General features: G+C 51.4%; 4 protein-coding genes, 2 long non-coding RNA genes and 1 pseudogene across 8 annotated transcripts in view; 4 read left to right on the forward strand and 3 right to left on the reverse strand.

Annotated features, from left to right (window-relative positions):
* LOC148220441 (uncharacterized) overlaps positions 1 to 5,854 on the forward strand; it is an 8,658-nt gene extending 2,804 nt beyond the window's left edge. Inside the window, exon 4 of the mRNA XM_088155405.1 lies at positions 5,106 to 5,854. Within this exon, the coding sequence (XP_088011531.1) occupies positions 5,133 to 5,621 (489 nt within the window). The 5' untranslated portion in view covers positions 5,106 to 5,132 and the 3' untranslated portion in view covers positions 5,622 to 5,854. The remainder of the gene's footprint in view (positions 1 to 5,105) is intronic.
* A 275-nt stretch (positions 5,855 to 6,129) lies between these two features.
* On the reverse strand, positions 6,130 to 9,764 carry LOC148220442 (uncharacterized). Its single transcript, XR_015798803.1, has 2 exons — positions 7,897 to 9,764; positions 6,130 to 6,302 (listed from the first exon to the last, which is right to left on the reverse strand). It is a non-coding gene; the product is annotated as an uncharacterized LOC148220442 (long non-coding RNA).
* Positions 9,765 to 11,370: 1,606 nt separating this feature from the next.
* On the reverse strand, positions 11,371 to 22,006 carry LOC148220443 (uncharacterized). Its single transcript, XM_088155410.1, has 3 exons — positions 21,985 to 22,006; positions 21,835 to 21,935; positions 11,371 to 17,549 (listed from the first exon to the last, which is right to left on the reverse strand). The coding sequence occupies exons 1-3, from the start codon at positions 22,004 to 22,006 to the stop codon at positions 17,157 to 17,159; spliced, it is 516 nt and encodes a 171-aa protein (XP_088011536.1). The 3' UTR covers positions 11,371 to 17,156.
* A 68-nt stretch (positions 22,007 to 22,074) lies between these two features.
* On the forward strand, positions 22,075 to 56,937 carry LOC148220444 (uncharacterized). 3 transcript variants are annotated; one of them, XM_088155403.1, is made up of 6 exons: positions 22,075 to 22,445; positions 22,764 to 23,014; positions 54,290 to 54,388; positions 54,486 to 54,557; positions 55,352 to 55,438; positions 56,476 to 56,937. In XM_088155403.1, exons 2-6 carry the CDS (start codon positions 22,795 to 22,797, stop codon positions 56,496 to 56,498), a joined length of 501 nt encoding a protein of 166 aa, XP_088011529.1. In that variant the 5' UTR covers positions 22,075 to 22,445; positions 22,764 to 22,794; the 3' UTR covers positions 56,499 to 56,937. The 3 variants fall into 3 exon arrangements, 2 of the variants coding, with proteins under 2 accessions (XP_088011529.1, XP_088011530.1); XM_088155404.1 differs by lacking the exon at positions 55,352 to 55,438; XR_015798797.1 differs by lacking the exons at positions 22,764 to 23,014; positions 55,352 to 55,438 and having other exon boundaries at positions 22,076 to 22,445.
* On the forward strand, positions 29,130 to 31,828 carry LOC148220445 (uncharacterized). The gene is made up of 3 exons (XM_088155370.1): positions 29,130 to 29,398; positions 29,710 to 30,571; positions 30,820 to 31,828. Exons 1-2 carry the CDS (start codon positions 29,210 to 29,212, stop codon positions 30,559 to 30,561), a joined length of 1,041 nt encoding a protein of 346 aa, XP_088011496.1. The 5' UTR covers positions 29,130 to 29,209; the 3' UTR covers positions 30,562 to 30,571; positions 30,820 to 31,828.
* Positions 35,380 to 39,351, forward strand: LOC148220446 (uncharacterized; annotated as a pseudogene).
* LOC148220447 (uncharacterized) lies at positions 49,782 to 51,118 on the reverse strand. The gene is made up of 2 exons (XR_015798804.1): positions 50,769 to 51,118; positions 49,782 to 50,243 (listed from the first exon to the last, which is right to left on the reverse strand). It is a non-coding gene; the product is annotated as an uncharacterized LOC148220447 (long non-coding RNA).
* Positions 56,938 to 60,948: the final 4,011 nt, after the last annotated feature.

Genomic DNA, 60,948 nt, shown 5'->3' on the forward strand with positions numbered 1-60,948 from the left:
GGTGGGAAAGGGGTGGGAGAGGGGGTATAAAGGGAGATGGGACAGAGGGAAGAGGGTTCCCAGGGAGGATGTCCACGTTAAGCCCAGGACCCCCAATCCCCTCCGTGTCCTGCCAGCCCCTCCCGGCGCTTTGGGGTCCGGGCCGTGCCCCAGTGCCGGCTCAGGGGGTGCTCCAGGCTGACGTGCTCCACCTGGAGCTGGAGCTGACCCCGTGCCGGGGGAGGTTTCCAGCAGCACCAGGAGCTGGTAGAAATCCAGTCCCCATTGGGGACCAGGTCGGTGGCCACCACGTGGCCCGAGAGCTCCTGCTGGCCCTGGAACCAGCTCAGCTGGATGTCGGCAGGGTAGAAATCCATCAGGGAGCAGAGCAGGCAGCCGGGGCCGGGCTTGGAGCTCGAGGGAACCAGCGAGATGGACACACTGGGATGGGCAGGGGGCCCCTCCAGTGCGGATTTTACCCCCCCATCCAAGCCGCAGATAATCGCTCCAGGGATTGATTGCTAAGGGACAGGGAACCAGCTTTGTTCCATCCCAACTCCACCTTTCCCTCCCCTCTCCCCCCTTTCTCATCATTCCCCAAATCTACTGACCCCTCACGACTCAATGTGGGTTTCCCAGCCCCCTCCCCAATCTTTGGGCGTCCCAGCTCCCTCTTTTCCCCCATTCTTTGGTCCATTCCCAATCATCACTCCAACATCAAACCCCCTAACCCGTGCTTGCTTTTGGGGGTTCCAGGCCTCTCCTGCTCAATCTCGGGTTCCCAATCCCCGCTTTCACTCCTTTTGGACAGCTCCTGGCAGCTTTTTTTCTGGGAGGAATCCCTTCTTTTCAGTATTTTTGGGGTGTAGTTTCAAAGCGGACAGCTCCAGGTCCCTCCTGCTACCTCTGGGGATCCAACCCCCTTTTCCCCAATTCAAGCACCTCTTGAAAGCCCATCAGGTGACTCACATATTCTTCCTCTCTCCCCTCCCCCCTCCCGCTGCTCTTCTTTTTTGGTCTCTTTCTAAAACAATATTCTATTAAATATTACAGGGCTTCTGGTTTTGCCAAATGCAGCCTAAAGGTTAACAGTGAACATTACAAATTCCATACCAAAATTTTGCCATCACTAACAGCACTCATAAACATACACAAAAAGTCCCCAAAGGAATAAAGATTTTTTCTACTTATTCCCCTAGCACTAAAACGTGGTTCTCACACTCTTGGCCCAATCTTAACTGAAAATATAAAAGTAGGATTATTAAGAAAAAATATTCTAATGGTGCAATCTTGTCACCAAAACTGCAGGAGGACCCAAAAGTCTTCAACACCATTTCTACTGTTAGAGAATCAAGGCATTACTTGATTCTGGCCAGGATGTGCAACAGAAATAATTTCAGCCATACATAGTCCGGGTGTGCAGAGAATATCATTCCATGAGATGTGAGTTTTACTCGATTTTCCCTTAACTTTTTACAGTCCAAAACCTATAGAAATCCATTGGTTTTATGTTCATTGCTTCCAAGTTGTGTAGTTCTGAATATTTAATTTCCTATCGGACCCGGGTTTCTTCCCCTCTATATTAATTAGATTCGCACTCCTGGATTTCCTTCAGCCTTTTGCAGACCAGGCATCTCCAACTATGCCAGGGGCAGTGTCTGGGGTGGGTGTTCCTTGATGTTTGCTGATGGGCCTTAATGGTCCTTATCTTTGTGAGTATCTTTTGGGCTATTCCCAGTCTCTTGAGATGTTAAACTCATCTCTATTGAGTGGAGGAACATTCTCATTAAAATTCGTTTCCCCAATGCAAAGGCACACGAAGCCTGAGTAGAGAAATAGATTTTTAAAATTAGACTTGGTATATTTTCTGACCATGGAATCGCAGGCAGCCCAGTGTGTGAGTGTAACTGAGAGGCAGAGTGGAATTGTGCCGTTGTCTTCCCCAGCAGCTGTGGCAGTGCAGGCACAGAAAGCAGCGAAGCTCCAGCAGTGGCAGCAAGGATTGGCCCCAGTGTGTGGAGATACCAAAGGAGGGTGCCCAGGCAGAGGATTTCAGCAGAGGATCTGTGGGCAGGCCCAGGGGCTTGGCCCGATGTGGAGCCCTGGCTGCTGCTGCGTTGCCTTCAGTGCAGGGTCAGTGGTGCCCTCCCATGCTGCTCCTGCAGCCGGGAAGTCCAAATTCCTTTGGCATGACCCTGTTTAACATCCACATCCCATTCCAATTTCTTTTCTGACTCTGGTAGAGCCATGGCTGTGGCGTCAATCACTTTGGTTTTTCATTTTTTCAAGTTTTGTTCTTTTTCTTATGTCCATACAATAATATTAAGGCTGTCTGGGGTTAAAAAGTCATACAATATTTTGGCTGGAACAGGGAATCCTCAATGCATGTCGTGCAATTCCCTATTAGTCCTCAGCGTTGTCCCAGCTCCATTTTAGTGCTGGTTAATGTTAGTTCTGAGATTGCCTGGTCCCTCTCTGGGTCAATACACCACAAACCTTCAGTAAAAGTATGTCCCAAATATTTAACCTTTTTCTCCAGCATTTGCACTTTTATTTCAAATACTCAGAGATGCTTTTTAGCCTGAATATTCAGCCATTTCACAGAGGCTTCTTCTACCACTTGTTGTCCCCCTGATTGCAGCAAGTCATCCACATCCTGCATTAACCCAATCCCTGGGGCTGGGATATATTCTTGTGATATTTTCTGCAAGGCTTGCCCCAATAAGGCTGGTGCATCCCTGCAGAAGGACCGTCCATGTCTTTCTCATTTTTCCTTCTACCTCTTGTTCCCACTCAAAGGCAAAATCCAGTTTACCATCCTGTGTAAGTGGGCATCCCCAGAAAGCATCTTTGACATCAAGTACTGAATAGTGGCAGTGTGAGGAGGGCTCCTGATTCAAAATGGTGTAAGGATGTGAGAGCCTCTGGGTGCTTGGGCCCCCTTGGGTCCTGGGGTTCATCCCTCAGGGGCTGTAGAAACTCTGCCATGACCTTTGCCTTCCCCTTGGCCTTTTCCTCATCCCTTCTTGCATTCCCCGGCTGTGCCTTTGTGACCAACTGCTCCAGGGGCTTCTTCTGCCCCTCCTGCAGCCCCCTCAGTGCCTGGGGGTGCTCATCCTCTGACAGCTGCTGAGCTTTCTGCTAAATCATTCTTTTCTGCAGTGACCCAAACAAAATGCTTAAAAGCTAATCTGGATGCTTGCACGTCCAATCCCCATTTCCCAGCTGATCCTTTGTCCTGCTCCTTGTGCTGTCCCTGCCGTGGCCAGCCCGTATCCCAGAGCCGGTGCCTGTCCTGCCACAGTGTCCAAACGCGGCCCCCCGGCGGGCAGGGCCGGCAGCTCCACGGGGCCGGGCAGCGGCCGGGGCGTCCCGCAGCCTCCTGGGGGCCGGGGGCCACTGCCGGGCCTGCAATTGCCGGGGGGTGCTGGGCTCAGGCAGCGCCCGGCGCTGAGCCCCGGCTGCCCCACAGCCCCGGCCCGGCCCCGCAGCTCCCCACAGGCCCCCAGCCCGTGCTCCCGGTGCCGCACCTCTGCGCCCGCTCCTGCCGCTGCCCAGCACAGAGAAACCCCCTGGAATCCTGACCTCCTTGTGTGCCTGTCCTGGCAACCGGGGATACAAAGGATCTGGATCAGCTGGCAACTTGTGAGGAGAAGGGCCGGCTGAAAAACATCCCCATCCTCAGTATTTTTCTTTTCTTCCTCTTTACCATCCTTCATCTTTTTTCCCACATAGATTCCTCCTGCTTCTTCTTGCCTGTACCATATTCCTGCACTCTCCCCTGCACCCAATCCCTTCCCAGCACACCGACACCATCCATCCTCTGTTGTCTAAATCCCTTCTGGACTTGCCTTATTGCCTCCCTGGGTGTCCATGTCCTTGATTACCTCTGGGGGAATGTCCAAACTCCCTCAATATACTCCCAAGGGACCCTTCAGAGATATTTTGGGATCATCACCCCTTTTGCTGGGAGCCCTTCCTGGCTTTCCCTTTCTATCCTCCATGGATGCCCTGCCATGTTTAGTCCCCGAAGATCCCACTGTAGTCACTGCTGAGATTTTCAGTGCTCTCTGGCTGCCGACTCTTCCCAGCCCCCTCTGATCTGTCACTCGTCTGTCTCTTGGTCACTCTCGGGTACCCAATCCATGCCCGGTGCCGCCGCCACCCAAGGGAGCCGATCACCCAAACTGGGTGAGGCACCTTCAGCTCCACTCACTGCCCCCGCCCTGGATGGGGGAAGAAATTCGGGCCGAGCCCCAAGGTGTGTGGAAGAATTCACATCACCAGAGGATTCTGTGCACAAAGAAGACAGAGGAGTCCTGTAAAAGTAATTTCATTCATAAAGAAAGGGAGAGGCCATGGGCCATTTCCCATGGGGTCTCTGCAATTGTTAGTAGACACAGTCTCCTTTTCATCCTAATTTTTCCAGCTGCATCTCCGTCTCCCTTTTCCCATTGGCTGAAGTACTTGAGAGGTACCGACATGCCAATGCACCTGCTGAATTCCCCCCCCCCGTTAATATGCATCCCACTTTTGAATAGCTAACGATATTCATGGCTCTGTTAAGTCTTTGTTCTTCCTCTGGGAGTTCATGGATTGGGCAGGACCTTGGCTGAGCAGCAGTCTGTGTGGTCAATTAATGACATTTTCTGACCCTGATGGCTTCTGCTGTCCCTTCCTTATGTCCACGTCGCTAGCCCTGTGTCCAAGCGGATTCGCAGCATGTGTTTGTAGAGACACTTTGCTGTTGTTCCTTGCATGGGGGTCCCCCGTTTTGGGGCCATCCCCCCTGGAGCAGGGTGTCCCGGCTTGGTGCAGCCCCGCCCCTCGGGCAGCGCTGAGCCAATGAGAGCGCGCGGCGGTGATGACGCAGCAGTGTCCGGGCAGAGCCGCAGCTCCCAGCGTTGCCCACCTGGAGCCACCTGCGCCCGGCCCGGGCCCCAGCGCCCCCCGGCAGGGGAATTTGGGGAGGTGGGAGGGGGGGAGCGCCAAGGTCGGGCCCCCCCGCGCTGTGGTGGCGGCAGCGGCTGCAGTGGGGAGCGAGTGCGGCCGAGAGCCCAGCGCTGCCCTAGCCCGAGCTGCCCCCAGCCTAAGGCCCTCTTCTCTTTTGTTTTCCTCCAAACCAGGATTTTTCATCCCAAAGACCTGGGCAGATGGAGGAGGAGGAAAAGCCCCAGAGATCCCTCTCGAGGAGGGGCTGCAAACCCATCCCAGGGAGCTGCGAGGAGGAAAGACCCTCCCTGAGCCGAGAAGGCGGCCAGAGATCCAGGCAGAGCTCAGAGCTGGTGGAGAAGCCTCCTGGAGGAGAGAAGCCCCACAAGTGCTTGGAATGTGGGAAGGGTTTCAGCCACAGATCAAAGCTGATTCAGCATCAGGTGATTCACACTGGGGAGAAGCTCTACGAGTGTGAGGAATGTGGCAAGGGATTCAGAGACAGGTCAGGCCTGTTGCATCACCAAGTGATCCACACAGGGGAACTGCCCTACACCTGCTTGGAATGTGGGAAAGGCTTTGGGTGGAGCTCTGCCCTGACAGACTACCAGCGGATCCACACCAGGGAGAGGCCCTACGAATGTCCTGAGTGTGGGAAGAGCTTCTCACAGAGCTTTCACTTGACCCAACACCAACGGAATCACCACTAAGGGAAGCCCTGTGAGTGCTCCGAGTGTGGGAAGAGCTTCGTGCTCAGCTCCAGCTCCATCCCCCATGGGAGGATCGGTGTTGGATGATCCCCAGTGACCCCCGTTGAGCAGAGCCCTGGTGACCCGTGGTCCCGGTGATCTCCGTTGGGTGGGGAAAGGGGTTGGAGAGATTTCTCTCCCTTCTCCTTGTCCTGCTGTGATTTGGTTGGTAATAAATTCCCTCGCCGTGCCCAGGCTGGGTCTGTTGTTCCCGTTCCGGTGCTCGGGGCGGGATCTCTCCTGTTCCTTCTCTCAACTCCCGGGCCTCTCCTCATCCAATCAGCGAATGCGATGAAGAAGATTCAGCCAATGAGAGAGAGCAGCTGTGATGACTCACCGGTTGCCGGGCAGACCCGCAGCACCCAGTGTTCCTCACCTGGACCCCACCCTCCCCGCCCAATCACGATCCCCCCGCGGGGTCCCCCTCAAGTCCCTCCCCAAGTCCCGCCCCCAAGTATATGCAACTTGGTATAACTCGGAAGCTTTACTGGGAGCGCTGGGAGCAGCTTGGCTTGGACAGAGTAACAGCGGGGTTGGAGGGGACGCACTACACTCCCAAAATCAGCGTGGGGACGGAGCGTGGGATCCTGGCTGGGTCCGAGGCCACGGGGAGGGGCTGTAGACACTGCCGGCTCAGGAGTTCTGTGGGCAGAGAAAAGGTGGTGACCCCCGGCTGGCGGTCCCTAGGAGGAGCACACACACTGGGGAAGGGGGAACACGACCCCCGGGACCCCCCCTCTCCTTCTTGCACAGTTAGTAGCTGAGCCCCAGTGCCACGAAGACGAAGCCCAACACAGAGCCCCCATCCCCATCAGCACTTTACTGTGGGCAGCGTCCGGCGGCATCTCTGGGGGACCACAGGGGTCAGGACCAACTAAAACCTCTCATGGACATTCCAAGCCACTCGAAGAATCCTCCCAATCTCCCCCAGCCCACCTAGAGCTCCCTAAAACATTCTCCTAATGTCTTCCCAGCTTCCTTGGGATCCACCAAAGCCCTTCCTGTCCCTCTCAAAATGGCATAACCCCCTCCCATTTGCTCCCTGCTGCCCCAGGACCCCCAAACCTTCTCCCAGTCCCTTCACAGCCCCACCAGGACTCACCAAGACCCCTCCCAGTCTCTTCCCAGCACAACCAATCTCATTCCAACCCCTGCTTTCCAATTCCTGATCTTTTTCCAGCTCCTCCAGGCTCACTCAAATCCCTCCCAGTTACACCCAGCATCCCCAGACTCCCTCCCAGTGCCCACCAGGATCCCTGGAACCCCATCCCACCCCCCTAACATCCTTCAAACTCCTCAGCCATTCTAGACCCCCAATCCCTTCTCCCAGTTTAAACCAGGCTAATCTCAAACTCTCTCTCAGTTACCCCAGCACAGCCCAATCCCTCTCCCAGCTCCCCCAGCGCCTCCCCCACTCCCCTCACACTGTGGGGTCCGGGCCGTGCCCCAGTGCCAGCTCAGGGGGTGCTCCAGGCTGACGTGCTCCACCTGGAGCTGGAGCTGACCCCGTGCCGGGGGAGGTTTCCAGCAGCACCAGGAGCTGGTAGAAATCCAGTCCCCATTGGGGACCAGGTCGGTGGCCACCACGTGGCCCGAGAGCTCCTGCTGGCCCTGGAACCAGCTCAGCTGGATGTCGGCAGGGTAGAAATCCATCACGGAGCAGAGCAGGCAGCCGGGGCCGGGCTTGGAGCTCGAGGGAACCAGCGAGATGGACACAGGGGGGCATTGGGAGAGAGTGGGGATACACTGGGATCAACTAGGGGGAAGTGGGAGATGGGAGAGGGCTGGTGTGGCACTGAGAAGGACTGGGAATGAAATCGGAGAGAGTAGGGGAACACTGGGAGAGAGTGGAGTGGATTGGGGTAATGGGAGAGAGCGTAGCAGTCTGGAATTGGACTAAAAAGTCTTGGAACAGACTGGAAGTGCACTGGGAGAGAGGGTGGAGGTCTGGGATTGGAATTAGACATACTGGGAGTGGACTGGGAATGGAATGGCTGTGGAATGAGAGGAATTGGGAGGGACTCTGGTGGCACTGGGAATGACCATGAGGACACTGGGAGAGACTGGGATGGACTGGGAGAGCAACCGGAGTCACTTGGGGTGAGGGGGCAGGAGGCCCCGGGGATGGGCACAAGAAGGGCTGACGTGTCTCGGGTCATTCCCAGGGAGGTTTTGAGGGGTTCCAGGGTCATTCCCAGGGCAGGGCCCGAGGGGACACGCTCTGCCCCACGCTCACCTCTGCCCTCCACGAGGAACGGGCTGGACAACTCGTAGTTGTGCCGGCAGTGCCTGTCCACCGCAGCCCGTCTGTACTCCATCCATTGCGGGTCGCTGTTCCAGTGCCTGGCAGCCTTGTCCCCAAAGGAGGTGTCCCCACGTGCAGCCCCACATCGCTGCCGAAGTGCAGGAACTGCTCCCGGTTGGAGATGTTCCTCTCCACGAACCTCAGCCGGTCGGTGCCGTGAATGAAGTGACACTCGGACTAAACCATCTCCTGGAAGAGCGCTGTGTGTGCAGGACACAGGTCCGGAGGTGCCCCCCCAGCAGCCCACAGTAGCCAAGAGCTCCGGGGCAACCGCGACTCGGCACCCCCAGTGCCCCACGGCCGCCATGGGACCCTTCTTCCTGCTGTCCCAGTTCCTCTTTTCCACGCTTCTCCCTATTTTCCTCCCCCTTTCCCAACACTCCCCAGTCACCAGCAGCCCCCTCAACATCTGTTTGGGGGTCCCACCTCCCCATTTCCCTTTCTCTGTCCACCGTTCCCACCATTTCCCTTCCCGCCCCTCCCTCTCACCCGAGAGCTCCGCGACCCCAGCCCGGGGGGCTCCCAGTGGCACCAGTAGGGCCCCAGCTGCCAACACACGCCCCATGGCCAGCGACGGGCAGGCTCTGACACCTCCCCCTCCCCAAATTCTCCTGGCGGGGGGCGCTGAGGGCGGGGCGCGGGTGGAGTCCAGGTGAGGAGCTCTGGGCGCTCTGGGACTGCCTGAGGAGTCATCAGCGCTGCGCGCTCTGATTGGCTCAATTATTTTGGTGCCTTCTCTGATTGGCTGAGGAGAGACCCGGGAGTTGAGAGGAGCACCGGGAGAGATCCTACCCCAGGCTAGCGGTGGAAGAACATCCAATTTGCAAGGCATGCAGATCATTTCCCAGTGGTCCCCACATTCCTGTAGGAACTAAATGCACCGAGGATCTCACGAGGGTCACCAACTCTCTGGCGGCCAAATCCAGCCCTGCGCTCCCTGCGGGTGCGGGCACTCTTGGAAGGGCTCAGCTGTGGGTCAGATGGCCGGAGAGTGGCTTGGTGGTCACCTCGTGTGTGATGCAGTGATGAGACGGGGAGATGCGTGGACACCACATGATCAGAGAGATGACTGGGTAAAGGGACACGTCAACAGCGACATTGCAGTGACAGGCAGCCAATGCGGGCTTGTTTCAGTAATGTTTGGGTTAAGTTTCTCTTGGGGGTTGGTTTTTTTTCTTTTTTTTCCCTCGCCTTGCTGTCTGGATTTTTTTCCCATTGACATGCTAAGATGGCTAGTGATAGGGGGAGTCTCCCTGACCCTTTCTGGAGTTTCTCTCGTAGGGCAGGGAGGATGGGGGAAAAGAAGGAGAACACCGCGAGATCGGGGCAGGTAAAGGAGAGGTGTGGGCAGCTGCTCGCTCTCTCGCTCGTTTGGCTCGGAGAAGGACGGCCACTGGAAAACCTCGCCCTGCCATCCCAATGCCGCGAGCTCGGCTGTGGGACTCTGCACCCTCCCGGTCGGACGCTCTCCTGCTTCAGCCTGCCACCTCCACACAACCTATTGGAGCACTGGGACTGACACTGCCTCCAAGGATCCATGAGCAGAGTCTCTCCTCCGCCCTTCCCACCCAGGACACAGCTGCCATCACCCCCAGCACTCCTGCAGCCACACGGGATCACCACATCTGCCCCTGCCCACAGGGAGCCAGCTGGCACTGACTGCCAAATGGGATGGTAACTGCAGCAGAGGGGAAAGGTGTCCACAACCAGAAGTGTTACTGGGTTCCTGTTGTCTGTTTGTTGTTAATTTCTTAGTTGTTGTTGTTTTGTTTACCTTGTTTTATATATATATATATACATATATACATATATACATATATATATATATATATATATATATATATATATATATATATATATGTATATATATGTACTAGTAAAGAACTGTTATTCCTATCCCCATATCTTTGCCTGAAATCCCCATAATTCCAAAAGTATACTAATTCAGAGGGAGGGATTTATTAGCTCCATTTCGAGGGAAGGCCCTGCTCTTCTACAGCACACACCCGTCCTTTTTCAAACCAGGACAGATTTTTGGCGCCCAACATGGCCCCTTTCCCTCTGGGAGTGGCTTTTAATGAGTGTAAGAGAGGTTTGTCCACAGAGAGAGATTGCAGGAGCACCACCATAGAATGCCTTGGAAGACCCTTGAGGAAGGGATCCAACAGCTGAGAGAAGTGGCAGTGCTGGAGGTGCTCTTTGGGAGGGATGGACAGCATGACAATGACCCTGACAAGGTGCACAGGGCAGATGTTGTGGAATCTGGCAGACCTGGGCCCATCTCAATACACCACCTTTATTGCAATGATTAGTGCTGACAGCAGCCGAGAAACAGTGGGTTTTGTCACCAACAAACTTAGAAATTATGAGAGTATGATGAATGGCCCAATGTAGGCTCATGTCTCTGCTGTGATTAAGGAACTCAAAGAGGAGTTTAAAGAGGAGATGAGGGAAGAGATGAGGAAGATCAGTGTAGCACCAGTGCGAGTCACAGGCCTCAAAGTCAGAGCCCAATGTCCCCCAGCTAGAGAGAGGGTACACCCCATGAGCTGACCTGTGGTTCTTTCTGCGTGACCATGGGGATGGAATGGGAAACCCACTTCTGTCCTGGTAGCTCGGATGCATCAGCTCAGGGGGGGAAACACAAACTAAGGGAGCTCTGATAAAGTGAAGGTAGCCTCAGCCTCCCATGACTGAGGTGCAGGGTATTACAGAAGGGAGGATGATCTGTCAGATCCCCTTGAAGGAACCTCTGGTATTTATCCCCAGGAAAGAAATAATAACCAGGGCTAGAGAGGCCCTGCCTCTAGCCAGGTAGAGGCATGGGAAAGCCGGGTCTTTTGGATGGTATGGATCCAATGGCTTGGTACATCAGAGCCACAAAAGTATGAGGTGTTTATTGATAATGGTGCACAGTATACCCTAATGCCATTGAGACATGTGGGGACAGATCCTGTGTCCATTGCCAGGGTGACGGGAGGATTGCAGGAATTGACTGCTGGAGGCTGAGGGAAGCCTGACTGGGAAAGAGTGGCAGAAACATCCAATTATGATCGGCCACTTCCCTGGTGGGCATTGCCCATGGTGTCTCTGCTGCAGCTCTTGCAGCTGTATCCAGACCATGGCTCTGAGCCCCTTCTCTTTTTTCTCTGGAAAATCACATTCCTATATCTCCATCTGCTTCTTCTTTTTGTAAGGATCTTCTATTTACAACAGGCCCCAGCAGGTTCTTCTATTTACAAGGTCTGGACCTCCACAGCTCTCGACTACTGGCAGCTCTTCCCAGTCATCTTCCCCCACTGGGGTTCCAACTCCACCACTATCCCCACAGCCGGGCTATTGCCTATCACATTGGAGTCACCACTCACTGCAGTTGAGACAGAAGTGATGACAAAAACCTCCATGTTCGTGCAACAAATGCCACTTTTATTGAGGGCTGTTCTCCCTATATAGCCTTTGAAGTCTGCATGGTTAGCTCTGCTTGGCTAAATTAGTTGTCACCTGGCTAACTGGCCAATGGCTGCCCGTGTCCCAGATGGCCTAGACCTGCTCCCCAACAACCCAGACTGCTCAAGTTATATCATTACAGTAGTTTTAGAATTATTTACATTATAAAATTACAATTGGGATTAGTTAAAACTGTAAGGCCTCCAGGCCAGCTGTTAGCTACTACAGGTTTAGTGCTGGCCAAATCTTCCACTAGAATTATTTACTCATTTCCTGCTGTGAGATAAGATTGGGAGGAAGGCAAACCTAGCTCAAACCTTAAAGGCTATAAAGAAAGAACTTTATTAACAGAACTAAAATAATTACAAGAATCAGAATAAAACCTTCAGAACACTTCTCCTCCCCCCCATACCTTCTTTTCTTTACACTGACAATGTGCAGGAACAATTCAGCCAGTTTACCATCTCTAGAATAGTCTTTCCAGTTCACTTAGGAGAGGAGTCTCTCTTGTCATGTTATGGAGACTTCTCCACAAGAGACAATTCTCTCGTGGCTTCAAAGTCACAGTTAATCAGCTACCCAGGAGAATGGACATCTGATCACTGTGTAAAAGTCCCTTCCCTCGACCTACAGCTTTCCCCACAATTGTTTTTGAGGGCTCAATCTTTGGCTAATAGGGTACACTTTTAAGGATGGGCTGTTCAGAAGCAAAGGTTCTCTTCATCTGTCTCTGAGATCATCTTCATCTCTGGGAACAGAGGGTCTCTTCTTCCCTGGGGTAAAGGGTCTTCATCACTCTCATCTCTCTCTGTTCAAGCTACTTCAATGTCTGCTTGTTCAACATGGATGCTTTTGCTCATGTCTGCAATTTGAACACTTCATCCTCCACGTGCTTTTCAACAAGTTACAGGGAAATGGAGTCTGACATACCAACTTTATCTTTCCCATAGACTTACAAGAGGATTTCAGCCCAAGAGTGAGGCATCTCCTCAATCCCTCCCATCTGGGACCTGAATTCTACTTCTCTAGCCTTGGGGTCCACATGTTGTTCCTCTACATGTCTTCACTCTGTCCTGTTCTCTCACTCGAGAGAGAATTGAAGGTCTGCAAGTCTCATCTGTACAGTGAAAGAGATAATATCTTGTTCCAAGGCCTGCAGATAATCATATGATCCCTGCTGGTGGTGGCCAGAGCTGCTTACAGTAGAGAATTCGGGGGGGGGTGCCAGGATTTCCAAGAGCCCCAGCCAGAACGGTGTGGCCGCTCTGGCTGCACAGCTTTTTCAGTGGTTTAACAGGTTGTCAGTTCTCAACACTAATCACTGATTAGATTTTGTCAGACATGGAGGAAGCTCTCAGCAGCTCCTGTCAAAAAAAAAAAAAATCATTTCTGGGGGTGGCTTCTTCCCTCCTCACAAAATGTCAAATGTGCAAAACCAGCACAGAGGGTCCCCCCTTTCTGTTGTGAGGTCTCGTGTTGTCACTCTTGGCTCCATGAGGCCCTGTAAAGTCAAAATGGATCCTTTGTTCCAGGAGACCCCCACAATGTCATAATGATCTCTGGACACCATAAGGCCCCGAGGCATCACAATGGCCCCTTGTTCCAAAAATCCCTGCAGAACCATAGGGGCCTCTGGATTCCATGAGACCCCACAGTGTCACAGAATCCCTTTCTTTCCCTGAAGCCCCAAAATATCACAAAGGATTCTTGGTCCCATGAGGCCCCACAGAACTATAAGGGCCTCTGGATTCCACAAGACCCCAAAGTGTCACAGAGTCACTTTCTTTCCCCAATCTCGAAAGTGTCACAATGGATTCTTGGATTCAAGAGACTCCACAGTGTCACAGTGTCCCCTCAGTTTCATGAAGTCGTGGAGAACGACAAGGCCTTGCAGGATCACAATGGATCCTTAGTTCCATGAGGCCCCAGAGAATCACAGGGGCCTCTGGATTCCACAGGAAACTGGAGTGTCACCGTGGCCCCACGGTTCCATGGGACCCCTGAGTGTCACAATGGCCCCACAGTCCCATGTGTCCCCTCAATGTCACAATGTCCACACGGTTCCAGGAGGCCCTGCAGTGTCACAATTGCTCCATTGTTCCATGTGTCCCCTCAGTGGCACAATAGTGCCAGCGTGCCATGTGACCTCTCAGTGTCACAATGGTCCCACAGTTCCAAGAGGCCCTCAGGTGTCACAATGTCTCACCGTTCCATGTGTACCCTGAATATCACAATGGCCCCATGATTACATGTGTCTCCTCAGCATCACAATGTCCGCAGTTCCACGTGTCCCATTAGTGTTACAATGGCCCAGGGTCCCATGTGTCCCTTCAGTTTCACCATGGTCCCACGGTTCCATGTGTCCCTTCCTGTCACAATGGCCTCAGGGTTCCATTTGTCTCCTCAGTATGACACTGGCCTCAGGAGTCCATGTTTCTCCTCAGTGACACAATGGCCCCAGGCTTTCATGTGCCCACCAGTGTCACAATGGCCCCACAGTTCCAAGTGTCCCCTCAGTGTCACCATGGACACATGGTTCCAAAAGCCCCTGCCGTGTTACAATTGCTCGATGGTTCCATGTGTCCCCTCATGTCACAATGGCCTCAGGGTTCCACGTTTCCCCTCAGTGACACAATGGCCCCAGGCTTTCATGTGTTCCCTCAGTGTCACAATATCCGCACAGTTTCATGTGTCCCCTGAGTGTCACTTTGGGCCCAGGGTTCCATGTGTGCCCTTAATGTCACAATAGCCCCACAATTCCATGTGTCTCCTGAGTGTCACAATGGCCCCACAGTTTCATGTATCCTCTTAGTGTCAGAATGGCCCATTGTTCCATTTGTCCCCTCAGTGTCACAATGACCCCACAGTTTCATGTGTCCCCTCAGTGTCACCATGGTCCCATAGCTCCAAGAGACCCTGCCATTTCACAATGGCCCAACAGTTCCATGTTTCCCCTCACGTCACAATGTCCTCAGGTTTCCATGTGTCACAATGGCATCATGGTTTCATGTTTCCCCTCAGTAACACAATGGCCCCAGGCTTTCATGTGTCCCCTCAGTGACACAACGTCCCCGGGTTCCATGTGTCCCTTCAGTGTTACAATGGCCCCACGCTTCCACAGGAGGCCCTGCAGTGGCACAGTGGCCCCAGGGTTCCATGTCCCCTCATGTCACAATGGCATCAGGGTTCCATATGTCCCCTCAATGTCACAATGGCCCCAAAGTGTCATGTGTAACTCAGTGTCACAAGGGACCCAGAGTTCCATGTGTCCCCTTAGTGTAACAATGGCCCTATAATTCCAGGAGGCCCTGCAGTGTCACAATGGCCCCAGGGTTCCATCTGTCCCCTCAATGTCACAGTTGCCCCACAGTACTATGTCTCTGCTCAGTGTCACAATGTCCCCTCATTGTCACAGACGAGCAGCACTGGAGTGGGAGCAGCACCACTGGAGGGGTTGCAGCTGCACTGGAACAGGAGCAGTGGCTGTGGAACAACAGGGAAGAAGCTGTGGAACACAAGTCCTGTGAGGAGCAGCTGAGGGAGCTGGGAATGTTTATCCTGGGGAAGAGGAGGCTCAGGGGAGACCTCATCACTCTCTACAACTCCCTGACAGGAGGGTGCAGCCGGGTGGGGGTCGAGCTCTTCTCTTAGGGAACAGGGACAGGACAAGAGGATGCAGCCTTAACTGCACAAAAAGGAAGGTCCTCCTGTGTCCACACCCATGTCTCAGTTCAGTGTCTTTGTTTTTACCCCAGTGTTGGATGTTTTAAAGGGATGAAAAGAAATGAAAAGCAAATCAAGGCCAAAATAAAAGAATTTCTGTGTCTGTGTGAGCTGAGGATCCACATGCTTGGGAGGGAGGGAAGAACATTTTTGGAGGAGTTTCCACCCCACTGTCTCCAAAATCTTGGTCTTTGCCCCAGTTCATCAGCATTTGGCTGCAAAAGACACCCCTGGGCAATAGGAAATCAAAATCCTGGAATCCCTGAGGTTTCATGTAGTGGTTTTGGTTTATTAATTTGAAACTTTTTTGTTGTAAGAGAGGATTAGGAAGTAGACAAAAACAGGTTTAACTCTAAAAGGTATAAAGAGGAATTTTATTACTAGAAACTATAAGAAATAGAATAAAACTTTTGACTACTTTTTTTTCTTCCACACACTTTCATCTTTTTTAATACTGAAAATGTACAAAACCTCAGTTAGTTTAACATCTTTAAAATAGTTTTTTACTAATTTACTGGAAAGAGGAGAGTTTTTTTCAGTCTATAGAGACTTCTTCACAACAAAGCATTTTCTTGTGGTTTTGAGTTACAGTAATTAGCTTCCCAGGAGAATGGAAATCTGATTAATATCTAAAAACCCCTTTATTCAGACTAACAGTTTTTGTCATAACTTTTATTGAGGACTATATTAACTTATGAGGCACAATTTAAGGATTATAACAGTTTTGAAAAAAGCTTATATTATTTTTGAGAACAGAGAGGTTTTTCCTTTCTCTATTTTTTTTGTGGGAAGAACACCAGGGGTTTTTTTATTATTTAAACATAAGAGATGACAACAATTTTAACATCTCTTTAATATTAATGCTTTTGTTTATATTTACAGTTAGAACACTCATATTCAGTTCCCAATAATTTTTATGAGTTATAGGAAACAAGTTTTTCTCCATAGATTAAAAAAGGAGAAATTTTAGTTCACTACTTTTCTCCTTTATTTCGGATTTGACTTTTCTTTTTGTTTGATTTCGGTGTTTTTATACTATTTCTGTGTGTATTACTACTTTGGTTTCTGGGGTTTTTTTGTTGGTGTTTGGGTTTTTTTTTTGTTTGTTTTTTGTTTTGGTTTTGGGTTGGTTTTTTTTTGGAGAGAGAATAAAGTAGGCATTGAAAGAGTTAATACCTTCCCGGGCAGCAGAGGGTTTTGTGTTTTTTTCCAGGTGGGGTAGTCAGAGTTATTTAGGATCAAGAGTCTTTCAAGGCCATGCTGGGGGCTGGGTGAGGACTGCAGGGTTCAGTCTGAGGAGCTGTGATGAGTTTCTGGTTTCATGGCTGTTCTCTGGCGCCCGCTGCACTCAATTCCAGGCATGGGCCAGGGGTTCTTCCTCCACCCTGCCCAGCAGGGCACCACCAGAAGATAGGATTGAACACAGAAGATTTTCTGGGGTTGAAAGTAAACAAATTCATTCTCCCCAAGGAATTCCCAATGTCAGTTTGGATCCTGATGGACATTCCTGCCCCTACATTCATCCAGATGCCCACAGGGAGACAGGATGATGCAGAGACCCCCCCAGCCAGGTGTCTTCCCAACATGGATCACCAGGACCAAAGACCACCAGGGCTCTGCCCAATAGGGGTCACTGCAGATCATCCAACACCGATCCTCCCATGGGGGATGGAGCTGAAGCAGAGCATGAAGCTCTTCCCACACTAAGGGCACTCACTAAGGGCTTCCCTTACTGGGGCCTCCGTTGGTGTTGGGTCAAGTGAGAGCTCTGGGAGAAGCTCTTCCCACACTCAGGACACTCGCAGGGCCTCTCCCCGGTGTGGATGCGCCGGTGGACAGTGAGGGTGGAGTTTTGCTTGAAGCCCTTCCCGCAGTCGGGGCAGCGGAAGGGCCTCTCCTCTATGTGAATCCGCTCATGTTTGAAGAGATCAGAGCTGGTGTGAAACCTCTTCCCACACTGGGGACACTCGTAAGGCCTCTCCCTGGTGTGGATGTGCTTGGTGGCTTCTCAGGTTGGAGCTCTATCCAAAGCTCTTCCCACATTCCAAGCAGGTGTAGGGCCATTCCCCTGTGTGGATCACCTGGTGCCGGAGCAGGTCAGAGCTGTCTCTGAAACCCTTCCCACATTCCCCACACTCATAGGGCTTCTCCCCAGTGTGGATCATCTGGTTCTGGATCAGGTAGGAGCTCCACCTGAAACCCTTCCCACATTCCAAGCACTTGTGGGGCTTCTCCCCTCCAGGAGGCTTCTCCACCAGCTCTAAGCTCCGCCTGGATCTCCGGCCGCCTTCCCGGCTCAGGGAGGGTCTTTCCTCCTCGCAGATCCCTGGGCTGGGTTTGCAGCCCCTCCTCGAGAGGGATCTCCGGGGCTTTTCCTCGTCCTCCACCTGCCAATGCCTTTGGAATGAAAAATCCTGGTTTGGGGAAAAAACAAGAGGAGAGCACCTTGGGCTAGGGGTTCCTCGTGGCCCAAGTGCAACTCTGGAAGACATTGGGCATCTTGTATCTAAGAATCTCCAAAACACGATGATTCAGCCCAAAAATCCTCCAAACATCATGACACAGATCAAAAACACCCCAAACAGGCAGATTTAGCCAAAACTCCCGCCAAAATATAAAGATTCAGGCCTTGCAAAAAATCAAAGCACCAACATTTAGCCAAATTTCACCCCTGTGAAAATCATGGATCCCCCTCCTCTGTCACCTGCTGAATGTAGGGCGGGCAACGTTCCTGGGGCCTGGGGAAAAGCTGCAGATACAGGGAGGGGTGGAACTTTTTGCTCCTTCCTGTTCCTGCTCCTCTTCCTGTGTCCCTACTCTTCCTCCTACTGCACAATCCCACCTGCTCCTCCCACGTGCATCGTTTAATCCTCTTGTTCTTCAACCCTGCTTCTCCTTCCCTTCTCCTGCTGCCCCCAGGCCCAGCACCCACTGCCGGCTCCCTCTTCCCCCCAAACCCACAGCATCCCAGCGCAGGGGCAGCGATGGGCTCTCGGCCGCTCCCGCCCGCACTCGCTCCCCACTGCAGCCGCTGCCGCCACCACAGTGCAGGGGGCCCCGGCCTTGGCGCTCGCCCCATGACTGCATTCAAGTGACAGAGCTCCAGAGCCAGCCTAGGAGAGATTTAGGAGAAATTCCCTGGCCTGAGGGACAAAATGTGTTTATGGATGGCTCTTCAAGGGCAGGAAAAGGGAAAAGAGTTCCAAGACACGCTCTGATGAAGGAAAGGGAATTAGACCAAGCTCAGGTTACCCACCTGCAGGGTCACTCAACCGACAGAGCTGGGTGTGCTTGGAAGAGCCTGGCACTGAAATGCCCTGAGCAGGAAGGCTCAAATATCTGCTGGTGACAGCATGGCAGCTAACAGGGTGACAAAAGCAATTCTGACTTCTTCAGCAATCTCTGGATCACTTATTAAGGTATTTTTAAAACAAATAATTCCACGATAAAGGATTGTAAAAGCAACAGACTCAGACGGGGAACTCATTTTACAGGAAAAATCCTTCAGGGGGTTATGGCTGCTTTAGGAATACAACGGGACCTCCACAAGCCCAGGCACCCACAGAGCTCTGGGCAGGTAGAAAGAAGGAATGGGGAAATAAAGAAACTCCTTTGGAAGCTGCTGATAGAAACCAAGATGCCATGGATACAGCTTTTGCCATTGGTTTTGGCAAGAATAAGAGGCAGATCCAGGGCAGATATTCAATTATCTCCCTTGGAATTATCTTTGGAATTCCTTACCCAGATAATTCTCCGCCTAGTTCGGGGTGAAAATAAAGGATGTATATTTCATGCAGTCTGTGGCCAGAATCCTCTCTTGTGAAGTTGCTCCCACAGGAAGCCGGGCTGGCACAGAGCCTGCCTTGGCACTTTGCTGTTCACAACATCCAACCAGGACATCGGGTTGATGCCTTTAGTTTTAAGGTTTCCTGCTCTCCTTGGATGTGCTTTTCTGATGTGCTAGGGTGAGGAAGACAAAACAGTCCTATTCTAGTTAAGAACTCAAGGACAGTTTCTCCAAACTTCAGGCCCTAAGCACAAACTACTTGGAAAGGTGGAGGGTGGGTTCACGCAAATTAACCAAACCCTACACAAGTGTAAGATTTTGTGACCAACCCCCTCCTTTCCTTCCATCTTGGAGCCATCCGGGCAGGGGCCATGACTGTGGCACTTGAATTGCTGGGGTGTGGCTTTTGTAGGCCTTTCGTGGGCCTCACAATAAATACTCATTTTGTTCCCCTTAACTCTGTGTGTAGCTGCTGTTCCAGCTCCTTAAGGCATCAGGGGCTGGCCTAAGGAGTGCAAAAAAGCACCACTGGTGGCCAAGTGCCGTGGCCCATTCCAAGAGTCCCTGAGCACAGAAACAGCTGCCAGCACAGCTCAACACGGGGGGACCCCTCACCCTGGGCTCAGGGGCTCTCAAGTCCCGGAGATTTGGATTCCCAGCTGCAGGAGCAGCATGGGAGGGCACCACTGACCCTGCACTGAAGGCAACGCAGCAGCAGCCAGGGCTCCACATCGGGCCAAGCCCCTGGGCCTGCCCACAGATCCTCTGCTGAAATCCTCTGCCTGGGCACCCTCCTTTGGCATCTCCACACACTGGGGCCAATCCTTGCTGCCACTGCTGGAGCTTCGCTGCTTTCTGTGCCTGCACTGCCACAGCTGCTGGGGAAGACAACGGCACAATTCCACTCTGCCTCTCGGTTACACTCACACACTGGGCTGCCTGCGATTCCATTGCTGGAATATATACCAAATCTAATTTTTAAAGAAAAAAAATCTAATTTCTCTACTCTGGCTTGGTTCGCCTTTGCGCTGGGGAAAGGAATTTTAAAGGGTTTTTTAAAGAGATTTCCACCACTCAACAGAGATGAGTTTATCATCTCAAGAGACTGGGAATAGCCCAAAAGATACCCACAAAGTGAACAAACATCAAGGGAACAACAACGGCCAGCAGCAAACATCAAGGAACACCCACCCCAGACACTGCCCTCGGCATAGATGGAGACACCTGGTCTGGAAAAGGCTGAGAATGAAATCCAGGAGTGTGGACCTAGTTCTCATCAGACGGGAAGAAATCCGAGTCCAATAGGAAACCGAATACTGAGAACGACACAACTTGGAAGCAACAAACACTAAACCAATGGATTTCAATGGGTTCAGACTGCATAAAATTTAGGAAAAATCTAGCAAAACTCACGTGTCATGGAATGATTTTCTCTGCACACTCAAGCCATTATGTGTGGATGAAATGATTTCTGTTGCACATCCTGCCCAGAATCAAATAACGCCTTGCCTCTCTAACACTGAAGATATCAAGTAAAAAGTAGATTGGGGGGGGGGGGAAGGGGGGGCACATGTGAGTCATGCAATGCCTGCTCTAGAAGACAGCCTTTGGTTCCAGGCAGTCAGAAGAGCTTTAGAAACGCTGATTAACACTGCTGGGGATCAGTACCCATTTATCATTTGAACTACAGCATTAGATTACAAGATGTCCTCGAAATAATAATAAAGCAGACAAATCCAGCTCCGAAGCTTCATGACAACCAAACACGCCAAAGATGAAGGCGACATTTGTGGAAAATTAGATTATTCAAACTGCTATTTGCAAACAGATAATAACCAAAAAGTGGTGAAACAGATAACAAAGGAAAGAAGAAAGTAGCTCATATTCTGGTAGAAATGTAGAAAGGATGAGAATTAGACAAGTTTTTGCGGCTCCATGGGTTAAACGAATGCTGTTCCTCCTCTGATGTGCTGCAGCAACTCTCATCTTTTTACCATGCACGACACCTTGCTGAGTGCAGCTCATTCAGAAGGTGAGCAAGGGGATGCAGGTGGCAGCCAGGCCTCCTGATCCACAAATGTCTATAAAAGGACAGGGAATGAGGACACTGAGAATAATCCCAAACCAAAGAGGACCAAGGAAAAGAGACTAAGCCAATGGTAATTAAAGTTAGTAAAGATAATTACTGAGAAAATGAGAAGAGGGTTTCAACAGAGTAAGATGATGGTGCCTGGAGATAGGGCCAGAGGTTTCTATAAAAGCAAGTAATGGGAGAAACCATCGGTTTCAGAAACTGTTACTAATTTCCAGAGACAGCTGCTCAGCCAAGATCCTGCTCAGTGCCTGACGTTCGAGAAGGAGAAACACTTAACAGAGCCAGGAATATCGGATGTTATACAAAAGGAGAGGTACATATTAACGAGGACATGCAGTAGGCGGATCGGGAAGTCTGAGCCTTCAAAGTATCTCAGTTGGTGGCGAAAGGGAGAGGGGGAATGCAGCCGGGAAAATGAGGATAGAAAGGAGACTGCGTACTACAACAACTGGAGAGACCGTATGGCGAATGCCGCATGGCGTCTCACTTTGTTCATGAATGAAGTCACTTTTACAGGACTCCTCTGTCTCCTTTGCTCACACAAACCACCGGCCACGAGAATTTTCCCGAACAAGTCCAGGAACAGGGCAGCCACCTCTATGCTACCCACAGGCATCGGGACGAGCCAGCGCTGCTCCGGCACCGGCTCCTGCCGAGGCCCCAGCGGGAAGGAGACCGCGGGAAGCCGCTCCCGCAGCACCCTCAGCCCAGCGCCAACACGGGCCGGCACCGGCACAACCAACCCGCCAGAGCCCCCTGCCGCCCCCTCGGCCCGCAGCGAGCCCCGAGCCCCCGCAGAACCGAGCGCGGCTCCCACCTGCGCTGGGGCCGCCTCCGAGCTCCGCCGCCGCCTCACCGGATTCGGGAAGCTGCCGCCGCTGCCGGGCCCGCACAAACTGCCCGACAATGGCGCCTTTACTGCACCCCGCCTAATGGGCGGGGCTTGTCCCCGCTCTCCCCAATCAGCGCGCGAGAACCAGGAGTGACATTGGCACAATCAGCCAATGGCAGCGAGGGGCGGGCTCTGCACACGGCCCAGCCTAGGCCCGCGCTCTCAGGGCCCCCGGGCTGTGTGAGGGGAAAGCCGGAGATGAGGAACAGCCCTGGAACGGGCCCGAGCTCGAGCCGAGATTGGCCTGAGAACACAAACAAAGTTCTCCGCAGCTCCCGGCACGCGTTTCCCGGGCCTGCACGTTAGGGCTCCGACGCAGCCCTAAGAGCCAGCGCCGAGGCTGGGCCGTGTGTAGAGCCCGCCCCTCGCTGCGATTCGCTGATTCTGCCGTCACTTCTCATTCTCGCGCGCTGGTTGGGAAGAACGGGGACAAGCCCGCCGCCGGGGCGCCCCTGGCGCGGCAAAGACATCATTGTGGGAGCGTCTGTGTGCGCCGGCAACGGCCACCGGAGCCGGCGGAGGCGGCCCCAACGCAGGTAGGAGCCGCGCTCGGTTCTGCGGGGGCTCGGGGCTCGCTGAGGGCCTAGAGAGCAGCAGCGGATTCTGATGGGTTCATTGTCTCTGTGCCTGGCCCGTGGGCTGGGGCGCCGCGGGAGCGGCTGCCCGCGATCTCCTTCCCGCTGGGACCTCGGCAGGAGCCGGTGCTGGATCAGCGCTGGCTCGTCCCGGGTCCTGGAGGTACAGAGGTGGCTGCCCCGTCCTCGGGACGCTGCGCTGGGGCCGCCTCCGAGCTCTGCTTCGGCAGCTACCGGGCTCGCACAGACGCTCTGGTAATGGCGCCTTTGCCGCGCCAGGGGCGCCTCGCCTGCCTCACTTGGGCCGGGCATGTCCTTGCTCTGCCCAATCAGCGCGAGAGAACGAGGAGTGACCGCAGAATCAGCCAATCGCAGCGAGGGACGGGTTCTGCACGCGCCTGGGACTCGCCTCCTTTTCCCCGAGCTCCGCCATTTTTCGGAAACCTCGCTGAGGAGCGGTCTCGGCGCTGGACCCTGCTCGGGCAGGAGGCCAAGGAACCATTGCTGCCCTGAACCGCCGGGAGCTCGGGGTGAGCGGGAGCTGAGGCTGCTGGGAGTTGTGCCCGGCCCGTGTTGGCGCTGGGCTGAGGGCGCTGCGGGAGCGGCTGCCCGCGGTCTCTTTCCCACCGCTGGGGCCTCGGCAGGAGCCGGTGCCGGAGCAGCGCTGGCTCGTCCCGGTTCCTGTGGGTGGGACAGCGGTGGCTGCCCTGTGCCTGGGGCTGTTCGGGAAAATTCCCGTGGCCAGAGGTTTGTGTGACCAAAGGAGACAGAGGAGTCCTGTAAAACTGACTTTATTCATGAACACAGGGAGAGGCCATGCGGCATTTGCCATACGGTCTCTAAAACGCAGCCTCCTTTTTATCCTCATTTTCCCGTCTGCATCTCCCTCTCCCATTCCCCTCTGGCTGACGTTTTTTGAAGGTTCAGACTTCCCGATCCGCCTACTGCATGTCCTCGTTAATATGCACCCCTCTTTTTGTATAACATCCGATATTCCTGGCTCTGTTAAGTGTTTCTCCTTCTCGACGGTCAGGATTATAGGATCTAGGCCGAGGCGCTCTCTCCATAAATTAGTGACGTTTTTTGGAACTGATGGTTTGTCTTGTTACTTCCTTTTACACAAGATCTGGCCCTATCATCTTACTCTGTTGAAACCTTCTTCTCATTTTCTCAGTAATTATCTTTACTAACTTTAATTACCATTGGCTTAGTCTCTTTTCCTTGGTCCTCTTTGGTTTGGGATTATTCTCAGTGTCCTCATTCCCTGTCCTTTTATAGACATTTGTGGATCAGGAGGCCTGGCTGCCACCTGCATCCCCTTGCTCACCTTCTGAATGAGCTGCACTCAGCAAGGTGTCGTGCATGGTAAAAAGATGAGAGTTGCTGCAGCGCATCAGAGGAGGAGCAGCATTCGTTTAACCCAGGGTCTGCCAGGGAACCACGAAAACGTGTCCCATTCCCATCCTTTACCTGATTGGACTAGTACATGAGCTCCTTTCTTATTTCCTTCGTTATCAGTATTACCAGTTTTCGGTTTTCATGTATTTGCCAACAGCAGTTTGAGTCTTTTAATTTTCCACAAACTCCTCCTCTTTCTGTTAACAGATAATCTGATCCCATGCCATGGTGAAATGTCTCGTTCTTCATTTCCGTGGATTGTTCGGATGGAAGTTCAGGAGCTGGAGCTGTCTGGGCTATTATTTTTCTGAGGACTTGTAATATATTCTTTAGTTAATAATAATAATATGAATATGAATCATAATAGTAATAATGATAATAATATGTAGTTTTTAACCTACTTATGCCACTGAAATTATGGATGCATGTTCTGTCTCCTGATAGGAATGCATTAGGGTTCCCAAGGGCTGGTCCTTGGTGTTGTAGGGTTTGTTCTGGTGTTCTGTTCATCTTTTTCCCATTTTGGGGCGTGCCCTCTAGCCAGGGAAGAGTCAATTGACAACTTTTTTCTAATTAAATCATCAAATACTTGAATTCCCAACTGATTTCTCAGGGCAAGGAAAAACACATCAGTGCTCTAATACACCCTATATAACCTAGACAGTGACAGGACATGTTCGAGCGGGGAGAGGGATGATTACCCCCACTTTTTTTAGTAAAGTTTTCCCAACATTCTCCGTTTGCTGTTTCCCTTTGTAACTTAACCAATTTCTGTTGCAGTCAGATATCCCCACTATGGGCTCTGCCTTTAGTTGTGCAAATGCCATCTGTGCAACCAGGAGGAGCTTGGGCTGAGGGACAGAGGGAATCACCGAATTCCTCCTCCAGGCAAGAAGACCCTGGTACATTGTCCACACTTTGCACCAGCAGTGTTAATTTCCATTTCTAAAGGTCCTCTCCTGGCTGTCTGGAATGAAGCTTCTGTTCAAGACCAGCCATTGGAAGACTCACATTTCATCCCCCCACAATCTCCTTTTATTTTCCCTTTGTTTTTCTTTTTAAAAATATTTTATTACCTGTTTATGCATTAAAGCATCTCTATTAATAGTCTTCTAGTATTGCAAAGTGCAACCTAAAGGTGAACACCTAAAAACCGATACCAAAATTTTGCCATCACTAAGAGACATGTACAAAGATACACAAAAAACTTGCAGTGCAATCAATTTTTTTCTACTTCTTCTCCTAGGAGTAAAAAGTGCTTGTCACATCCCTGACCCAAACCTAACTGACGATATAGAAGTAGGGTTATTACAAAAATCTAGTGGTGTAATCTTGTCCCTGAAACTGTGGCAAAAACAAAAGCAATCCAACAATATCTTTAATGTTAGAGTCAAGGCATTACTTGATTTTGGCCAGGGTGTGGAACAGAAATCATTTCATCCACACATAGCCCGGGTGTGCAGAGAAAATCATTCCATGGCATGTGAATTTTACTAGATTTTTTCTAAATTTTATGCAGTCTGAACCCATTGAAATCCATTGGTTTAGTGTTTGTTGCTTCCAAGTTGTGTCGTTCTCAGTATTCGGTTTCCTATTGGACTCGGATTTCTTCCCGTCTGATGAGAACTAGGTCCACACTCCTGGATTTCATTCTCAGCCTTTTCCAGACCAGGTGTCTCCATCTATGCCGAGGGCAGTGTCTGGGGTGGGTGTTCCTTGATGTTTGCTGCTGGCCGTTGTTGTTCCCTTGATGTTTGTTCACTTTGTGGGTATCTTTTGGGCTATTCCCAGTCTCTTGAGATGATAAACTCATCTCTGTTGAGTGGTGGAAATCTCTTTAAAAAAACCCTTTAAAATTCCTTTCCCCAGCGCAAAGGCGAACCAAGCCAGAGTAGAGAAATTAGATTTTTTTTCTTTAAAAATTAGATTTGGTATATATTCCAGCAATGGAATCGCAGGCAGCCCAGTGTGTGAGTGTAACCGAGAGGCAGAGTGGAATTGTGCCGTTGTCTTCCCCAGCAGCTGTGGCAGTGCAGGCACAGAAAGCAGCGAAGCTCCAGCAGTGGCAGCAAGGATTGGCCCCAGTGTGTGGAGATGCCAAAGGAGGGTGCCCAGGCAGAGGATTTCAGCAGAGGATCTGTGGGCAGGCCCAGGGGCTTGGCCCGATGTGGAGCCCTGGCTGCTGCTGCGTTGCCTTCAGTGCAGGGTCAGTGGTGCCCTCCCATGCTGCTCCTGCAGCTGGGAATCCAAATCTCCGGGACTTGAGAGCCCCTGAGCCCAGGGTGAGGGGTCCCCCCGTGTTGAGCTGTGCTGGCAGCTGTTTCTGTGCTCAGGGACTCTTGGAATGGGCCACGGCACTTGGCCACCAGTGGTGCTTTTTTGCACTCCTTAGGCAGGACCTGATGTCCTGGGTGGATGTTGTGAACAGCAAAGTGCCAAGGCAGGCTCTGTGCCAGCCCAGCTTCCTGCAGGAGAGATTTCATAAGAGACACGATTCTGGCCACAGACTGCTTGAAATATACATCCCTTATCTCCCCCCCACACACACTATATGGAGAATTACCAGGGCAATGAATTCCAAAGATCAATTCCAAGGGAGATAATTGAATATCTGCCCTGGGTCTGGCTCTTATTCTTGCCCAAGCCAATGGCAAAAGCCGTAGCCATTGCATCTTGGTTTCTATCACCAGTTTCCAAAGGAGTTTCTTTATTTCCTCATTCATTCTTTCTACCTGCCCTTAGCTCTGGCGATGCAAGGGCTTGTGGAAGTCCCGTTGTATTCCTAAAGCTGCCATAACCCCTGGAAGGACTTTTCCTGTAAAATGAGATCCCCATCTGAGAGTCTGTTGTTTCCACAATCCTTTATCTTGGAGTTGTTTTAGAAATACCTTAATAAACGATCCAGTGATTGCTGACGAATGTCACAGGGTTAGCTGGCTTACACTGGGCAGTGAATTTGGCCACTGATAAGAGAAGTGGCCTGGCCTAATAGACAGGCCCCCAGAGAGCAGAGATAGGCTGGAACTCATTGGGTTACATCCTTGTCTATCTTCAGTTCTGTCCTAAGCTGAGGGGCTATTGGTCAGAGGGCTGAGCAGCCTAAACTTGGAAGCAATCACAGGCGCCTACCTGGGAACATTAAGAAAGGTATTTAAGAAAAATTCAGAAAAATAAAGAGGCCTTTTTCACATGGATCAGAGAGTGCTGTGTTTTCTGTCTCAAGTACAGCAGCAGTCGACGCAACAGAAGAAGTCAGAATTGCTTTTGTCACCCTGTTAGCTGCCATGCTGTCACCAGCAGATATTTGAGCCTTCCTGCTCAGGGCATTTCAGTGCCAGGCTCTTCCAAGCACACCCAGCTCTGCCGGTTGAGCTGACCATGCAGGTGGGTAACCTGAGCTTGGTCTAATTCCCTTTCCTTCATCAGAGCGTGTCTTGGAGCTCTTTTCCCTTTTCCTGCCCTTGAAGAGCCATCCATAAACACATTTTGTCCCTCAGGCCAGGAAATCCTCATCAATCTCTCCCAGCCTCGCTCTGGAGCTCTGTCACTTGAATGCAGTCATGGGTTTCTTCCCAGCCCCCTGTCCAGGCTGTTCAAACAGGAGCCTGGGTTAAACCCTTCCCCTGTCTACAGTTCTAAATCCTCCTGTGCCACTGAACAAGTTTCGTTCTGTAATCACCGACCACTGCTCATCCATGTAGAGGCTCTTTAGGTTATCAACGCTTTGACTTGTTGCCAGACTTGAACAACAGGAGATCTTCCTGCCATCAGTTTTTGGGCCTCAGGTCCCATTAAAGCTGTGGCTGCACAATTCTGCAGACAACGAGACCACTCTGGCCACTGGGCTAAACATTTTAGCACAAGAATTCCTTTGACATGGCCCTGTATAACATCCACATCCAATTCAAATTTTTTTTCTGAGTCTGGTAGAGCCATGGCTGCAGCATCAATCATTTGTTTATTTCATTTTCTTAAGTTTTGTTCCATTTCTTGTATCCATACCACAGCATTGAGACTATCTCGTGTTAAAAAGTCACACAGTGTTCTGGCTAGAACAGAGAATCATCAATCCAGATCCTGCAATTTCCTAGTAATCCTCAGACTTCTTGCAACTCCTTTTTAATCCTGGATTATTTCTGAGATTCCCTGGTCTCTCTCTGGGTCAATACACCAGAAACCTTCAGTCAAAATATGTCCCAAATATTTAACCTTTTTCTCCACCATTTCCACTTTTTTTTTCCAAATATTTAAAGATGCTTTTTAGCCTGAACATTCAGCCATTTCACAGAGACTTCTTCTACCACTTCTTGTCCTCTTGATTCGAACAAGTCATCCACATACTGCATTAACCCAGTCCCTGGGGGTGGGGTAAATTCTGGTGATATTTTCTGCAAGGCTTACCTGAATAAGGCTGGTGCTTCCGTGCATCCCTGCAGAAGGACCATCCATATCTTTCCCATTTTCCCTTCTACCTCTTGTTCCCACTCAAAGGCAAAATCCAGTTTACCATCCTGTGTAAGTGGGCATCCCCAGAAAGCATCTTTGCCTTCAAATCCTGAATGGTGGCAGTGTGTGGAGGGCACCTGGTTTAAGATGGTGTAAGGATGTGAGAGCCCCTGGGTGCTTGGGCCTTAATATGCACACCACTTTTGTATAGCTAGTGATATTCATGGCTCTGTTAAGTTTTTGTTCTTCTTCTGGGAGTTCATGAATTGAGCAGGACCTTGGCTGAGCAGCAGTCTGTGTGGTCAATTAATGACATTTTCTGAACCTGATGGCTTCTGCTGTCCCTTCCTTATGTCCACGTCCCTGGCCCTGTGTCCAAGCGGATTCGCAGCATGTGTTTGTAGAGACACTTTGCTGTTGTTCCTTGCATGGGGGTCCCCCGTTTTGGGGCCATCCCCCCTGGAGCAGGGTGTCCCGGCTTGATGCAGCCCCGCCCCTCGGGCAGCGCTGAGCCAATGAGAGCGCGCGGCGGTGATGACGCAGCAGTGTCCAGGCAGAGCCGCAGCTCCCAGCGTTGCCCACCTGGAGCCACCTGCGCCCGGCCCGAGCGCCAGCGCCCCCCGGCAGGGGAATTTGGGGAAGTGGGAGGGGGGGAGCGCCAAGGCCGGGTCCCCCCGCGCTGTGGTGGCGGCAGCGGCTGCAGTGGGGAGCGAGTGCGGGCGGGAGCGGCCGAGAGCCCAGCGCTGCCCCAGCTCCATCGCTGCCCCTGCGCTGGGATGCTGTGGGTTTGGGGGAAAGAGGGAGCCGGCAGTGGGTGCTGGGCCTGGGGGCAGCAGGAGAAGGGAAGGAGAAGCAGGGTTGAAGAACAAAATGGTCAAACGATGCACGTGGAACTAAAAGGTGGGGTTGTGGAGGAGGCGGAGAATAGTAGGAGGAAGAGGAGTGTGAGGAAGACTAGGAACACAGGAGGAGGAGGAGAAGAGACTGGAAGCAGCACGAGGTTTCAACCCTCTCTGTGTCTGCATTCTACCCCCCAGGCCCAGGAGTGTTGCACTCCCCACATGCAGCAGGTAACTGGAGAGGGTGATCCACGGTTTTCACAGGGGTGACTCTTAGTGTTTCTGAACTTTATTGGGCTAAATGTTAGTGCTTTGGTTTTTAATGGGGCCTGAATACTTATGTTTTCCAGGAGTTTTTTGCCTGAATCTTGCTCTTTGGGGTATTTTTGATTTGTGATGTTATGTTTGGAGGATTTTTTGCTTGAATCTTGGTGTTTGGGCGGTTCTTACAGACACAACATGCCCAATGTCTTCCTGAGTTGCACTTGGTCAAGGAGGAACCCCCTGTTCATGCAGCTCTCCTTGTTTTTTCCCCAAACCAGGCTTTTTCATTCCTTAGCTGTGCGGGGATGGAGGAGGCAGAAAAGCCCCGGAGATCTCTCACGAGGAGGGGCTGGAAACCCAGCCCAGGTAGCTGTGAGGAGGAAAGACCCTCCCTGAGCTGGGAACGCGGCCAGAGATCTACGCAGAGCTCTGAGCTGATGGAGAAACCTCCTGGAGGGGAGAAGCCCCACAAGTGCTTGGAATGTGGGAAAGATTTCAGCTGGAGCTCCGAGTTCATCCGGCACCAGAGGATCCACACTGGGGAGAAGCCCTACGAGTGTGAGGAATGTGGGAAGAGCTTCAGCTACAGCTCCAGCCTGATCCGGCATCAGAGGATCCACACTGATCAAAAGCCCTACGAGTGTAGCAAATGTGGGATGGTATTCAGAGACAGCTTCCAGATGATCCGGCACTATGTTGTCCACACTGGGGAGAGGCCCTACGAGTGTGAGGAATGTGGGAAGAGCTTCAGCAACAGCTCCAGTCTTATGCAGCACCAGGTTTTTCACACTGGAGAACGGCCCTACACCTGCTTGGAATGTGGAAAGAGCTTTGGGTGGAGCTCTGCCCTGAGAAGACACCAGCACATCCACACCGAGGAGAGGACCTACGAGTGTCCTGAGTGTGGGATGAGGTTTCAGAGAAGCTCTGATCTCCTCAAACATGAGCGGATTCACACAGAGGAGAGGCCCTTCCGCTGCCCCGACTGTGGGAAGGGATTCAAACGCAACGACAACCTCACTGTCCACCGGCGCATCCACACCGGGGAGAGGCCCTACGAGTGTCCTGAGTGTGGGAAGAGCTTCTCACAGAGGTGTAACTTGACCAAACACCAACGGAGGCACCACTAAGGGAAGCCCTGTGAGTGCCCCGAGTGTGGGAAGAGCTTCGTGCTCTCTTCCAGCTCCATTCCCCATGGGAAGACCGGTGTTGGATGATCCCCAGTGACCCCATTGGGCAGAGCCCTGGTGATCCGTGGTCCTGATGATCCCCGTTGGGTGGGTGGAAGGGGTTGGAGAGATTTCTCTCCCTTCTCCTTTTGCTGCTGTGATTTGGTTGGTAATAAATTGCCTCGCTGTGCCCAGGCTGGGTCTGTTGTTCCCATGCAGGTGTTCGGGGTGGGATCTCTCCCATTGCTTCTCTCAACTCCCGGGCCTCTCCTCAGCCAATCAGAGTAGGCACCAAAATAATTGAGCCAATCAGAGCGCGCGGCGCTGATGACTCTTCAGGCAGTCCCAGATCGCCCAGAGCTCCTCACCTGGACTCCACCCGCGCCCCGCCCCCAGCGCCCCCCGCCAGGAGAATTTGGGGAGGGGGGAGGTGTCAGACCCTGCCCAGCGCTGGCCATGGGGCGTGTGGCGGCAGCTGGGGCCCTACTGGTGCCACTGGGAGCGCCCCGGGCTGGGGTTGCGGAGCTCTTGGGTGAGCGGGAGGGGCGGGAACATGTCCCGATCAGCTGTTAATAGAGGCGGGAGTCGTGATGGTTCGTTTTGATCTCAGAAGTGCAAAAGACAACAACAGAAGGACAAATCAGTTTGCTCAGAAAAAAATTGCACTTTATTGAGGACCAGTAACTCAGTTTTGTGATAGAAGGAGAATTAAAGAGAGAGAGAGAGAAAGGGGGTGAATCATGGTTTTAAAAAGTTAAGATTTTTGCTAAGGGTAAAAGTAGTTTCCATGACCAAGATATAAGTTAGGTAGGTAAATGATAAGTTAATAACTACTAGATGCTTAGGCTAGAGGTAATTGGTATAATTATCTGCTATTATGAATTTATGTATAGAATAGCATAAAATAATAAACCGTTAATCACAAAGCAAGAGGCCTTAGATTGTTCCAGAGGGTCACTGAGACCTGATGAAGACTCTCCTGACTTCATCCTTCGAGACCACCGACCCATTTCGAGACCACCGACCCAATTCAAGAGAAGAACTGTGCACGCATGAAGGACTAATGGGCTCATTTTAATATGGGATGGGAGGTGCTGGGGTTATGCATATGTATTGTATGTAAGATCTTGGGCAATAAATAGAGGGCAAAGAACCTTGTTCGGGGCGGTCACGCCTTTCGGAGGTGACTCGCGTGCCGGTGAATAAACAGACCACTTTGTAACTTTAAGTAGTTAGAGGGTCTCTGTCCGTGATTATTCCGGTTTTTAAGGATTCAGGCCCCGGCTCAGGGGGTAGCACAGCCCCCCCGTTCCCCGCTGCGGCGCTTTCCCACCCCCCCTTTCGGGTGGCTGCAGCCGCCGCTGCTCAGCGTCGCCGGCTCAGGCTCCCAATCTCCCCGCGGGGCCCGGAGCTTCCCCCCCGCCGTCTGCTGCCCGACTTCGGAGCTGCTTCTGCACTGCAGCCACAGGCGGCTGTGCGTTCATTTCGTCCCAAATCATTTTCCGGTGATGATTATCCACTTCTTCACTGATTTGAGGCTTATCAGCTGGAGCAGACACTGGGATGATGGTACAATGTTGTAGTGATTGGTAATCCTGTAATTTCACATGTGTTATTAATTACATATGTTATCAGAAATGTATTGTTGTATCTGAATTATTCCCGATTGCTGTTAGTTTTTGGTTTTGCTATATATATTGTTTTGTTTTGATGTTCCCTTCATGTTCCTGGCAAGAGTCAAGCATGCTGTTTTTAAAACAAAGAAGAGGAAATTAACTCCTAAGGAAATATGAATAATGCAATATTTATACAAAAAAAAGAAAATATTTTTAGGTAAGGCTCATCAATTGAATTTACAAAGACTAATTAAGTCATTAACTTAAGGAGAAGGTATGCATGTGTTTCTATCACCAACAAGTTCAAAGTAGTCACCTGTTCATTCAGCCAAACATCAGTTGCCTCCAAGAAAATGAGGCCCAGTGAGAAGAAAAAGAACCTAATCACCATGCAGCCTTCGTGGCCAGAACAAAACCAGAAGCAGGACAGCCAAGACATAGCTGTGTCTGGAAATTTACAGTCAAATTGCCAACAAAAGCCTTAGGTCATCATCATGGAATAGTGTTCCTACTAACCTTCTTTAGTTATTCCCTGTTCCAGGATCCAAGAGCACATTCCATAGTGTCAGAGATTAACATTTCCAGCTAACGGACTATTTGAACTTTAAAACAATGGTCATTTCTTTCCATTTCCCTAGGAGACACTGGACACTATTCTTTTGTTTTCTCGTGCTGTGAAACTCTGTGTCTATGACATGATACAATTTGCTAAGTTTTGTTGATTGTAATCGGTCTTTTATGTATCTTATCCCATATCTAAGAGATAACTAGTGATAATCTTAATGAGTTAACACCCTCACAAGAGAGAGCCATTTTATCATCAGAACATAAGAGCCTTTTTTGAATTAACGAAAAAGAGTGAGATGTTGCAGTCAGGTAGATAAATTATAAAAGGAAGTCTTCATGAAATCAGGTCTTACGCTCTGCTAAATTAATAGCTAGCCTGTCACTTCTATGTGCAGCTAAGTAACTTGCTTGTTCCCATGTGAAAACAATCTTAAGCATGAAAACAATTAACACAACAAGCTATTCTGGTAAGAGAAACATTTGCACCTGCAAGAAATAAGAAATCTGTCCTGCTGGGGACAAGGACGTTCATTCCCTTCCAGGAGCCCAATGCCCGGCTGGGGCTCCAGGGCAGGGGGTCCTTGAGCAGCTGCCCCAGAACCTCCGCCAGGGTCTCCCAGCGCAGCTGGAGCCGCTCGGCCTGGGGTCCCCAAAGGCCTCAGCAAGCCCCAAGTCCCTGCCAGGAACCCTCAATTCCCTCCAAGCCAGCATCCCCCACAGCCCCTGCAAGTTCCCCCCATGGCACCGGCCGTGGCTGTGTCCCCACATGTCACTGGCCATGTCCCACCATGTCCTCACCCATGGCTGTGTCCCCACCATGTTTCCATCCCTGTCACTGTCTCCCACATCTCCATCCATGCCTGTGTCCCCCCATGTCACCATGAATGGCCACGTCCCCCTCCATGTCCATGTGTCCCCATGACACTCTCCATGTCTGTGCCCCACCATGTCATTTTCCTCCCATGTCATTTTCCCCCCATGTCTCAGTTCAGTGTCTTTATTTTTACCCCAGTGTTGGATGTTTTAAAGGGATGAAAAGAAATGAAAAGCAAATCAAGGCCAAAATAAAAGAATTTCTGTGTCTGTGTGAGCTGAGGATCCACGTGCTTGGGAGGGAGGGAAGAACATTTTTGGAGGAGTTTCCACCCCACTGTCTCCAAAATCTTGGTCTTTGTCCCAGTTCATCAGCATTTGGCTGCAAAAGACACCCCTGGGCAATAGGAAATCAAAATCCTGGAATCCCTGAGGTTTCATGTAGTGGTTTTGGTTTATTAATTTGAAACTTTTTTGTGGTGAGAGAGGATTAAGAGGTAGACAGAAAACAGATTTAACTTTAAATGGTAGAAAGAGAAATTTTATTGCAAGAAACTATAAGAAATATAAACTTAGAATAAAACTTGAGGCTACTTATTTTTTCTTCCACACATTTTTTTTTATTACTGAAAACATACAAAAACAACTCAGTTTACTATCTTTAAAATAGTTTTTTACTAATTTACTTGAAAGAGGAGACTTTTTTTCAGTCCATGGAGATTTCTTCATAGCAAACAGTTTTCTTGTGGTTTGGATGTTACAGTGATTAAGAGAATGGAAATCTGATCACTATCTAAAAACCCTTTTTTCTCACAACTTTTATCAAGGACTATAATAACTTACGAGGCACGCTTTAAGGATTATAAGAGTTTAAACAAAACCTTACTTCATTTTTGAGAACAGAGGTTTTTTTCTTTTTTTTTTTTTTCTGTGGAACACCAGGGGGATTTTGATTATTTAAACTTAGGAGGTGAGAGCAATTTTAACATGTGTTTACTTTAATATTACTGCCTTTGTTTATATTTACAGTTAGACCAGTCATATTCACTTCATAATATTTTTATGTGTTATAGAGGAAACGAGGTTTTTCGCAATATCTTAAAAAAGACAGATTATAGTTCTTTTGGATTTGACATTTCTTTTTGTTTGATTTTGATGTTTTTATATTGTTTCTGAGTGTATTACTTTTTTTAATTTTTTTTTTTTTAATTTAGGAGAGAGAGATAATAAAGTACCTGTAAAGATTTATTCTGGGCATTGAAAGAGTTAATACCTTGCCCGGACAGCAGAGGGTTTTGTGATTTTTTCCAGGTGCGGCAGTCGGAGTTATTTACAATAAAGAGTCTTTCAAGGCCACGCTGGGGGCTGGGTGAGGACTGTAGGGTTTAGTCAGAGGAGCCGTGATGAGTTTCTGGTTTCATGGCTGTTCTCCTGCGCCCGCTGCACTCAATTCCAGCCACGGCCCGGGGGTTCTTTCTCCACCCTGCCCAGCAGGGCACCACCAGAAGACAGGACTGAACACAGAAGAGCCAGATCCGCCCGTGCAGGCCCGCCGAGCCCGAGTGGCGGCCGCCGGGGCCCTGCTTCCGAGAGCGCTGCGAGGAGATGGTGGCGCTGGAGCGGGCCGAGGGGCGCATGGCCGAGCTGCAGCAGGAGAAGGGCAGCCTGCGGCAGCTGCTGGAGAACGTGCGGGCCGCCCTGCAGAGCAGCGATGCGCGGTGCCCGGCGCTGCGGCTGAGTCCGGGCCGCCTTCTGCACCGCGCTCCCGGCAGCGGCTCGGGTGGCCCGAGCGCTTCAGGAGAGATGCTGCTGTCGGAAAGTCAGTGTTTAGAACCCCTCCACCTCCGGACTGAGACCGTTCATCCTCGGCATTAACTTTCTAGCAAAGTTTAGTTACAAGGGAGGCTTTTAGGAGAAATGTATGGCACCGGTGTGCCCTTAAATATATTTGTGATGAGCACTGTTCAAAGTGTAGGGGAATTCAGCTTTAAGAAACCCACGTGTACGATGCTGCTGCTGCTTCTCCTGCACGTGCAGCCAGGATGTTCTGATAGCAGATGCTGGGTATGCACTGCTGCAGGGTTTTTCCTGAAGTAAGAAAGAACTTTGTGATTCTTACCTGTACAAGCACGTGCAGTGCCTCAGAAATATCAGAAGTATATCTTCTTCAGAGTGTGGTCACAAGGGTTCAGATTTGGAGCCAGTTCTGCGGGCAGGCTGATGAATAGTCTGGGGCTCCTCTGCAGAGCCCCATTCATTCTGGGGCTGCTTTCTGCTGGTTCTGCTGGACTGGTTCGAGTGAAACACACACCCAATTAACAGCAGTTAAATTACTCTGGCATGAAACAGTGTGGAACAGGCAGAGCAGTGAAGGGCAGCATGGACCAGTTGTTCTGGCAGGTCTGACGAGGTCTGGTTTGATACAGCACTCACAGAACTCTGCTCCACCTGTGACACTTCCACTTGCAATAGATGACTGTTCCTCTTCACAATATCCAGCAAGGCAGGTCAAAGACACTTTTACCATTTTCATCTTCAAAAGGGAGAAGAAATCAGCAGCAAACATGAAGTAACCAGTCAGAGATCCCAGGAAGAAACAAAAGAACAAAGTAGTGGGAAAAAAAAGGTGGAGCAGTGACCCTTATCTCTGTGGGAGATATCCTCTGCTAATAGGCCATCTGTTAAAACCAGGTGGGGCAGTGTTCTTTATCTTTTCCACAACCCATCCTTCCTCCAGGAAGATATCTTCTGTTAATGGGCCATTGAATCCCACTGCATGACTGATAAAATTCCATCATCCCATTGGGAGATGCTCCAGCCAGGGGGAGGAGCCAAGCCTCTCCTACCTAGATAAAATCTGAGATTTGGAACACCAAAGCAGCCCTTACCCACTATTTCCAGAGGACAAGAGCTACCAGACCTTTCTACAGCATCACTACTACAAGACCACTTCATCTGGACTGCTACCACCACCCTAACTAGCGGGGTTGTATTCTGATTCTGTCAGTTGTTTTCTTGTGTACTATTGCATGTATTTTATTTATCTTTTTTCCTATAAAATTGTATTTCTGATTTGGAGCCTCTCACTGGTTTTGCTTTCAAACCAGCACAATTTTTGGGGGGATTTTGGCTGAATCTATATATTTGGGGAGGTTTTGATCTGTGTCTTAAAGTTTGGAGGATTTTGGGTGGGAATCTTGGTGTTTGGGAGGTTATTACAGACACAAGATGCTCAATGACTTCCAGAGATGAACTTGGGCGAGGAGGAATACCCAGTTTATGGAGCTCTCTTCTTGTTATTTCCCCCTAAACCAGGAATTTTCATTCCCCAGGTGTGTGGGGATGGAAGAGGCAGAAAAGCCCTGGAGATCTCTCAGGAGGAGGGGCTGCGAACCCAGCCCAAGGTGCTGCAAGGAGGAAAGACCCTGCCTGAGCCGGGAAGGCGGCCAGAGATCCAGGCAGAGCCCAGAGCTGGTGGAGAAGTCTCATGGAGGGGAGAAGCCCCACAAGTGCTTGGAATGAGGGAAGGGTTTCAGCTACAGGTGCAGGCTGATCCAGCACTAGAGGATCCACGCTGGGGAGAAGCCCTATGAGTGTGGGAAATGTGGGAAAACTTTTAGGGACAGCAACTACCTGATGCAGCACCAGGTGATCCACACAGGGGCATGGCCCTACACCTGCTTGGAATGTGGGAAGAGCTTTTAGTAGAGCTCCAACCTGAGAAGACACCAGTGCATCCACACCAGGGAGAGGCCTTACGAGTGTCCCCAGTGTGGGAAGAGGTTTCACACCAGCTCCGATGTCCTTCTACATGAGCGGATTCACACAGAGGAGAGGCCCTTCCGCTGCCCCGACTGCAGGAAGGGCTTCAAGCAAAACTCCACCCTCACTGTCCACCAGCGCATCCACACCAGGGAGAGGCCCTGCGAGTGTCCTGAGTGTGGGAAGAGCTTCTCCCAGAGCTCTCACTTGACCCAACACCAACGGACTCACCACTAAGGGAAGCCCTGTGAGTGCCCAAGTGTGGGAAGAGCTTCATGCTCTGCTTCAGCTCCATCCCCCATGGGAGGATCGGTGTTGGATGATCCCCAGTGACCCCCATTGGGCAGAGCCCTGGTGATCCTTGGTCCTGGTGATCAGTGTTGGGAAGACACCTGGCTGGGGGGTCTCTGCATCATCCTGTCTCCCTGTGGGCACCTGGATGAATGCAGGGACAGGAAGGTCCATCAGGATTCAAACTGACATTGGGAATTCCTTGGGGAGAATGAATTTGTTTACTTTCAACCCCAGAAAATCTTCTGTGTTCAATCTATCTTCTGGTGGTGCCCTGCTGGGCAGGGTGGAGGAAGAACCCCCGGGCCATGCCTGGAATTGAGTGCAGCGGGCGCAGGAGAACAGCCATGAAACCAGAAACTCATCACGGCTCCTCTGACTAAACCCTACAGTCCTCACCCAGCCCCCAGCATGGCCTTGAAAGACTTTATTGTAAATAACTCTGACTGCCCCACCTGGAAAAAATCACAAAACCCTCTGCTGTCCGGGCAAGGTATTAACTCTTTCAATGCCCAGAATAACACTTTACAGATACTTTGTTCTCGCTCCTAAATTAAAAAAAAAAAATAAAAAAAGTAATACACTCAGAAACAATATAAAAACATCAAAATCAAACAAAAAGAAAAGTCAAATCCCAAATAAACAAAGTAGAAAAGTCGTGAACTATAAGTTCTCTTTTTTAAGATATTGCGAAAAACCTGTTATTTCCTCTATAACACATAAAAATATTATGAAGTGAATATGACTATTCTAACTGTTAATATAAACAAAGGCAGTAATATTAAAGTAAACACATGTTAAAATTGCTCTTATCTCCTAAGTTTAAATAATCAAAAGTCCTCTGGTGTTCCACAGAAAAAAAAAAAATAAAAAACCTCTGTTCTCAAAAATAAACTTTTGTTTAAACAGTTATAATCCTTAATGTGTGCCTCATAAATTAATATAGTCCTTAATAAAAGTTATGAGAAAAACTGTTAGTCTGAAAAAAGGGTTTTAAGATAGTAATCAGATTTCCATTCCCTTAATCACTGTAACATCCAAACCACAAGAAAACTGTTTGCTGTGAAGAAATCTCCATGGACTGAAAAAAAGTCTCCTCTTTCAAGTAAATTAGTAAAAAACTATTTTAAAGATAGTAAACTGAGTTGTTTTTGTATGTTTTCAGTAATAAAAAAAATGTGTGGAAGAAAAAATAAGTAGCCTCAAGTTTTATTCTAAGTTTATATTTCTTATAGTTTCTTGCAATAAAATTTCTCTTTCTACCATTTAAAGTTAAATCTGTTTTCTGTCTACCTCTTAATCCTCTCTCACCACAAAAAAGTTTCAAATTAATAAACCAAAACCACTACATGAAACCTCAGGGATTCCAGGATTTTGATTTCCTATTGCCCAGGGGTGTCTTTTGCAGCCAAATGCTGATGAACTGGGACAAAGACCAAGATTTTGGAGACAGTGGGGTGGAAACTCCTCCAAAAATGTTCTTCCCTCCCTCCCAAGCACGTGGATCCTCAGCTCACACAGACACAGAAATTCTTTTATTTTGGCCTTGATTTGCTTTTCATTTCTTTTCATCCCTTTAAAACATCCAACACTGGGGTAAAAATAAAGACACTGAACTGAGACATGGGGGGAAAATGACATGGGGGGAAAATGACATGGTGGGGCACAGACATGGAGAGTGTCATGGGGACACATGGACATGGAGGGGGACGTGGCCATTCATGGTGACATGGGGGGACACAGGCATGGATGGAGATGTGGGAGACAGTGACAGGGATGGAAACATGGTGGGGACACAGCCATGGGTGAGGACATGGTGGGACATGGCCAGTGACATGTGGGGACACAGCCACGGCCGGTGCCATGGGGGGAACTTGCAGGGGCTGTGGGGGATGCTGGCTTGGAGGGAATTGAGGGTTCCTGGCAGGGACTTGGGGCTTGCTGAGGCCTTTGGGGACCCCAGGCCGAGCGGCTCCGGCTGCGCTGGGAGACCCTGGCGGAGGTTCTGGGGCAGCTGCTCAAGGACCCCCTGCCCTGGAGCCCCAGCCGGGCATTGGGCTCCTGGAAGGGAATGAACGTCCTTGTCCCCAGCAGGACAGATTTCTTATTTCTTGCAGGTGCAAATGTTTCTCTTACCAGAATAGCTTGTTGTGTTAATTGTTTTCATGCTTAAGATTGTTTTCACATGGGAACAAGCAAGTTACTTAGCTGCACATAGAAGAAGTGACAGGCTAGCTATTAATTTAGCAGAGCGTAAGACCTGATTTTATGGAGCCTTTCGTATATAGTTTGTCTACCTGACTGCAACATCTCACCCTTTTTCTTTATTTCACAGAAGGCTCATATGTTCTGATGATAAAATAGCTCTCTCTTGTGAGGGTGTTATCTTATTAAGGTTATCACTAGTTATCTCTTAGATATGGGATAAGATACATAAAAGACATATTACAATCAACAAAACTTAGCAAATTCAAATTTCACAGCATGAGAAAACAAAAGAATAATGTCCAGTGTGTCCTAGGGAAATGGAAAGAAATGACCATTGTTTTAAAGTTCAAATAGTCCGTTAGCTGGAAATGTTAATCTCTGACACTATGGAATGTGCTCTTGGATCCTGGAACAGGGAATAACTAAAGAAGGTTAGTAGGAACACTATTCCATGATGATGACCTAAGGCTTTTGTTGGCAATTTGACTGTAGATTTCCAGACACAGCTATGTCTTGGCTGTCCTGCTTCTGGTTTTGTTCTGGCCACGAAGACTGCATGGTGATTAGGTTCTTTTTCTTCTCACTGGGCCTCATTTTCTTGGAGGCAACTGATGTTTGGCTGAATGAACAGGTGACTGCTTTGAACTTGTTGATGATAAAAACACATGCATACTTTCTCTTTAAGTTAATGAATTAATTAGACTTTGTCATTGTACATTCAATGGAAGAGCCTTACATTAAAATATTTTACTTTTTTTTGTATAAATATTGCAAAAAATTTTTTATCAATGTGTAAATATTTAGGAGCTAACTCCCCCTTCTTTGTTTTAAAAACAGCATGCATGGCTCTTGCCATGAACATGAGGAGAAGTTCAAAACAAAACAATACATGTAGTAAAACCTATATATGTATATATATATATATCTGATAACAGATATAATTAGAAACACTTGTGAAATTAGATTATTACCAAACATTAAAACATTGTACCAATCATCCCAGTGTCTGCAAGAGCTGATAAACCTCAAATCGGTGAAGAATTGGATAAGCGTCTGTTGGGGGTTGGTTTTTCCTTTCCTCTCTGCCTGTGGAATTTTTTTTCCCACTGACATGCTAAGAAGCACTGATGGTTAGGTCCTAGCACCAGGGAGAGCCTCCCTGTTTTTTTGGGAGTTTCTCTCGGAAGGTGGGGGGAGGAAAAGGGGGAACACAGTGAGATTGGAAGCAGGTAAAGGAGAGTGGGGGGCAGTTGCTGGCTCTCGCTCACTTTTGGCTCTCGGAGCAGAAAGGTCATTGCTACCCGCCCACAATCCCAACGTCGGGAGGTGCCTCTCTGTTTTGGACCCCGCACCCCTGCTTGGACGCCCTCCTGCTTCAGCTTGCTGTTTTCCCAGCATCCTGCCGATCCTCCATCCCTTCCCATCTGGGACACAGCTGCCATCTCCCCCAGCCCCCTGCAGGTGCCGGGATCGTCACATCTGCCCCGTCCACCGGGAATCTGCCAGCGCTCACTGCCAGCGGTGACAGTGCCTGCAGCACAGGGGAAAAGTGCCTGAGGCCGAGAAGGACTGGAACTGGGTTCCTGTTCTGTTTTTTGTTAATTCCAGAGTTGTTGTTCTGTTTGCCTTCTTAGATATACTAGTAAAGAACTGTTATTCCTAGCCCCCATATCTTTACCTGAGAGCCCCTTGATTTCAAAACTTGATTTCAAGTGAAGGGAGCGGGGCTTTATACTCTCCATTTCAAAGAGAGGCTACTGTCTCTTTTAGCAAATACCTGTCTTCCAAACCAAGACAGATTTGGGCCTGAGGGCATTGAGAGGAGGGTGAAAAAGGAATAACAGTTCTCTTGAGTTACCTAAGTTTTGTGGTAGGTGGCACCATGCTGTCCAGCTTACCCTGGTTTGGGCTTCATGTGGTCACTGCTATATCTCCCATTTGCAAGCCCTTTTTTGAACATGGGTCTTATCATTGAAGTTACTGTGGCTATTATCCAGTTCATTCTGTGGGTTGATCAGTTGAGGAATTAATGGATTTTTAACTTCCTCTGGAAGACAACCACATGGATTCAGAGCTATCGCACTCTAAGTGTGTAGTTTTGGGGTTTACTTCAATAATGGTACTTACTGTGAGGAAGTGACAGCAGGGGAAATTTACTCTCAACCCATCACCCAGGTTTTTAAGTCCTCTCCACCAGTTTTGAAGGAGTTCAGATCCACTCTAAATGCTAATGATACCATACAGTGGCTGGTGTTGCTGATATGCCTGTTAAACCTGGTCTATTTAACATTCAGAGATAAGGGGAGATTGATTTGGATAACAACCCTGATACCTACCCCAGGAAATTGGGATGCTGCTGCAGAGACTGACCCTGCCCCACAGCCCACTTCAGAAATGAAACACCCGGAATTGGTGGGCGTTTTAGTGAAGGAGATATGTGAGATGAGCCAGATGCTGAAGGAGTACCTTGCCCCAGCTGCTGAGAAACCCTCCCCCTGCCTTCAAGAGGGAGACTCTGATGGTACAGCAGTGGAACCCACAGAAGTTACATCTGTCCAGGTTCCAGCTGAACTGCAAGGGCACTTGAGCCAGTAATTGTTGCCCCTGTGGAAAAAAAAGAAGTCTAAGATGAAAACAAGGCACCTAGAAAATAAGGATAAGAAAGGAGGGCCCTCACAACCAGCAGGGGAGCCAGAGGTTGAGATCATCACCAAGTTCCTGTCGTACAAAAGTCTCCATACTCTGCAAAAAGACATTGAGTGACGAGGCCATGAGGCTTTTAAATCTTGGTTACTTTGGGTCTGGGACCTTATGGGTACAGGTGTGCAACTGGATGGTCCTGAGGCAAGGAATTTGGGATCCTTGACCCAGGACTCAGGTGTGGACCAGGTATTTGTAAGGGAGCCAGGCCTCCTTTCCCTCTGGGAGTGGCTTTTAATGAGTGTGAGAGAGAGGTTTGTCCACAGAGAGAGAATGCAGGAGCACCACCATAGAATGTGCTGGAAGACCCTTGAGGAAGTGATCCAACAGCTGAGAGAAGTGGCAGTGCTGGAGGTGCTCTTTGGGAGGGATGGAGAGCATGACAATGACCCTGACAAGTCAGGTGCACAGGGCAGATGTTGTGGAATCTGGCAGACCTGGGGCCATCTCAATACACCACCTTTATTGCAACAATTAATGCTGATAACAACCAAGAGACAGTGGGTTCTGTTGCTAACAAGCAACAAGCTTAGAAATTTTGAGAGTATAATCAAGGCCCAATGCAGGCTCATGTCTCTGCTGTAATTGTGAGCCTCCAAGAGGAGATGAGGGAGATGAGGGAGGAGGGGAGGGGGAACAGTTCCCAAGCAGCACCAGTGCAAGTCACAGACCCCAAAGTTGGAGTACACTCTGAGTATTTCATTGATAACTTACATCTTGCACTTCATGACATTAAATTGTGTTAATCAGACTCTGTCATATCACGAGTTCCTGGAACACATTTTCAAGCCTTCCAGCTGAAGCCCAAGGGAAGCTGTTTCTGTCTTGCATCACAAAATTGGCAGGTGTTTTGCAAAGACAGCCCTTTAAAAAGGACTTGTTACATGCATTATCATCCAAGGGGTTGCTTTCAAAGACAGACAAAAGCCCATGAACAAACAGAAACCAACCAAACAACATATTAAAAACAAGCACTTTATTTTTAGGTCTTGCTTTTAATATTTTCCAAGCTGGCCTCCTCTTCCACTGCAGTGTTCTTCTTTGGACGGGAAAACATCCTTGCCAGATGATGTCACTTAACAAGGCAAACAGAACTTACACACAATGGATATATTAAAGCTAAACATGCAGAGTCCCATTTCACAATCATCATCATTTATTTTCTGTTTATCTTGTTTTCAGAAGGGTGAGAACTGTATCTCAGATCCCCCTGGCTAGTTTGGTGCCATAGCCACTGATTCCCTGTCCTTTCTAATTATCTGTCCTTTCTGTAGTTCCTCTGCCCATTTGTTGCTCTTTGATCGCTGCCTCCTTCACCTGATTTTTATATTTTCTGGATTTGTGGGGTGTTTTGTATTGGTTTTGATTTTTTCTTGGTGGTTGTTTTGTTTGCCTGTTTTGTTGGGTCACAGTTTTGGTTTTGTTATTTCGTTGGGGTTTTTTTCCAGGTGACATTAGGAATCAACTTGTGATTTGGACTGTAAAGTTTTGAAGACAGGTGTTGCACATAAAGGGTGGTTTTGTTTTTAAAGTCATCTCAGACACAGCTCTGCAAGGCCCTGTGACTTTGAGGACTGTGAGCTCTAACAAATTGTGCATGAATAGGAAACTTGTAGTTCCTATCTCCATTACACACAGCAAAATGTAAAGTGTTTGCAATGGAACCAATTCTAACCTTTATTTTGCCTTTTTTTTTTTTTTTTTGCTGCCATGCCATAAATTGTGTCAGATTCATCAATGAACTCGGTTCTTCCAGGATGGAGTGTGCAAGGATAATCCCTTAGCTCATGTGTGGAGCTGGTGTGCACCAGGCCAGACACAGCACTGTCATCCATAGCCAGCCTCTGTCTGCACAGAGAGCAGGGAGCTGCAGCTCTGAGGAACTCAGGGCTTAGTGAGCAAACACACCAAATCCCTCAGGTAGATCAGTTACTTTACTGGACTATTTGCTGCTATATATTTAGTATATATTTATTTATAGTATATGCTGCTGATATATTTTTCTATTCCTGCCCACAGCTGTAAAAAAAGAACCCTGGCAGTTTGCTTTAGCCTCTTTAGAAGAGGCTCTTTTCAACAGGATCCAGCTCTGTTCCTTGTTTGAATTCAAAGCAATCAAAACTCTTCTGTTGGTCACATCAAACCAACATAAGTTTGATCAGACTGTGAAAGACAGAAGAGTGTAAAAATTAGTTCATTTTATAGTACTTACAGTCTTCTAATTCAGCCATGGGATAATTATGCCATAATTCACTATATCAAATAACTGGAAAAAGCACTAGAAAAGAAGTTTTTTTTAAATTAAGTTTTTAAAAAAGTGAATGCATTTCATAAACAAAACCATGTAGTAAAAATACAGTAATTTAAACTTCTCAAAGCCCTTTCATAATGGAGCCCTGCACTCCAGTCACATGCAGTGCAGCCTCAGCTGTCCCTTTGAGCCTAGAGCTGCCAAGGGTCAGGGCTGGGATGAGCCTTCACCCAAAAGTGGCTCCAAAATTGATTGGGAATCAGTCCAGAACAGGGCTCACACACAGAGCAAAGTCTCAAGGCCAAAGCCAAACCTCCATCAGGCTGGATTTGTTTAAACACTGAATTGTAGAAAATTTGCTCATCCTGTAACGTCACTGTTACCATGAAACTTTACATGAGCTGCTAAATAACCACATTCCTATCCTGAAATGCATTCCCAAATATTGTTGTGCACTTGCTCTGCCTCTGCCGCTGCTCCTGGGGCTCCTCTGGGCCACACAGCCTCAGTGGGAGCCAGCACTGGCTGCAGCCCCAGCGGGCTCCCCAGGACAAGGCCCAGCAATTAAGAGGCCAATTAAAGCACTGGGCAGCAGCAGAACCCTTATCAGAGTTATTTGGACAACAGGGACTTGCCACAGCTCCACAGCAGCATGACCATGAGCCAGGCTACCAATGCAATGAGCAGAGTTTTAATAAAACTGCGGAGAAAAATCAGCAGCTTACCGTCCTATCTGATAGAGCTTCCGAATGCCAAAATAGCAGCAGAGCAGGACAAGTGGCACAGTGAACATTGTCACTACTGTGCCGATCATGCAGGACCTGCGCACATCCTGGGGGCAGACAATTCTTGGAAGGCGCTCTGGATCCTGAGCATCTATTCCTGTTTCAGGGATAACATCTGTGTGAGCAATGGGGAGCGTGAGCCCGTGCTGTGCTCCACTGCTGAGCTGGCAGCTCGCTGCATAGGGCCAGGACGTTCTCTGTTTGCCCCAGAGCTGGGGCCTGCAGGCACCTTGGCACCCCTTGGCACAGGCTGTGCCACCCAACAAAGCCCAGGAGGCCGGGAGGAGAGCCCGGGGCCAGCGCAGCTGCTTGGGCAGTCGCTGCTTCCAGGGAGCCGCGCCCAACCCATCCCTGAGCAGCCACTGCCAGCCCCGACCCTCCCTGCCCCGTGACAGCTCCCCCAGCCCAAGGGGACAGAGTCAGGCCCTGTCAGGACACACTGGAGCCCTGCTCTCCCCCTCTGCCCTTTCCCCACCATGGTCTCCCCTTGCAGCCCCTCCCAGGTTTCAGGCGGTGTCTCCCACGGAGGGATCCCAGCAGGATTGCTCAGCCTGGCTGAGCCTGGCACAGCAATCACCTTGTGTGGCTCTGCCTGGCATCTCCTCCCTTTGTGTACCAGGGGATGGCACGGAGCCATTGCTTCCTCCAGGAAGCGCTGCCTTCACCAAGGCCTTTTGGTCCACCTCTGGAGAAAGGAAGAGGCACAGCTGGATCAGATGGAACCATTCCCCATTGGGGAGGGGGCATCTTCAGTAAGTAATATTTGTCCAAGACATGGATATGGATCAGGAGAAGGCCCAGGCTCTTGGGGTTGCCATAGGGCCCTCCCTCCTCCAAACAGCCACCCCTCCTGATCTACCCCAAAACCAGGAAATTTCAGGGATCCTCAGGGTGTGCATGGCCTGTGGGGCACTTTGGGCTCCCTGTCAGATGATGCCAAATGCCTTCCTGCAGAGGCCGGGGAGAAGCTGCAGCCAGGCCAGGCTGGGAAACAGCCCTGCAGGCTGTGACAGCAGCAGTGGGACAGTGAGGCTGCCATGGATCCCTTCCCGCTGTGCTGGGCACAGCGTGTCCAAATGTGCAGAGAAAGCTCCCGGCTGCTGAGTGTCAGGAGAAGGCTGAGGGAAATGCACCCACCACGGCATCTCTGCAGATCACTCAGTGTCTTGTCCGTGTATTTCGATGCCTTCAGGAACTGATTGTCTCCTGTAGATTCATTCCTCCCTCTCGGAGGACCTTAAAAGAAAGTATTTCAATTCTCCCATGAATGGATCTCACCACAGCAGTGCTCAGCCTGTGGGGTCAGCAGGGACACACCACTCACCCCTGCCATGGGAGCCAGGCTTGTGTGCAGCAACCAGCCCTGGAGTTTGAAAAGTGCTCCCTGCAGACACACCTGTAACTCAACAGCCACAGAAGCTTCTGTCACCTGGTTCCTGCCAGCTTGTCAAAGATTATTCCTTGGTGGGAAGCTGAGAAGATACCTGCAGGAGGCTCCAGAGGCTGCAAATCTTCATGAAGCCAAGCTGCTGGAATAACATTCCTAGCACGCTCACCTAGAAGGAAGCACAGATGAGAACCATTTCCATGGTCTGCTGGGAGCCCCTTTTGCCTTAGGCAACTGGACACTGCAAGGGGATCGGGTAAGGCTGTGGGAGCCAGATGTGAATGGACATGGCCAAAGCTGCTGAGGTGCCTGGGGAGCTCTGGGCTGGCTCTGGTCACTCTCCACACTCTTTCCATGCCCTGTGCAAATCCTTGGCAGGGAGTCAGCAGAGATGGCAGCTCAAGGATCAGTAGGACTCAGGCCCAGAGGCACAGCAATTACCTCCAGTGACTGTGCCTGGCATCGCCTCCCTTCCTGCAACAGAGGCTGCCAATGAGCCACTGCTTCCTCCGGGAAACTCCGCCTTCAGCACAGTCTTTCCTTTCATCACTGGAGATAGGAAAACCAGATCAGATGGAACCGTTTCCCGCTGGGAAGGGGCCATCTTCAGGAGGCAGTACTTGTCAAAGACATCTGCACTTTCTGATCTACCCCAAGACCAGGAAATTTCAGGGATCTCAGGGTGTGCATGGCCTGTGGGGCACTTTGGGCTCCCTGTCAGATGATGCCAAATGCCTTCCTGCAGAGGCCGGGGAGAAGCTGCAGCCAGGCCAGGCTGGGAAACAGCCCTGCAGGCTGTGACAGCAGCAGTGGGACAGTGAGGCTGCCGTGGATCCCTTCCCGCTGTGCCAGGCACGGCGTGTCCAGATGTGCAGAGAAAGCCCCCAGCTGCTGAGTGTCAGGAGAAGGCTGAGGGAAATGCACCCACCACAGTGTCTCTGCAGATCACTCAGCATCTGGTCCAGCAGTTTGGATGCTTCCACGGATTTCTTTTCTCCTACGCCGTGTTTCTTCCATCTAGGAGGACCTGAATGGAAAGTAGTTCCATTTCTCTTCAGGCTTCAGTGGCAGTGAATGCAATGAGTGCTCCAAGGCGCTCCCCCAGCTCTGCCTTCCGCTCAGGAGCAGGGGCAGAGGGAGGACATGCCTGCAGTGGCTCCACACTGGGATGGAAGGAGCCCCTTGTGGGGCAGTCAGGGGAGAAAGGACTCCCTGGAGCTGCCAGCAGCTCTGAACTCAGCCCCGGCCAGGGCCAGGGTTTGGCAGCGGCAGCGGCAGCAGCTCAGGCTGCCTGGGGCTGGCAAAGGAGCCACACAAGGCACAGCCCCGGGGCACAGCCCTGGGCCCTTCCCTTCCCTCTCTGCTCTTCTCCGTGGCTGTACAGATCACATGGAAGGAGACACTGGCATTGCACACGGGAAGAGGTTGACAGCTAAATGCTCCTTCCTCTCACTGACAGCAATCCTGTGGGATCAGTCAGGGCTCCAGAAGGGAGCAGGGCAAGGTTTCCAGAATGCCTCAACCCTGAGATTATGTAAAGGGAAGCATGACAGGAATGAGCTCTTGCCACAGTGACAGAGATTATTTCGTCAGGAAAGGCACACTGAGAACATGCCTCCACCATGCTCTAGAATCTTCATCCTGTCATTCACCAGTTTTTCAAAATAATCCATGCCACGATCCCAGCCTAGAAGGAAGCACAGATGAGAGTAATTTCCATGGTGTTCTGGGATCCCCTTCTGCCTTAGGGAACTGGACACTGCAAGGGGGTCGGGTAAGGCTGTGGGAGCCACATGTGAATGGACATGGCCAAAGCTGCAGAGGGGTCTGGGGAGCTCTGTGATGGCTCTGGTCACTCTCCACAATCTTTCCATCCCCTGTTCAACATCCCTGGAGGGGAAACCAGGGCAGCCCAGGGCCCTGGGGACTATCTCCCTCCCACTGAGGAAAGCCTCCCTAAAGCCCTATGGAAAACCGTCCCCAAAGCTTCCTGGGGAGAAGGGAGTGCTGTCCCAGGAAAAGGGAGACAGCCCCCCAGCTCACCTGCTCCCTGTGCTCTCCACGGAGCTGCCTGGGCAGCCCTGGCAGGCAGGGCCAGTGCCAGAAGAAGCAGAAGGAAGAGGCGCAGAGCCAGTTCCATGGTGCCTTGCCCTGTGCCAGTCGCGCAGCTCTTGCTGCCCCCGCTGTCCTGACACCGCTGTCCCAATGTCAGCACCACTGCCGCCGCCGCCGCTGCTGCCGCAGCAGTTGTACTCAAGGCCTGACTGCTCGGTGGCTGTGGTGCTGTGCAACCACGGGGCTCTGGCACCTCTGGGACCTCAGAGCCTGCTGTGACCTCAGCCTGCTGTGACCCCAGAGCCTGCTGTGACCTCATGGCCTTAGCTGTGCCCCCTAGAGTGTGCCCCCTAGAGTGTACCCCCATCTGCACGAATGGACTGCCCTGATTGTAAATGTTTTGCTTCATCAAAGGCCATTGCTTAGCAAAACCTTTGTTTTGCCTGCTGACATTGCTGGTCAGGTTGTGTCTCTGGAGATGCTCCTGATGGCTCCCCTCTTTTCCTGGGTGTGCCACTGGTGGAGGTCCAGTCCCAGATGATGCCACTGAAGGAGATATGCCCTCAGCCCAGGGACGCTCAGCATGGGCTCCCCCAGCCCCTCGGGGCCCCGTTAATGGTCACAGCAGCTCCTGCCTGGCTCCTGCCTGCCCGCACCGTGGGCATCTATGGCTGCTCCTGGACATGGAGCTCAGCCAGTGCTGGTGCCGTGTGGGCTGTGCTGGTGGTACCACCCGGACACTGCAGTGACAGCTCCATCTCTTTATTGAAACAGAAACCATGGGCCAAATCCTGCCCTGGCACGGGGTAGGGGGGGCAGAGTGGTGGCACCTTCAGTATCATTTGGAAGGCAGGTCAGGGGGTTTTGGCCGTGGAGGAGGTGGCCGTGGTGGTGTCAGTTGGGTATGGAAGGTGCTGAACTGGTTCTCCGATGGCTGGACAAGTGGGGATGGGCTGGGAGGGGGTGGAGACATCTTGGAGATCCCCATGGGGAGTGGAGGTGGTTCAGGGATTCCTGCAGGGAGTGGAGGTGGCACTGGGATCTCCACAGGGATCGGATGTTTCCTCCTTGATGGCAGCTGTTCTGGGGCCGTCCTCCCAGGGCTTTTCATGGGGCTGCCCAGGTTCTCATCACTGCTGGAGGAGCTGCTCAAGTTGTCTGGCTGTGAAATCCAGCCACCGTCCTTCAGCTGCTGTCCAGAGGTGCGACTGTGGAGAGAGGAGTGGCTGAGGCCCCAGCTCACACAGGGACCCTCCTGCACAGCAGGGCCCAGAGCTGGCAAGGCTCCCCAGCACGGCTGGAGCTGCTGGCACACCTTGGCCTAGCTGGACAGCTGCCCCTCAAGGCCCTGGCGAGCAGAGGATGGCTCTGGGCAGGGTCCCTGACCAGGAGCGGGCCCCAGAGCACGTCTGCCTTCCAAGGGCAATCTGGTCCCTGCTCTTTCTCCTCCCCACCTTGCTGTGCCTCTGCCGCTGCTCCTGGGGCTGCTCTTGACCACACAGCCTCAGTGGGAGCCAGCACTGGCTGCAGCCCCAGCGGGCTCCCCAGGACAAGGCCCAGCAATTAAGAGGCCAATTAAAGCACTGGGCAGCAACAGAACCCTCAGCAGAACTATGTGGACAGCCATGGATCCGCCACACCTCCATAGCAGCCTTACTGGGAATGTTTCCTGACTATCAGCAGCCTTTAAAGAAGCTGGAGGGTGGAGATCAACATCAACAACAACAACTTACTGTTTGCTTTCCTTCCACCACCGGAACCCGACATAGCACAGGACCATGGAAAGTGGCACAGTGAACATTGTCACTACTGTGCCGACCATGCAGGACCTGCGCACATCCTGGGGGCAGACAATTCTTGGGGTGCTCGGTGGATTCTCAGCATCTGTATCTGACTTGCCAAGCCCTTCTGTGGGAGCAATGGGGAGCGTGAGCCCGTGCTGGGCTCCACTGCTGAGCTGGCAGCTCGCTGCATACGGCCAGGACGTTCTCTGTTTCTCCTAGAGCTGGGGCCTGCAGGCACCTTGGCACCCCTTGGCACAGGCTGTGCCACCCAACAAAACCCAGGAGGCCGGGAGGAGAGCCTGGGGCCAGCGCAGCTGCTTGGGCAGTCGCTGTGTCCAGGGAGCCGGGCCCAACCCATCCCTGAGCAGCCACTGCCAGCCCCGACCCTCCCTGCCCCGTGACAGCTCCCCCAGCCCACAGAATGGATCCCACAACAGCAGTGCTCAGCCTATGGGCTCAGCAGAGACACACCACTCATCCCTGCTATGGGAGCTGGGCTTGTGTGCAGCAACCAACAAAGCAGCTTGGAAAGTGCTTTGCCCAAGGGGCAGACTGTCATAGAGTCTACAGCCAGGAAAGAGATTGTCCCAGTAATTGTGTGTTGCTCTTCTCTGCAGTCGGTCCCAGAAGCATCCCTCAGATTGCTTTGCAAATGCCCACACATGGTCTAATAAGCCCGTATGCTTTTGCAGTCCGCACTCAAGAGATTTTGCAACAAATCCACCAATAAATTCCAGGTCACCTCTGTGAATTGCACACTACAAATGAATTTTCCTTCATTTATTCCGAATACCTGGATGCTTCTGTATATAGTAATGATCTTGAGGATCTCTGATTCTTTTCAGTGAGTTTTTAATATTGAGACAGATGAAACAGCCTTATTGTTTTTAGTTATGGCAGAGCTGAGGTTTTTGGGGTTTTTTTTCGTTTGTTTTGTTTTGTTTTTATGATGGTTTACTTATAAATCCACACATAAACTTATTTTTATTTAGATTTTTTTGTTCCCCAAGCAATTATTTTGACAATCTGTCATTCACGTCTTAGTTAATGTTCCATATATGAACGATTTTGACTTTGTTTTTGTAGAAACAGTAAGGTCTCAGAAAGCTGTATTTTTAATTTTGTTGACATTCTCTCTCCCCGCTCCCAGCTTTTACTACAATCCTTTTTGAAACATCCCTGAGGATAGGTAGAGTTATTTGGGAAATACTTGGCTGTGTAATGGATTACCTGTGTAATGGATTATTATTTTTTGTGCTATGAACCTACATTGCTTCAGGCTTCACAGTCCTGTTTTATTGCTCACTGCATGGATGCCTGTCTGAATTAAAACAATGTTTGTGAGGCAGCTGAAGAGCTTAGACCTCAGAGATTAAAATTCCTGGGAGGAGGAAGAAAGGATAAAATCCTGTTTCAAAGGCTGTTTTTCATTTCTAGTATGCCAGAAGTATGGTAGATTACACCTATCTTCCAATGTCATTTAATTACAGAAAAACTCTCGACAGTGCCAGACACCAGGGCAAATTACTCAGCACTTGGCCTCACAATGCATTAGCCTTAATTCCAGTGAGAGGTAGGTTTTAATTGGAGTCAGATTACAGCAAATCAACATTGTGTGAATGGCAAAGGGAATTTGCTTGGAAGCAGATGAATATGTCCCACTCAATAATGAACAAAATTTGCCTTTACTTGGGAGAAAGTAAACATGAAGCAATGTATATTTGGGTTTTATCCAGTGATAAATGGGGCAAGAAGGTGTAACAACTTACCTGTTTTACATAACACAAGAACTGACACAGCCAATAGTGCACCCACATAAAGGGATATTCAGGACATTCCTTTGTTTCTTAACAAGGAATGGGCAGACAAAATGCTGGCATTTATCTGAACTGGAAGTCGTGTTCCTCTCCTGTTTCTGTTTGAGCACACTGTCTGTTGTTTGCAGGCTTCACTGTCCAGCCCATCAATTTTCTCTTGGCCAATTGCTAAATGGCACAAGTCCCAAAATACAGGTGCCAGCATGGTCACCCCAGCATTAATCCAGCGCTGCTTTGAAGGTGCACAGGAGCACAGAATGGCTTGAGTTGGAGGAGACATTTAAAGGTCATCTGATCCAATGCCCTGCAGTGAGCAGGGACACCTTTAACTAGATCAGGTTGCTCAAAGTATGAGCTTGAATGTCTGCAGAGATGGTTGCCGACCTCTCTGGGTAACCTGTGCCAGGGTTTCAAAACCCACAGTGTAAAAAATGTCTTTCTCATGTCTAGTCTGAATCTAGTGTCTTTTAGATTAAAGCCATTACCCTTCAGTCTTGTCGCAACAGGCCCCACTAAAAATTCTGTCCCATCTTTTTTACAAGGCCCCTTAAGGTACTGAAAGGAAGCAATCAGGTCTCCCTGGAGTCTTCTCTCTTCCAGGATGAACACCCCCAGTTTCCAAGCCTGTTTACAAAGCAGAGAGGCTCCAGCCCTCAGATCATTTTGTGCCTCCTCTGGACTAGCTCCAACAGGACCATGTCCCTCCTGTGTTGGGACCCAGAGCTGGATGCAGTACTCCAGGTGGGGTCTCATCAGACCAGAGGGGTGGAATCAACTCCTTCAACATACTGGGCACACTTCTTTGGATGTGCCATGGCTGGCTCATGTCCAGCATCTCATCTAGCAGCACCCACGAGCCCTTCCCGGCAGAGCTGCTCTCCAACCCTTCATCCCCCAGGCTATGTGATCAGCTGGGCTGGGATTGTGTCACAGCCCTTGGACAGAGCTGCTGGGAAGGATGAGCTCCCTCCCAAAGAATATAGATCCCACTCCCCACAAAATTCCACCCCGGCCATGAGGTCACAGCAGGCTCTGGGGTCACAGCAGGCTGAGGTCACAGCAGGCTCTGAGGTCCCAGAGGTGCCAGAGCCCCGTGGTTGCACAGCACCACAGCCACCGAGCAGTCAGGCCTTGAGTACAACTGCTGCGGCAGCAGCGGCGGCGGCGGCAGTGGTGCTGACATTGGGAAAGCAGTGTCAGGACAGCGGAGGCAGCAAGAGCTGCGCGACTGGCACAGGGCAAGGCACCATGGAACTGGCTCTGCGCCTCTTCCTCCTGCTTCTTCTGGCACTGGCCCTGCCTGCCAGGGCTGCCCAGGCAGCTCCGTGGAGAGCACAGGGAGCAGGTGAGCTGGGGGCCTGTCTCCCTTTTCCTGGGACAGCGCTCCCTTCTCCCCAGGGAGCGTTGGGGACGGTTTTCCATAGGGCTTTAGGGAGGCTTTCTTCAGTGGGAGGGAGATAGTCCCCAGGGCCCTGGGCTGCCCTGGTTTCCCCTCCAGAGATGTTGAACAGGGCATGGAGAGAGTGTGCAGAGTGACCAGAGCCATCACAGAGCTCCCCAGACCCCTCTGCAGCTTTGGCCATGTCCATTCACATGTGGCTCCCACAACCTCACCCTATGCATACACATGAAGTGCAACTATTTTGCTCTAAGGTCTTCCAAAAGCCAAGAGGCAAGACACAGGAGACCAGAAATCTCTGGAGGCTGCCAAACATCTGGACCAGATGCTAAGTGATCTGGAGAGACTCCGTGGTGGGTGCATTTCCCTTCCTTGTACTGCCCAGTTCCCTATGGCAGAAGGGGATCCCAGCACACCATGGAAATGCTTCTGATCTGTGCTCCCTTCTAGGTGAGGTTCCTGGGAAGGCTTCTCAAGGAAGTTGGGTGGAAGATGATTTGGAACTCTTGGGAGCTTCTGCAGGTAAGTTCTTAACTTGCCCTCACAGCAAAATCATTGACAACCTGGCAGAAACCAGGTGACAGAAGCTTGCGTGGCTGTCGAGTTACAGGTGTGTCTGCAGGGAGCACTTTGCCAGCTCCAGGGCTGGATGCTGTGTCCAAACCCAATTCCCATAGCAGGAGTGAGTAGTGTGTCCCTGCTGACCCCACAAGCTGAGCACTGCTTTTGTGGAATCCATCCACATGAAGTGGAACTACTTTGCTTTAAGATCCACCAACAGGCAAGGCCCAAGAAACAGGAAACAAGAAATCCGTGGAAGCATCCAAACTGCTGGACCAGATGCTGAGTGATCTGCAGAGACACCGTGGTGGGTGCATTTCCCTCAGCCTTCTCCTGACACTCAGCAGCCGGGAGCTTTCTCTGCACATCTGGACACGCCGTGCCTGGCACAGTGGGAAGGGATCCATGGCAGCCTCGCTGTCCCACTGCTGCTGTCACAGCCTGCAGGGCTGTTTCCCAGCCTGGCCTGGCTGCAGCTTCTCCCCAGCCTCTGCCGGAAGGCATTTGGCATCATCTGACAGGGAGCCCAAAGTGCCCCACAGGCCATGCACACCCTGAGGATCCCTGAAATTTCCTGGTCTTGGGGTCGATCAGAAAGGGCAGCTGTTTGGAGAAGGGAGGGCCCTGGCCAGTCCCACAGTTTATATTATTTCCTGATCCTTGTTCATGACTTTGACCAGTATTGGTTTCTGAAGATGGCACGTCCCCAGTGGGGATCCTTCCATCTGATCCTGCTGTCCTTTTCCTTTCTCAAGAGATGAACCAAAAGTCTGTCCAGAGGTTGGCTATTCCAGGAATAAGCAATGGTTCATTGGCATTTCAGCCAGGCAGTGCCACAGGAGGTAATTGCTCCAGTGTGTCCTGACAGGGCCTGGCTCTGTCCCCTTGGGCTGGGGGAGCTGTCACGGGGCAGGGAGGGTCGGGGCTGGCAGTGGCTGCTCAGGGATGGGTTGGGCCCGGCTCCCTGGACACAGCGACTGCCCAAGCAGCTGCGCTGGCCCCAGGCTCTCCTCCCGGCCTCCTGGGTTTTGTTGGGTGGCACAGCCTGTGCCAAGGGGTGCCAAGGTGCCTGCAGGCCCCAGCTCTAGGAGAAACAGAGAACGTCCTGGCCGTATGCAGCGAGCTGCCAGCTCAGCAGTGGAGCCCAGCACGGGCTCACGCTCCCCATTGCTCCCACAGAAGGGCTTGGCAAGTCAGATACAGATGCTGAGAATCCACCGAGCACCCCAAGAATTGTCTGCCCCCAGGATGTGCGCAGGTCCTGCATGGTCGGCACAGTAGTGACAATGTTCACTGTGCCACTTTCCATGGTCCTGTGCTATGTCGGGTTCCGGTGGTGGAAGGAAAGCAAACAGTAAGTTGTTGTTGTTGATGTTGATCTCCACCCTCCAGCTTCTTTAAAGGCTGCTGATAGTCAGGAAACATTCCCAGTAAGGCTGCTATGGAGGTGTGGCGGATCCATGGCTGTCCACATAGTTCTGCTGAGGGTTCTGTTGCTGCCCAGTGCTTTAATTGGCCTCTTAATTGCTGGGCCTTGTCCTGGGGAGCCCGCTGGGGCTGCAGCCAGTGCTGGCTCCCACTGAGGCTGTGTGGTCAAGAGCAGCCCCAGGAGCAGCGGCAGAGGCACAGCAAGGTGGGGAGGAGAAAGAGCAGGGACCAGATTGCCCTTGGAAGGCAGACGTGCTCTGGGGCCCGCTCCTGGTCAGGGACCCTGCCCAGAGCCATCCTCTGCTCGCCAGGGCCTTGAGGGGCAGCTGTCCAGCTAGGCCAAGGTGTGCCAGCAGCTCCAGCCGTGCTGGGGAGCCTTGCCAGCTCTGGGCCCTGCTGTGCAGGAGGGTCCCTGTGTGAGCTGGGGCCTCAGCCACTCCTCTCTCCACAGTCGCACCTCTGGACAGCAGCTGAAGGACGGTGGCTGGATTTCACAGCCAGACAACTTGAGCAGCTCCTCCAGCAGTGATGAGAACCTGGGCAGCCCCATGAAAAGCCCTGGGAGGACGGCCCCAGAACAGCTGCCATCAAGGAGGAAACATCCGATCCCTGTGGAGATCCCAGTGCCACCTCCACTCCCTGCAGGAATCCCTGAACCACCTCCACTCCCCATGGGGATCTCCAAGATGTCTCCACCCCCTCCCAGCCCATCCCCACTTGTCCAGCCATCGGAGAACCAGTTCAGCACCTTCCATACCCAACTGACACCACCACGGCCACCTCCTCCACGGCCAAAACCCCCTGACCTGCCTTCCAAATGATACTGAAGGTGCCACCACTCTGCCCCCCCTACCCCGTGCCAGGGCAGGATTTGGCCCATGGTTTCTGTTTCAATAAAGAGATGGAGCTGTCACTGCAGTGTCCGGGTGGTACCACCAGCACAGCCCACACGGCACCAGCACTGGCTGAGCTCCATGTCCAGGAGCAGCCATAGATGCCCACGGTGCGGGCAGGCAGGAGCCAGGCAGGAGCTGCTGTGACCATTAACGGGGCCCCGAGGGGCTGGGGGAGCCCATGCTGAGCGTCCCTGGGCTGAGGGCATATCTCCTTCAGTGGCATCATCTGGGACTGGACCTCCACCAGTGGCACACCCAGGAAAAGAGGGGAGCCATCAGGAGCATCTCCAGAGACACAACCTGACCAGCAATGTCAGCAGGCAAAACAAAGGTTTTGCTAAGCAATGGCCTTTGATGAAGCAAAACATTTACAATCAGGGCAGTCCATTCGTGCAGATGGGGGTACACTCTAGGGGGCACACTCTAGGGGGCACAGCTAAGGCCATGAGGTCACAGCAGGCTCTGGGGTCACAGCAGGCTGAGGTCACAGCAGGCTCTGAGGTCCCAGAGGTGCCAGAGCCCCGTGGTTGCACAGCACCACAGCCACCGAGCAGTCAGGCCTTGAGTACAACTGCTGCGGCAGCAGCGGCGGCGGCGGCAGTGGTGCTGACATTGGGACAGCGGTGTCAGGACAGCGGGGGCAGCAAGAGCTGCGCGACTGGCACAGGGCAAGGCACCATGGAACTGGCTCTGCGCCTCTTCCTTCTGCTTCTTCTGGCACTGGCCCTGCCTGCCAGGGCTGCCCAGGCAGCTCCGTGGAGAGCACAGGGAGCAGGTGAGCTGGGGGGCTGTCTCCCTTTTCCTGGGACAGCACTCCCTTCTCCCCAGGAAGCTTTGGGGACGGTTTTCCATAGGGCTTTAGGGAGGCTTTCCTCAGTGGGAGGGAGATAGTCCCCAGGGCCCTGGGCTGCCCTGGTTTCCCCTCCAGGGATGTTGAACAGGGGATGGAAAGATTGTGGAGAGTGACCAGAGCCATCACAGAGCTCCCCAGACCCCTCTGCAGCTTTGGCCATGTCCATTCACATGTGGCTCCCACAGCCTTACCCGACCCCCTTGCAGTGTCCAGTTCCCTAAGGCAGAAGGGGATCCCAGAACACCATGGAAATTACTCTCATCTGTGCTTCCTTCTAGGCTGGGATCGTGGCATGGATTATTTTGAAAAACTGGTGAATGACAGGATGAAGATTCTAGAGCATGGTGGAGGCATGTTCTCAGTGTGCCTTTCCTGACGAAATAATCTCTGTCACTGTGGCAAGAGCTCATTCCTGTCATGCTTCCCTTTACATAATCTCAGGGTTGAGGCATTCTGGAAACCTTGCCCTGCTCCCTTCTGGAGCCCTGACTGATCCCACAGGATTGCTGTCAGTGAGAGGAAGGAGCATTTAGCTGTCAACCTCTTCCCGTGTGCAATGCCAGTGTCTCCTTCCATGTGATCTGTACAGCCACGGAGAAGAGCAGAGAGGGAAGGGAAGGGCCCAGGGCTGTGCCCCGGGGCTGTGCCTTGTGTGGCTCCTTTGCCAGCCCCAGGCAGCCTGAGCTGCTGCCGCTGCCGCTGCCAAACCCTGGCCCTGGCCGGGGCTGAGTTCAGAGCTGCTGGCAGCTCCAGGGAGTCCTTTCTCCCCTGACTGCCCCACAAGGGGCTCCTTCCATCCCAGTGTGGAGCCACTGCAGGCATGTCCTCCCTCTGCCCCTGCTCCTGAGCGGAAGGCAGAGCTGGGGGAGCGCCTTGGAGCACTCATTGCATTCACTGCCACTGAAGCCTGAAGAGAAATGGAACTACTTTCCATTCAGGTCCTCCTAGATGGAAGAAACACGGCGTAGGAGAAAAGAAATCCGTGGAAGCATCCAAACTGCTGGACCAGATGCTGAGTGATCTGCAGAGACACTGTGGTGGGTGCATTTCCCTCAGCCTTCTCCTGACACTCAGCAGCTGGGGGCTTTCTCTGCACATCTGGACACGCCGTGCCTGGCACAGCGGGAAGGGATCCACGGCAGCCTCACTGTCCCACTGCTGCTGTCACAGCCTGCAGGGCTGTTTCCCAGCCTGGCCTGGCTGCAGCTTCTCCCCGGCCTCTGCAGGAAGGCATTTGGCATCATCTGACAGGGAGCCCAAAGTGCCCCACAGGCCATGCACACCCTGAGATCCCTGAAATTTCCTGGTCTTGGGGTAGATCAGAAAGTGCAGATGTCTTTGACAAGTACTGCCTCCTGAAGATGGCCCCTTCCCAGCGGGAAACGGTTCCATCTGATCTGGTTTTCCTATCTCCAGTGATGAAAGGAAAGACTGTGCTGAAGGCGGAGTTTCCCGGAGGAAGCAGTGGCTCATTGGCAGCCTCTGTTGCAGGAAGGGAGGCGATGCCAGGCACAGTCACTGGAGGTAATTGCTGTGCCTCTGGGCCTGAGTCCTACTGATCCTTGAGCTGCCATCTCTGCTGACTCCCTGCCAAGGATTTGCACAGGGCATGGAAAGAGTGTGGAGAGTGACCAGAGCCAGCCCAGAGCTCCCCAGGCACCTCAGCAGCTTTGGCCATGTCCATTCACATCTGGCTCCCACAGCCTTACCCGATCCCCTTGCAGTGTCCAGTTGCCTAAGGCAAAAGGGGCTCCCAGCAGACCATGGAAATGGTTCTCATCTGTGCTTCCTTCTAGGTGAGCGTGCTAGGAATGTTATTCCAGCAGCTTGGCTTCATGAAGATTTGCAGCCTCTGGAGCCTCCTGCAGGTATCTTCTCAGCTTCCCACCAAGGAATAATCTTTGACAAGCTGGCAGGAACCAGGTGACAGAAGCTTCTGTGGCTGTTGAGTTACAGGTGTGTCTGCAGGGAGCACTTTTCAAACTCCAGGGCTGGTTGCTGCACACAAGCCTGGCTCCCATGGCAGGGGTGAGTGGTGTGTCCCTGCTGACCCCACAGGCTGAGCACTGCTGTGGTGAGATCCATTCATGGGAGAATTGAAATACTTTCTTTTAAGGTCCTCCGAGAGGGAGGAATGAATCTACAGGAGACAATCAGTTCCTGAAGGCATCGAAATACACGGACAAGACACTGAGTGATCTGCAGAGATGCCGTGGTGGGTGCATTTCCCTCAGCCTTCTCCTGACACTCAGCAGCCGGGAGCTTTCTCTGCACATTTGGACACGCTGTGCCCAGCACAGCGGGAAGGGATCCATGGCAGCCTCACTGTCCCACTGCTGCTGTCACAGCCTGCAGGGCTGTTTCCCAGCCTGGCCTGGCTGCAGCTTCTCCCCGGCCTCTGCAGGAAGGCATTTGGCATCATCTGACAGGGAGCCCAAAGTGCCCCACAGGCCATGCACACCCTGAGGATCCCTGAAATTTCCTGGTTTTGGGGTAGATCAGGAGGGGTGGCTGTTTGGAGGAGGGAGGGCCCTATGGCAACCCCAAGAGCCTGGGCCTTCTCCTGATCCATATCCATGTCTTGGACAAATATTACTTACTGAAGATGCCCCCTCCCCAATGGGGAATGGTTCCATCTGATCCAGCTGTGCCTCTTCCTTTCTCCAGAGGTGGACCAAAAGGCCTTGGTGAAGGCAGCGCTTCCTGGAGGAAGCAATGGCTCCGTGCCATCCCCTGGTACACAAAGGGAGGAGATGCCAGGCAGAGCCACACAAGGTGATTGCTGTGCCAGGCTCAGCCAGGCTGAGCAATCCTGCTGGGATCCCTCCGTGGGAGACACCGCCTGAAACCTGGGAGGGGCTGCAAGGGGAGACCATGGTGGGGAAAGGGCAGAGGGGGAGAGCAGGGCTCCAGTGTGTCCTGACAGGGCCTGACTCTGTCCCCTTGGGCTGGGGGAGCTGTCACGGGGCAGGGAGGGTCAGGGCTGGCAGTGGCTGCTCAGGGATGGGTTGGGCGCGGCTCCCTGGAAGCAGCGACTGCCCAAGCAGCTGCGCTGGCCCCGGGCTCTCCTCCCGGCCTCCTGGGCTTTGTTGGGTGGCACAGCCTGTGCCAAGGGGTGCCAAGGTGCCTGCAGGCCCCAGCTCTGGGGCAAACAGAGAACGTCCTGGCCCTATGC

The sequence above is a fragment of the Sturnus vulgaris genome, chromosome 38 (assembly GCF_052056855.1).
Source record: "Sturnus vulgaris isolate bStuVul1 chromosome 38, bStuVul1.hap1, whole genome shotgun sequence".
In the NCBI taxonomy this organism is placed as follows: Eukaryota; Metazoa; Chordata; class Aves; order Passeriformes; family Sturnidae; genus Sturnus; species Sturnus vulgaris.

Coding starts and splice junctions, on each gene's coding strand:
- LOC148220443 (XM_088155410.1), bottom strand. CDS start 22,006: ATGTCACTCCTGGTTCTCGCGC. Junction 21,936..21,984: donor GTCACTCCTGGTTCTCGCGC/GCTGATTGGGGA, acceptor GGCGGGGTGCAG/TAAAGGCGCCATTGTCGGGC. Junction 17,550..21,834: donor CGGAGGCGGCCCCAGCGCAG/GTGGGAGCCGCG, acceptor TCCCCAAACCAG/GATTTTTCATTCCAAAGGCA.
- LOC148220444 (XM_088155403.1), top strand. CDS start 22,795: ATGTCCTTGCTCTGCCCAATCAGCGCGAGAGAACGAGGAGTGACCGCA. Junction 54,389..54,485: donor TGATCTGGAGAGACTCCGTG/GTGGGTGCATTT, acceptor GCTCCCTTCTAG/GTGAGGTTCCTGGGAAGGCT. Junction 54,558..55,351: donor ACTCTTGGGAGCTTCTGCAG/GTAAGTTCTTAA, acceptor TCCTTTCTCAAG/AGATGAACCAAAAGTCTGTC.
- LOC148220445 (XM_088155370.1), top strand. CDS start 29,210: ATGCACGTGGAACTAAAAGGTGGGGTTGTGGAGGAGGCGGAGAATAGT. Junction 29,399..29,709: donor GCACTCCCCACATGCAGCAG/GTAACTGGAGAG, acceptor TCCCCAAACCAG/GCTTTTTCATTCCTTAGCTG.